Source organism: Mobula hypostoma, chromosome 4 (genome assembly GCF_963921235.1).
Source record: "Mobula hypostoma chromosome 4, sMobHyp1.1, whole genome shotgun sequence".
Taxonomy (NCBI): Eukaryota; Metazoa; Chordata; class Chondrichthyes; order Myliobatiformes; family Myliobatidae; genus Mobula; species Mobula hypostoma.
The window spans coordinates 180772886-180844974 of NC_086100.1; the positions used below are offsets into that span (position 1 = coordinate 180772886).

At 42.7% G+C, this 72089-nt stretch overlaps 1 long non-coding RNA gene across 1 annotated transcript; it reads right to left on the reverse strand.

Annotated features, from left to right (window-relative positions):
* Nucleotides 1-8297: 8297 nt before the first annotated feature.
* Nucleotides 8298-42753, reverse strand: LOC134344989 (uncharacterized). Its single transcript, XR_010017581.1, has 3 exons — nt 42137-42753; nt 32133-32370; nt 8298-8805 (listed from the first exon to the last, which is right to left on the reverse strand). It is a non-coding gene; the product is annotated as an uncharacterized LOC134344989 (long non-coding RNA).
* Nucleotides 42754-72089: the final 29336 nt, after the last annotated feature.

Below are 72089 nucleotides of genomic sequence, written 5' to 3' on the forward strand. Positions count from 1 at the left end.
ATGGCTGACAGCTTCAGATTCTTCGGCATTCAGACCAAGAACAGCTTGACCTGGTCACACTGATGCAGTGATCAAGAAAGTGCATTAACTTATTTACTTTCTCAGGCATGTGAGAAGATTTAGCATGTCAGCAGACACACCATAGAAAGTATCCTGACAGGCCGCATCTCAACCTGATGTGGCATCTGCTCCGCTCTGAACTGACGGAATTTGCAGAAAGCGATAAGCACTGCCTAGTCCATCACTTCCTTCCATCCAGTCCGTCTTCATGCTGCATTACTTCAGGAAGGCAAATAGTATCGCCTGCTCGAAAGCCAGGACATCCATAGTTAGGAACAGCTTCTTCTCGAATGACAGCAGATTTCTGAACCAATGACCTCTTTCATATCCCCTTTCCTGCGGGCTGCCATATTCTTGGACTCTTAATTCGTTATTCCAGAATTATCATTTCAGAATTTCTTTTTCACTACTTGCGTTTGCACTACGATCTTTTGCACCATTCTGTTGGGTTGGACTTCCCACTGTATTTACTGTCAACTTGATTATTTCCATGTATGCTCTTTACTCTCTGAGCTTCACCCAAGCAAGGGCCTTCATTGCAAAATAGTGTTTATGATAATAAACTATTCTGAATCTGGATCACTTCTATTAAAAGAAGGTATAAATTACCAACACTTTCTTTAGGAAGGATATTACAGACACTCCAGTTGAAACATTGAAACCTGAGACATGAAGATGCAACCCATAAAGCTATTAGTTACAGAAGGTTGTTGCAAGACTTTGACCCCAGGCATTGAAGGAATGATGACACATTTTCAATCAGGGCCATGTATGATCTGGCAGTGAGAGGGTCCTTATTCTATTTCTGTTCTTGTCGTCCCAAAAGTTGTGTGAAAAGGGCTTTGGAAATCCCTGTTACCAACACTGGAGTGACAGGTGATTAATTCTAGTCTGCATATTTCCATTTCCAAGACTTGAAGCCGTTTACATAAAATGCCAGGTGTCTGGAGGAAGCACGGAAGAGGAATCTCTGCAGATAATGGAAGATGGAAGCAGGAGACCGCAGCTGGGAAGTAATTTTTATTTCTTTCTTCTATTTCTATTATAATTTATTTAAAAATACACATACACACACACAGACACACACACACACACACACACACACACACACACAGATATATATATATTTATTTTTATAATGAATTTACTTTGAACTTTTGAGCAAACTTTTCCTGTCACGTTTCCTGATCCTGTCGCAGGCATGATAGTAAAATGCTCCTCTCGCAGAATGTGGGATGGCAGGGAGATCCTCTACCTCACTGGCATGCTAAGTATATTTCACAAACCTACACAATCCACCTTTTGTTTTCCAGTTTCTGATTCAGACAGTGTTGACAATACAGAGTTTGGGAATGATTTGTCTGCAGATTTTATAACAGGCTTATTTAGACTGTCCTTATGGAAGAAATTACTCAGTGCGCACTTCTTGTTGTCACCAGGTGAAAAGTTGCACAGCACAAGGTATTTGTGCACACTAGTCATTACAAATTACATTGCGTATGGCTTGGCCTCTGCAGCAGCCTATGCCAATGAATTCTACAGATTCACCACTTGTGGCTAATCTGCATCCCAAAAGGATACCGCTTTATCCTGAGGCTGTGTATTCTGGTTGCAGACTCCCCCACCATAGGAAACATCCTATCCACATCCACTCTGTCAAGGCCTCTCAAAATTCGATAGGTTTCAATGAGGTCACCCTTCATTATTCTGAATTCCAGTGAATACAGGCCCAGAGCCATCAAATGCTCTTCATATGATAAGCCTTTCAATCCCGCAATCATTTTTCTGAACCTCCTTTGAACCCTCTCAAATGTCAGCACAATAATTTTTCGAGAAGCGGCTCAAAACAGCTCACAAGTGAAGCCTCACCAGTGCTTTATAAAACCTCAACATTACATCCTTGCTTTTATATTCTAGTCCTCTTGAGATAAATGTTAGCATTGCATTTGGCTTCCTCACCACTGACTCAACCTGCAAATGAACCTGTATGGAATCCTTCAGAAGTACTCCCAAGTCCCTTGCACCTCTGTTTGTATTTTCTCTCCTTTTAGAAAATAGTCGACCCTTTAATTTTTTCTGCCAAAGTGCATGACCACACTTCCCAACATTGTGTTCCATCTACAGCTTCTTAGCCTATTATCCAAATCTGTCTAAGTCCTTCTGTAGCCTATCTACTTCCTCAAAGTTTCTTGTCCCTCTGCTTATCTTCGGAAGTTTGGAGAGGTGGGGTCTTCAATTTGGTCCACTGACTGAGGATAAAAGGCAGGAGTGTTTCATGGCAACATAATAGAACTTTGACCAGTGGCCAATCAGCATTTGGGATTAATTAGTAAGAGCAAATTAATGGAAGGCAGAGGCATGTGCAGTGGCCGTCGTCTGAGTGGACATAGAGGAGTGATCGTAAGGCTTTAGCTCTTCAAAGCTTCAGAAAAGAGAAAGAAAGACAAGTTCAAGTTTTATAGTTCTCTTTATATCTTCACAGCTAGGGACAGTAGGAATGACAGGTAAGATAGTGAAATGCTCCTCTTGCAGAATGTGAGATGGCAGGGAGACCTCCAGTGTCTCTGATGACTACAACACTGAGAAGTGCATCCAGCTGCAGCTTCTAACAAACTGCGTTATGGAGTTGGAGCTGGAACTGGATGAACTCCAGATCATTCGGGAGGCTGAAGGGGTGATAGGTAGGACACACAGAGAGGTAGTTACACCCAAGGTGCAGGACACAGGAAACTGAGTGTCAGTCAGGGAGGAGAAAAGGGTTAAGGAGCCAGTGGAGAGTACCCCTGTGGCTATTCCCCTCAACAATAGGTATATCACTTTGAATATTGTCGGGGGGGGGGAATGACCACACAAAGGGAAGCCACAGTGGTCGTGTCTCTGGCACTGAGCCTGCCTTTGTGACTCAGAAGCGAATGGGGAAAAGAGACACGATGTGGTGACAGGGGATTCATTAGACAGGGGATCAGAAAGGAGGTTCTGTGGGCAAGAACAAGATTCCCAAATGGTCTTTTGCCTTGTGCGTGTCAGGTTCTGGGACATCTTGGATCAAGTCCTCAGAATTCTTCAGCAGAATGGTGAACAGCCAGATGTCATGGTCCATGTAGGTATCAATGACATAAGTAGGAAGAGTGACGAGGCCTGAAAAGTGTGATTAGGGAGTTAGGTGCTAAGTTATAGGGCAGGACCTCCAGGGATGTGACCTCAGGATTGCTACCTGCGCCACATGCTAGAGAGGCCAGAAGTAGGAAGATTATACAGTTGAACACGTGGCTAAGGAGTTGTTATAGGAGGGAGGGCATCAGATTTTTGGACCATTGGGCTCTCTTCCACGGAAGGTGGGGCTTGCACTGAAGGAACGGCTTTCACCTGTACAGGAGGTATCAAGTATCATTGAGGGAAGGTTTGTTAATGCTGCATGCTGAGGTTTAAACCAGAGTTTCAGGGCATGGGAACCAGAATGCCAGAACAGTTAGTGGAGAGTTTGTGGAGACAGATGTTGATAAAACCTCAAAGTTAGGAATCAAAAGGTTGAGCTTGGTGAGACTAGTGTCCTGAGCTGTGTATATTTCAATGCAATAAGTACTGTTGGATAATAGTGCAGAAAATGAGGTAGCTGGTTTACAAACAGAGGCAATGTGTAGTGAGGAGACGCTGTCGATAGAGCAAAATTGCAGTCAACAGGATGAGTTGCAACATAAAAGCTGGACAAAATCAAAAAGGGTGAATACATAACAGAAGGTGTTATATCTGAATGCACACAGTATACAGAATAAGGTAGATGGACTTGCAGCACAATTGCAGATTGGCAGGTATGAAGTTGTAGGCATCACAGAATCATGGCTGAAGGATTATAGCTGTGAAATTAATGTCCAAGAATAGACATTGTTTCAAAGGGTAGGCAGGAGGGCAGAGGGGGCATTATTGCTCTGTTTGTAAAAATGAACTCAATTCATGAGAAAGAGGTGACATAGGGTCAGAAGGTGTTGAATCTTTGTGGATAGAGCTAAGGAATTGCAAGGGTAAAAAGACCCCGATGGGAGTTGTATACAAATCTCCAAACAGTAGTAAGGATATAGCCTAAAAATTACAACAGGAGTTAGAAATTGCATGTCAAAAGGGCAATGTTACAATAGGCATGGGGATTCCAATATGCAGGTAAATTGGGAAAATCGGGTTGGTACTGGATTCCAGGAGGGGTAATTTCTGGAGTGCCCGTGAGATGGCTTTTTAGAACAGCTCATGATTGAGCCTACTAGAGGATCAGCTATTCTGCATTCAGTGTTGTGCAATGAACTGGAATTGATTCGAGAGCTTAAGGTAAAAGCACCCTTAGAGGCAAGTACTCAGATTATGATCAAATTCACCCTGAAATTTGAGAAGGAGAAGCTAATGTCAAATGTATCAGTATTAAATTGGAGTAAAGGGAATTACAGAGGCATGAGAGAGGAGCTGGCCAGAATTTATTGGAAAAGAACACTGGCAGGGATGACAGCAAGTGGCAATGGCTGGAATTTCTGGTAGCAATTCGGATGGCACAGGATATATATATCCCAAAGAGGAATAAGTATTCTAAAGGAAAGATGACACAACTGTGGCTAACAAGAGAAGTCAAATCCAGTATAAAAGCAAAAGAGGGGATATATAATAGAGCAAAAACTAGTGGGAAGTTAGAGGATTGGAAGCTTTTAAAAATCAACAAAAGGCAACTAAATAAGTCATAAAGAAGAAAAAGATGGAATATGAAGTTAAGGTAGCCAATAATATTGAAGAGGATACCAAAAGTTTCCTCAGATACACAAAGAATATAGCGAGGTAAAAGTAGATATTGGACCACTGGAAAATGATACTGGAGAGGTAGTAATGGGGGAACAAGGAAATGGCTGATGAACTGAATAAGTATTTTGCATCAGTCTTCACTGTGAAAGACACTAGCAGTATACTTGAAGTTCGAGAGTGTCAGGGGCAGAGGTGTATGAAGTTGCCATTACTAGGGAGAAGGTGCTTGGGAAGCTGAAAATTATGAAGGTAGATAAGTTACGTGGACCAGATGGTCTACACTACAGGGCTCTGAAAGAGATGGCTGAAGATATTGTCTCGGCATTGGTAATGATCTTTCAAGAACCACTAGATTCTAGAATTGTTCCAGTGGACCGGAAAATTGCAAATGCCACTCCACGCTTCAAGAAGGAAGAAAGGCAGAAGAAATGAAATTGTGGGCCAGTTAGTTTGACCTCAGTGGTTGGAAAGATGTTGGAGTCGATTGTTAAGGATATGGTTTTGGGGTATTTGGAGGGACATGATAAAATAAGCCGTAGTCAGCATGGTTTATTTCAGGGAAAATCTTGCCTGAAAAACCTGCTGGAAATCTATGAATAAATAAAAAGCAGGATAAAGAAAGGAGAATCACTTGATGTTGTGTACTTGGATTTTCAGAAGGCCTTATACAGATTAGGAAAGCGGCAAGAAGTGGTAGATGGAATATAGTGTTGTGTAGTATATGGTCATGCACTTTAGTAGAAGAAATAAAAGTGTGGACTATTTTCTAAGTAGAGAGAAAATTCAAAAAATCTGAGCTGCAGAGCATCTTAGGAGTCCTCGTGAAGGATTCCCTAAAGATTAATTTGCACACTGAGTTTGTGGAGACAAGGGCAAATGTGATGTTAGCAATCATTTAGAGAGGACTAGAATATGAAAGCAAGGATGTAATGTGGAAGCTTTATAAGTCACTTGCCTCACATGGCGTATTGTGAGCAGTTTTGGGCCCGTTATCTAAGAAAGGATGTGTTGACATTAGAGAGGGTTCAAGGGAGGCTCACAAAAATGATTCTGGGATTGAAGGGCATATCATACGAGGAGTTGTTTTATTATTCTGGGCTGTGCTCAGTGGAATTCAGAAGCATGAGGGGGCATCTCATTGACGCCTATCAAATGTTGAAAGGCCTCAAAAAGGTAGATGTAGAGAGGATGTTTCCTATGGTGGGGGAGTCTTAGACCAGAGGACACAGCTCCAGAATAGAGCGATGTCCATTTAGAACAGAGATGAGGAGAACTTTCTTTACCTAGAGAGTGGTGAACCTATGGAATTCATTGGCACAGGCGTCTGTGGAGGCCAAGTATTTATGTATATTTAAGGCAGAGTTTGATAGATTCTTGATTAGTCAGGGCATGAAGTTATACGGGGAGAAAGCTGGAGATTGGAGCTTCAAGAGAAATGGATCAGGCATGATGAAATGGCAGAGCAGACTCGATGCTCCTATATAGAAACCATAGAAAAACTACAGCACAGAAACAGGCCTTTTGGCCCTTCTTGGCTGTGCCGAACCATTTTCTGCCTAGTCCCACCGACCTGCATACGGACCATATCCCTCCATACACCTCCCATCCATGTATCTGTTCAATTTATTCTTAAATGTTAAAAAAGAACACGCATTTACCACCTTGTCTGGCAGCTCATTCCATACTCCCACCACTCTCTGTGTGAAGAAGCCCCCCCATAATGTTCCCTTTAAACTTTTCCCTCCTCACCCTTAACCCATGTCCTCTGGCTTTTTTCTCCCCTTGCCTCAGTGGAAAAAGCCTGCTTGCATTCACTCTATCTATACCCATCATAATTTTATATACCTCTATCAAATCTCCCCTCATTCTTCTACGCTCCAGGGAATAAGGTCCTAACCTATTCAACCTTTCTCTGTAACTGAGTTTCTCAAGTCCCGGCAACATCCTTGTAAACCTTCTCTGCACTCTTTCAACCTTATTTATATCCTTCCTGTAATTTGGTGACCAAAACTTCGAGCCTGCACCGCCATTTATTATGATCATGGCTGATCATCCAACTCAGAACCCTGCACCAGCCTTCCCTCCATACCCCCTGATCCCCGTAGCCACAAGGGCCATATCTAACTCCCTCTTACATATAGCCAATGAACTGGCCTCAACTGTTTCCTGTGGCAGAGAATTCCACAGATTCACCACTCTCTGTGTGAAGAAGTTTTTCCTAATCTCAGTCCTAAAAGGCTTCCCCTTTATCCTCAAACTGTGACCCTCAAATGATGACATGAAATGCTTAGGTTAAGCCAAAGGCTTTTGTAACCAAATTTTTTGAGCTCTTTTTTTTAAATGGTCCAGCAGTTTATTGTCTCAAACCAAATAACAGTATTTACTGAAGTTTATTTATGGAAATTCATGTGGACTAATTGTGTTGTCCTGAAATGTAGAGAAAGGATTTAGTCCTTCCTGGCCTCTCAGGAAAGATACATCACCACTTTAGGATTCTTCAGAGAATCTCCTTCTACAATTGGTTTGAAGTTTTTCCCCATCCAAAGTTGGTGTTCATCACAAAGAATACCTGAAACTTTTTTTTAAATCCACAATTGTGTTTTCTATTTTATGGTACCATGATAAGGTTTACCTGTGGCTCCATTGGCAAAAGGTCATGGGCTAAGTTAAGTTCAACTTCATTGGCATGGGCATGCATACCCAGAGTAAAATGTTATGCAAATTTGCTTTTTGTAGCAACAGCACATTACATCTTTAGCGAGAAGGTGGTGAATCTGTGGAATTCATTACCCCATATGGCTGTGGAGGCCAGATCATTGAATATATTTAAAGCAGAGGCTGCCAGATTCTTGATTTGTAAGGATGTCAAATGTTACGGGAAGAAGACAGAAGAATAGGGTTCAGAGGGAAAACAAATCATCCATGATTGAATGGCAGAGCAGTCTCAATGGGCCATATGGCCTAATTCTGCCCTTACATCTTATGGTCACTTATGGTCTTATAGCAAACATAAGGACATAAACTTAATTATCATACCATTGAAATCAACAATGAAATGTTAATTCTTGAAGGGAAATCAAGACAAAGTGCTGAGGTTTCACTACAGAGGTTTGAAAGCCAAACTGCAGCTGAGCTATATATGAAGTACTGAAGAAAAACCATCGAAGGTTCAGTATTTTGGATGAGATATTCTTTCATCAGAAATAAAAATCCCATTTCAGGGAAGAGCTGGGGAGAGTCTTGTACCATCTTTATCACTTGGACAGCACCATCATAAAGATTTTTCTGCTCATCTATTTTGGGAAGTTCTTTAACAATTACCGCACAGCAGGAAGTATTATCTGTGAAGGCATCTGTATGGGCAAGTTGCTAGGCAATGCAAACCCATTTCTTCCATGTACACTCAGTGGCCATTTCATTCGTTACCTCATGCACTTAATACTTGTGTGTGGTCCTTCAAAGGTTCAAAGGTTCATTTATTATCAAAGTATGTTTGCAGTATACAACTCTGAGACTCATCTTCTCCAGGCAGCCATGAAACAAAGAAAACCATAGTCATTCAAAGGTAAACATCAAACCCTGCTCCCCACACAAAAAAAAACACAATCATACAAATGGCAAGAACAGCAAACCCCAACCTTGCAGACAAAAAGAAATAACAAATCACAGCAACAAGAAAGATAGCAACATGATCATCATCCTCCCCCATGCAAAAGATTTACACAAACAGCAACAAGATCATTACTGAACCCTAACCCCCCAACACATAAAAAGTTAACAAAACGTGCCAAATGGGTAAAAACACAGAATACAAAAGCTATAAAACTGGAAGTGCCACAGTCCATAGATCACAGAACTTTGGTAACATCCTCCAGCAGCATCAAGGGAGAGAGAGGGATCACTGGAATGCAGAGACGATAGTCCGTCACACAGAGACCGGTGGCCGGCAGCATCAAGCGATAGGCCTTCCTATAGTCACCCACACGAGCAGAAAAGTAAACATATTTTAGCACATTATGACAAGAAAATCCCTCTAAGAATGAACATTTCAATGATTTGAAACTCCAGTTCATGTAATCTTTCTTCTAGGTATTGGGATTGTTTTATTTTTGTCACATGTCTCAACATACAGTGAAAAGCTCGTCTTGCATACAGATCAAATCATTCTGCATTGTGTTAAGGTAAAACAATATCAATGCAAAATAAATTGTAAAAGCTACCAAAAAAGTGCAACACAGGTAAACAATGAAGGGCACATCTGTTCTAAAATCCCAGGTGAAATATTTTGTATCATCCTCTCCACTGGTTTCAAATAATTAGGCCAGTTATCATTGAGGCAAAACAACAGCCTTTTAAGAATTACTGGTGCCCAAAGATCCGACACTATCTGGATAAAAAAATGCACAAAACAGAGTTGAAAATGAACTTTGTAACCCCAGTTTCATGCCAGGAGGTCAGAAGAATGCTCTGCTTTGTTAACAGATGGATTGCTGCCTCAGTTCCAGGTTTATATTATGAACAAACATTATAATGTCACAGTTCAGAGACCCAGAATTTTCACAAAACGGCTTCATTGTTGTAATTTAATTTTGCTTACACAAAAAGAAATTTCAAAAGGTCATAGATAAGTACAACGTATTAGTAAGCAAAATTTAAATCCATGAGATTAAAGGTGAGTAACAAAGTGGATTTAGTATTGGCTGTGAAATGAAAAACAAAGAGAAATAGTAAACTTGTTTTTGAGGCTGGGGGGGATTTTATAGCAGTGGTATCCATGTTTCACCAGCAGCACCAATGCTCTGCTTTGATATATATCAATGGTCTGGGTGAGTTGTGTCCAAGGTTCATAATTTCAAAATTTGTAGCTATCACAAAGCTTTGAAACTGAGCAAATAACCAGACAGGAGCAGTCTAGTGGCAAGTGGCAGCACAGTAGTGTAGCGGTTAGCAGACGCTATTATGGTGCCAGTGACCCAGATCCAATTCCTGCTACTGTCTGTAAGAAGCTTTTATGTTCTCCCCGCAACCGCGTGGCTTTGCTCTGGTTTCCTCCCACATTCCAAAGACGTACAGGTTAAGCAGGTTAATTGGTCACATGGGTGTAACTGAGCAGCGGGGACTCATTGGGCCAGACGGAGGGGTACCATCCCGTATCGCTAAGTAAATAAATAATAAACAAAGTACAAGAGGACAAAGGCACGTTAACACTTGATGAAGTTTATTCCAGAGTAGTCTGATGTGATACATTTTGGAAGGAAATGATGAGAGGCAATATAAACTGAATTTTTTTTGTTTGGTAAAAGTACCTTTGGGTTAAGGGTGATTTTGCCTCCATTTTAACTCTGAGGTTCTGAAGTGGATAATGAGGCCCAGTTGGAACTAACAGACTCTGACATAGGGAAGTAGGAGGTACTTAATGGGTTATTAGAGATGTCATGAATTACTTTCTCCATTTACACCAGATTTTGTGTACTCCTGTGGAATAAATTCAAAGTTTTCACTGCCATCCCAAATGCCCCATCTCCATTTTACGTGATCATGGGTCAAGAATGTCTATTACAACTCATTACAACTCTTCCAAGGACAGTCCCAAGCCCGCCTGTGAAAGGAAGAGGGTTGGGCATGTGGCTAGCAACCCTATCCCGTAAAAACCCAGAGCTACAGAAATATGAACAGAGCTCCAAAGGCCTCACCCCTGGGAGAGGAAGGATACACAAAGAAGGTGGGCTACACGTAGAAACAACACGAAAGAACGGCCTGGGACTGAGGACACTGGTGAGCTACTGCCCCAGGAGAGCTGATATGTTTAAGAAGAATGAGAACATTACACTTTGCAAAGAGGCCTCATCTTATCTGCAATGTGAGTAATCTTCTCTGACAGAGGTCAGAACAGAATGTTTGTTTCAGAAGTCAAGAGACCGGAGGTTGGAGGCCGACACATGCAAGTCTGGGAGTCTGGGACAGAGGCTGGAGGTTGCAAGCCTGATATCTGTGAGCTCAAGAGTCCGGGGTTAAGGACTGGAGGCCTGGAGGCAGTCTGTTTGCCATTGTTGTCTTGTTTTGTTCTGTTGCTGTTGCTGTTCGTATTGTTGTGTGTTGTGTTGTATTGCTGTATTTAACATCACGGGCATGCTTTACTGATGCTGGAATGTGCGTCAATACTTGTGCTGCTCTCCAGCACATCCTCGAGTGTGTTGGCTGTTAACACAAATGGCACACTTCACTGTACATGTGATATATTACTCTGAACCTGAGTCTGATGAACAATATGGCCTTCCTCATCTGAGGTTACACACTGTACTTATAGTCTCAATGCAAAGAAATTTTGGACTGGGAGAAGACACAGGCAGTGGTGCTTACCCTGCACCACTGCCCCAGAGTCATCTCACATGCAGGCTTTAAGCAGCAGTGCAGTGACAGTGCCAATGCGTGCACTCACTCACAGGTAATTTGCTGAAGTATATAAATGGGTCTTACATATTATATCTTCAAAATAACATTCCCCAATCATCACTGTTCACCACTAGAGTATAGCATCACACTGCATGATAAACCTCCATGTTGAAACTCAGGAAAATGTGAACTACTTCCATACCTCAGGGACCACCTGCCTACAAAAGCAGATATTGATGATGAAATTTACCATTGCCTTCAGTGCACTGGCACAGCCTTTGGCTAAGTGAGGAAAAGGTGAAGATCAAGACCTCAAAACCTGTGCAAAACTTATCATCAGATGGCAGTATTGATTCTCACCTCCTATATTCATTCTAGTCACGGGCTAACTGCACAATGGACCTCAAGAATCTCTGTTTTTTCTTTGTCCAAAAATAAACTTTGCTCATAAAAATTAGATAGAAAAATACAAAATATTACATGCCTTTATTTTCACAGTGTCATCCAGCCTTTACATTAATAGTGTTAACAGGTCTGGACATTCGCAGTTCCATCAAGTTGATGCATTCTATATACAAAGCGCCAATGGCTGTCATGTGGTCTCTTTGAAAACTGTAGCCTTTGGGTGTTTAGGAGGCCAGGGCCCAGCCTCTAAGAGCCCAGTAGCGGCAGCAAGATAGATTGTAGTCCTCCCACAAAGACTTTGCTACTTTAGTGTGTCTCTTGGTACATTCTCCTGCTGCCTGGCATATATCAGATGATAATATTCCTTAAGGAATCTCATTATATTGGAAAGCCCAGCATGTTTAGTGCAGACCAAAGTGCACCTTTAACCAAGCTAATAATCTTCCAATAGGACTCGATGTTTGTCTCAAAATGTATCCCTGGGAAGCACACATGGATGCAGAAGACAGCTGCTATTCTGCTGTTCAAGAAGGACCCTTGAATCCTTTTCCAAACCTTCTTTGAAAACACACAGTCCACAAATAGGTGAGTGATTTTAAGGTCAATGCAACCATTTCAGGGGCATTGGAAGGACTATGTATGAAGCAGTCCACAACTCCATCTATAAGTTAAATGATCCAACATTAAAAAAAGTTAATCTTGTTGATGGAGAGGATTCAGATTGAAAGTACATTTATTATCAAAGAATGTATAAATCATACAACCATGAGATTTGTTTGTCAACTGGCAGCCATAAAGCAAGAAACCCAAAAGAAACAGATTAAAGAATAAAAAGAGAAATAAAAGACCAACACCCAATACGCAAGAGAAAGAAAAAAGAGCACAAATTATGCGATCAATTGAAGTGAACAACAATCCAAACTAAAAATGGAGTCCTCAGATTCAAACCCCGGATCAGCCTGGAGTAGGCCCAAAGCCTCGCTTATCAGTTCATTATGTTCGCGGGCACAGAGCACAATAGCTAGGGCAGCCTTCATTGCCTCAGTGCCATAGAGGAGTGACCATCGCAGAAAATGAGTGAAATCAGGTCTCGCCCTGGATCCCACAAGGAAGATTCAGGACAAATTGATAAAGCTGTTAAAATTGACAGGATATTCATCCAATTCATAGAGGCATTGTTCAAAAGCAAGGAGGCTATGACAATCACAGCTTTGGATTGATCTGCTACGCCACTTTCTGGTCTTTATATTGCATCTTAGTCCAGGCACCACATTGTAGGAGGGATAAATGGATTTCCATTTCATTGAAGATATGACTGCAATGCAATAGAAAATCACCAACATAAAGAATCAGAAGACTCCTAAACACTGTCAAAGAGCAAAATCAGTAAAAGGTTATGATCAAGTTTTCACAGGACCAGACTCAGAATTGGAAGCAGGAATAAATCTGCCATTCACATACTCAGTATCTGGAACGTCACATCTCTGTCATAAATGCGGACTGAATCCAGCAGTTAGTATCATTTCAATCATAAAGATTTCAGTTAACTTCAAAGTAATAGATGTATGAATGTGCACTGTCTGCTCACACTGACTTTCCAGCTTATTTCTCAGGTAAATAAATATTCCTGCAAGAATTACAGCATTAAGGCAAAATTCAATGGTTTGAAAAATTCAATGGTTGCCGCATAATTATATAACTGTGATTAATTGCACTAAATTACTGCTGCGCAGATAGACCATAATGTTCTTCTTGTGTTAAATTTAAGGTTATTTTCAAGAAATATCCTTGCCTTAATTTAGGAGAATGGGGGGTGGGTACGGATCTCAATAAAATCTATAAAATATTGAAAGGCCCAGATTGAGTGGACATGGTGGGAATGTTTCCTATAGTGGGGAAGTCTAGGACCAGAGGGCACAGACTCAGAATACAAAGATGTCCCTTCATATCAGAGATGTGGAGGAATTTCTTTAGCCAGAGGGTGGTGAATCTGTGGAATTCATTACCACAGATGGCTTTGAAGGCCAAGACTCTGAGTATATTTAAATCAATGGTTCAGAATCAGAATCAGGTTTAATATCACTGACATATGTCATGCAATGTGTTGCTTTGTGGAATCAGTACATTGCAATACATCATATTAAAAAACTATAAATTACAATAAGAAATATATATAAAATTTCAAATTAAGTAAGTAGTGCAAAAGAGAGCAAAAGCAAATTAGTGAGGTACTGTTCATGGGTGCACTGTCCATTCAGGAAGCAGATGGCGGAGGGGAAGGTGGATTTCCTGGAATGTTGAGTGTGTGTCTTCAGGCTCCTGCAGCAATGAGAAGAGGGCATGTCCTGGGTGAAGGGGGTCCTAAATAATGGATGCCAGTTTTGTGAGGTATCACCTTTTGAAGGTGTCCTGGATGCTGGGGAGTCTAGTGCCCGTGGCCGAGTTTACAAAGTTCTGCAGCTTTTTCAATACTGTGCAGTGTGCCCTCTATACCAGACAGTGTTACAACCACTTTGAATGCTCTTTATGGTACATCTGTAGAAATTTGCAAATGTCTTTGGTGGTATCCCAAACTTCTCCAACTCTTACGATCTTAATTTCTTGGCCAAAAATAAATGTCAGTGAAGTTCACACTCTAACTACATGCCATTAGCATGCTGTCCCCAATCTCTTTTCCTTGTCTCCCTCTCTTATCACGTCTACCTTAATCATATCCCCTCCCATTTTTTACATTCCTCTTCCCTCAGTCGTCTCTCCCATTCAATCTCGTCTTCCCTTCAGTCACCCCTTTTTTATTCCTCATTGACCCAGGTACTTTTTTTAGCTGTGAACATACGATTCAGTGCTCTGCGGGGATTGTTACAATAGATTCATAGAACTCTGCAGCATTGAAGGAGGCGATTCATTCTATCTTGCTGTGCCAGCTCTTTGAAAAAGTAATCAAATTGGGCTCACTCACTTATTTAATAGCCATAGCTAAGCAAATGCTTTCCATTCCATTTCTATGACTAATTCTCATATCTGCTGCTATCTCACAAGACCACGAGTATACAGGAGCAGACATAGGTCAGCTGGCTACTTAAAAGCTTGTCTGTCCAGTTAACATGATACTGGCTGGACGGCCTTGCACCCCAATTCCTCTTCTGTTCAGTTCCCATAACTCAGGACCCTGACCTTTTAAAATATGTCTCTCCCTTCCTCCTTACATGTGGCTAAAGATTGAGAACTTGAAAAGATTCACTGCCACCCTCTGTACCTGATACAGGTAGCAGCAGAGAAGATGTGCCAGTGCTTGCCAGCAATATGCATTTGAGTAAAATTGGAAGATTTTAAATTGGAGGCATCAATCATTGCAGTTTAAGCCCCAGAACGTTACTTCTAAAATAAGATTGAAAAAGAAGTTTATTTTGGTGAGAGAGATAGGGATAGAGATAGAGAGAGAGAGAGAGAGGCCTCTTAAATTTAAACAATCTCACTCTGAAAACATTGGCAGGTCAGCTTTTTTAAACTACTTTCCTAAACTGTGTCACTCAATACCTAAAATATAAAGAATGCAGACTCATTTTAAACACTAGCCCAAAACCTATTTATTTCACCTGTTTTCAACTCACATTATTTTGTATTTCATGTTTACACTTTGTTTAATAGTAAAACACTTTGAACTACATCGTTTCTATGAAAAGTGCTCCATAAATAATAATAATTATTATTATGTGCATAAGGATGGTGAGGTAGAAGTACAGTGAAAAACTTGCTTGCAGTCATTATGCCCATGCTAACCTTCTGTTACCAGAAATCCCACGGAACAGAGGACCAGTCATTAACTCCAGCTTGAAAACTTAGTTGAATGTGGACCAACTAACCATTTAATGAACCATTGGAGATGTGCTGTCAGTTAAAACAGTCAACGAGATGATGCCCTGACACAAACAAATCTTTCCAGAGAGCAAGACAGAATATCACATTGCTTTCTTTTTGTAGATCACTGGATCTTGTGATTGACTGGGACTCACTTAACAGTCAGGTACATTTTCACCACTAGACCACGAAGCCAGTAATTTCTCAACAAGTTAATTTGTTACAATCTGCTATTACAAAACCTAGAAATAGCTAGCACTATAAGGTTGTCCATAACTGTAGGGAAGGAAATAGACAGCCTTTAATATTTTCTATATGTCTGATGTGGTTGACTATTATTTATTTATTTGTTTGTTTTATTTAGAGATACAGAGTGAAACAGGCCCTTCTGGCCCAAAGGACCACCCACCTATTTAACCCTAGCTTAATCACAGGACAAATTACAGATAACGTACCAACCAGTACATCTTTGGACTGTGGAGCACCGGGAGAAAACCCAGGAAGAACATACAAACTTTCTTACAGAGGACACCGGAATTGAACTCTGAACTCTGACGTCCTGAGCTGTAATAGCGTGGCACTAACCACTACACTACTGCGACACCCTAATGATCTACCCTCTAAAAAATCTGGCCAGTTTCTTGCTTGTGTTAAACCATTCAGTGTAACAAAGGACAGAAAGACAACCCACTATCATTCTATCAAACAGCAATTTGCAGCCATGCCTGTGAAACCACACCCAAAGTCAGAGTCATAGAGTACTGCTGCAGAGAATCAGGCTATTCGGCCCATCTAATCTGTGCCGACCTTTTCTTTTGCTTAGTCCTAGCAATCTGCACCCAGATCACGCCCCTCCAAACCCTTCCCGCCTGTGTACCTACACAGATTTCTCTTAAATGTTACAATTGAAACCAGATAAAATAAATTTGGATCGTGCATGAAATTTTAAATAAATTGAGCAACATACAAACTGCTGGAGCAACTCAGTGGATTGAGGAGCATTAATGGGAAGAAAGGAGTTGTTGAAGTTTTGGGTCAAATCATACATCAGGATGATTCATTCCCACCCCCCACTCCCACCCCCACAGATGCTGCATAATCCAATGAGCTCTGCCAGAAGATTGTTGCTCCAGATTCCAAAATCAGCCGTCTCTAGTGTCATCTTCGACATCAATAGATGCAGGAAACAACTGAAAACAGGGGAAACATGGGAAATAAATCAACTTGCACTTCAAAATTTGCAACCAATCCTCTGTTATCAAGGTCATGTTAAGCTCTCTTTTCCAATCTTGCTTAATCTTAAATAGAGGATAATTATCCTGTTGTAATAGTAACTTATAAATTTTCCCAATAAAACCTTTCACTAAAGGGTTGATTTGTAAAATAGTGTCTAACAGGTCAGAATCTTGTATAGATGGAAAATTACTTAAATATTCTTGTAAACCGGATGCATATTCAGTGGCTTAAAATAATTATTATAAGATAACAAAATAATTGTAACTCCAGGTTTGATGTGGCACAGAAAAACTGATTGATTGTATGTCCACAAAGTGATGCTATGTACAGGAGTGCCATTACATAAGGTGACTCTGACAGGAAATGATAAGATAGTGGAGGTGAGGGGTGTGGAGGGATGGGTTAGTGGATGGAGGTGTTGATCAGCCTTACTGCTTGGAGAAAGTAGAAGGACATGAGTATAGATATGCATAGTCTAGCTCTCTTCAGCCTTCTCCAAAAGTAAAGGCGTCGGTGAGCTTTCTTGACTCTGTAGAATGTGTTCTGGGACCATGAGTGTTTGTGCGAGATGTGCATTCCCAGGAAACTGCTCGCAGTTTCCACTTCTAGGTTGTCTATGTAAAGATGGGCATGACTGGTGCAAGTTCTCCTGAAGCTGATAACCATTTCTTTTGTCTTGTTGACGTTGAGCAAAAGGTTATTAGCCTGGCACCAGGCCCTGAGCTCTTCCAGCTCCTCTCTGTAGACCATCTCATCATTGTTGGTGACGAGCCTCACCACTTTTGTGTCATCGGCGGACGTGACAATGTGATTTCTTGAGTGTTTAGCCATGCAGTCATGTGTGAGCAAAGCCTACAGCGATGGACTCAGCACATAGCCCCAGGGAACATCGGCAAGGAGGATGAGGAGGGAGGAGTTGTTGTGCATCAATTGGTTAAGAAGTCCAACACCCAGCTGCAGAGTGGTGTACTTGGATGAAGAAGCAAGAGTTTGTTCACCAAGGTCTGTGGAACAACAGCATTGAATGCCGAACTGAAATTTGGAAACAGCATTTTGACATAAGTGACATAATAAAGTAGCCACTGAGTGTATGCCCCCTATTAATGCGTCACAATGAAGTGATTTATACCACTACAACACTAGAGTTTAATATGTACCACTACATTATGTCAAATAATCAGAAGCATCGTTAATTAACACTATTGTTATCATTGGTTTGGAAGAGTACTCATAATTACTGGATGGATAGAAATTTGTCAAACTGCTTGAGAAACCAAAACTATGGAAAATATACACATTCCACATTTCCTGGAAATCCAGTGCAACACACAAAAAATGCTGGTGGAATTCAGCAGGTCAGGTAGCACCTTTGGAAATTAATAAACAGTTGATGTTTCAGGCTGAGATCCTTCAGTAGGAGTGGGAAGGAAGCGGGGAGAGGCTAGAATAAGGTGGGGGTGGGGTAGGAGGACAAACTGGAAGGTGATCAGTGCAGCCAGGTGGGTGGGGGAGGAGGGGGGAATGAAGTAAGAAGCTGGGAGGCGATAGGCTGGCAAAGAGAAGAGATAAGATGGTGGAGTGAGGAAATGAATAAGAGGAAATGAGGATGGGAAAGAATTACTGGAAGCTGGAGAAAATCAATGTTCATGCCATTAGGTTGGTGGCTATGAAAAACAGATCATCTTAGATATTTTAATTTGGTCCCAGAGTGAATCAGAATGAAGCTGGCATGCCCCTTCTATTTAACACATTAAGATCAATACGCATAGTAAACTATTTCTAAAACTTATCACACTGTAATGAATATCCTTTCTGCACTTGAGAATGAACCATTGTGTTAGAAATCATTGCACAGTGATGATACCACATAAGACATAAATATTCAGGTTTGCTTGTATTCTGTTAAACCCAAGCTAGTTTATAAGTCATCAAATTTAGGACATCACTATTGGAGGGAATCAGACACTGCTAAACATTGAGATGAACTCGAGGAATAGTGACAGGATATCATTTCCAGCTGTCTGTGCTTCCTGACACATGAGAAAGAAAAGCCATTTTAATATTCATATTGGTACTTCAGCAGAAGCCTCTTCTCGGCGAGGAACTCTGCTGAAAGTGAAAGGAATAAGGAAATTCTAGGGAAGCCAAAGGTCTGCTGCAATGACTGAAAGGCTCTTAGCAAGGTTTATTTTATTTGTTTTCTTTAGCTTGGTCACTGTAGGCAAAGACAGCCATTACTGCACAGCCCTAACTCTCCATAAAAAGGTAGTGATGAGTATCAGATTCCTGGGTGTCAATGTCTCAGAGGATCTATCCGGGGCCTAACATGTTGATCCAGTTATGAAGAAGGCACACCAGCAGCTCTACTTTGTTAGGAGTTTGAGTCGCCAAAGACTCTTGCAAATTTCTGTGGATGTACAGCATTCAGACTGGTTAAATCACAGTCTGGTAGGGAGGTTCCAGTGCACAGGATCACAAGCAGATGCAGAGGGTTGTAGAGTCTGGCAACTCCATCATAGACACAACCTTCTGGCCAACAGGGCGCCAGTGAATAACAATTCCTCAGGTGACATCTTTCAGATAATCAATCTCTTCAATTTTTTCACTTTTTCTACACCTTCTGCTTCTATTTGTCTTGATTGTCTTACGGAGATTGTTGGAAACTGTGACATGCAGTTTGGATGTCCATGCCATCAGGCTGGAGGGTACCCAGATGGAACATAAGGTGTTGCTCCTCCACCCTGAGGGTGGCCTCATCTTGGCACAATTGACCGACACATTGGAACGGGAATGGGAATTGGAATTAAAATGTCTGGTCACCAGAATGTCATGCTTACGGTGGATGGAGCGGAGGTGCTCAACAAAGTGGTCGCCCAATTTACGACAGGTCTCTCCAATGTAGAGGAGGCCGCATCAGGAGCACTGGACACAATAAATGCCTCCAGCAGATTTGCAGGAGAAGTGTTGCCTCACCTGGAAGACTTGTTTGGAGCCCTGAATGGAGGTGAGGGAGGAGGTGTATGGGTAGGTGTAGCACTTAGGCTGCCAGCAGAGGTAAGTGCCTGGAGGAAGATTAGTGAGGAAGGATGAATAGACAAGGGAATCATGGAGAGAGTGCTCCCTGCAGAAAGCAGAGGGGGCAGTCAGTAAAGATATGTTTAGTGGTAGATGGCCTTTGGAGATGGCGTAAGTTCCAGAGTATAATGTGTTGGATGTGGAGGCTGATGGGGTGATAGTTGAGGACAAGAGGGAAGATGGGGTGAGCATGTACAGGAATTGGAGGAGATGCGGGTGAGGGCAGCATCAATAGTGGAGGGGAAGGCCCATAGTTTGAAGAAGGACATTAAAGGGAATAAGACGTGTTCTTGAGATGTGAAAATTGCAGGGCTCTGAGGAAAGAGCAGGAGAGTGGAAATTACTGGATAAATCTTTGAAAGAGCCACGAGGGCCCAATGAACCAGATGGCTCGCTCATATAATTTTATGATACTCTGCTTCAGCAAAAGGATTTGTGGATTGACTGGAGTGAAGTGTAATTGCAGGTGACTGCCGGCTCTACCGTCCGACAAACAGCTGTTAAATGGCAGAAATATGCTTTTCCCCATTAGTCGCTAGCTGCACAAATAGTGACTTACGTCCCAATGTGTGGATGAGCTTGAGCACGGTCCTGCCAGCTGTCTGAGTGACGTCTATGGTGACCCTGCGCAGTCTGAATACAGCCGCTCCAAGGCATCTGGTGATCGCAGCTTTCCAAGGTCCACATCGGGCTGAATAGACCGGAATCGCTACATCTGTTCTCTCAGTAGGAGCTGCTCTTTGATGTGACTAATATCACCAAAGGTGAGCACTTAGTGAAAATTCAATAACATTGCCTCCTTCATAATTATTCATAACACTGTCCACCAGATTGGATAAACAAAGATAAGGTTACTTTCTATTGTAACGAAATTACATAATAAATGCAAGTCCTTAGAATGCTTAGAGAAAACATCCACATGTTCTATAAATCTTATGTACTCATCTACTAGAGATGAGTACATCATTGTTACAGCAATAAATAGTAATCAAAACACTGCAGTTGTCATGGACTCCAGAAAAACAGTTGTAAATAAACATGTCACCACAATATCATTCAGAGTCTTTCCCAAACGGAAGCCCTGGATGAACCTGGAGATCTACAACCTGCAGAGGGCCAAATCAGATGCATTCAGTTCTGGCGACTAAGCAAGTCCAAGAGGTCCAGCTACGTTCTCCAAATGGGCATCTCATGGGCAAAGTGGCAATTCAGTGCTAGTCTTTGGTTTGTCCGGTTTTCTGTGATATCACTCCGGAGAAACATTATATCATTTCTTAATGCATGTATGCATTTCTAAATGACAATAAAAGAGGACTGAGTGTTCTCATAACCTAAAAAAAAAATTCCGGACTAAATCTGAATCAATGAAGAATGCTCAACAGCTGTGGCAGGGCTTGAATTCTATTACCACTTACAAAATTAAATCAAGCGACAAAGGGGATAACAGGGCTTCACTTCCAGATACCTTCAATGCCTTCTACTCTCACTTAGACCATCAAAATATAGAGAGATACTCACAAAATCCTATAGCCCCCAATGACACTGTGATTTCAGACTCTGAGGTCAACATGAGAGCATCCTTCATGAGGATAAACCCACAGAAACATCCAACCCAAATGGGGTTCCACCTACTTCAAGCAGGCCTCAATCCAACTGATGCCTAAGAAGAACATGATAACCTGCATCAATGACTGTCGTCCAGTAGCACTCCCAACCACAGTGATGAAGTGTTTTGAAAGGTTTATGATGAAACACATCAACTCCTGCCTGAAAAGAAACTTGGATCTGACACAACAAGTCCACAGCAGATGCCACTTCGTTGGCTCTTCACTCTACCCTGATACATCTGGCATACATCAGGATGTTCTTTATCAATAACAGCTCGGCATTCAATAATATCATCCCCTCAAAGCTAATCAATAAGATTCAAGACGTTGGCCTCAATACATCCTTGTGCAACTGGATCCTGGATTTCTTCACTTGCAGTAGCCACTCAGTTCGGATTGGCAAAAGCATCTCCTAGACAGAGTAGATGTGGAAAGGATGTTTCCCATGGTGGGTGAGTGTAGGACAAGAGACTCCAGATAGAGGGGTCTCCATGTAAAACCAAGATGCAGAGTAATTTCTTTAGGCAGAGGGTAGTGAATTTGTGGAATTTGCGGAATTTGCTACCACAGGCAGCTGAGGAGGCGAGGTCATTCGATGTATTTAAGGCAGAAATCGATAGGTCCTTGATTGGCCACGGCATCAAAGGTTACGGGGAGAAGGCCAAAGAGTGGGGATGAAGAGGGGGAAAATAAAGGATTAGCCATGATTGAATGGCGGAGCAGACTCGATGGGCCAAATAGGTTTATTCTTCTCCAATGTCTTATGGTCTTATGCACTTTGATTGACATTGAATTTTGAACTTTAATGTGCATGCTTCTGCACTTTCCTACTCTGCAAATATATCATCTTCAGATTGTTTTCTTCAAAGCAAAGGTATTATTTAACTCTGCAAGGTTTCATTTGCATACTCAGTAGTTTTCATAAACTGAAGCTCAATAGTTACAAAGTGAAACAAACTGATGAGCAGAACAGTTGACGTGCACAAGGCACGACAAAGGGCTCTGTTTGTGCGCAGTATGGAGGCGTCAATGCACGGAATCAAAAGAGGCTGCAATGGGTTATAGACACAGCCAGCTCCATCATGGGCATAAACCTCTCCAACACCAAGCATCTGCAAAAGGTGGTGCCTCAAGGTGTCATTCGTTACCACCCAAGACATGCCCTCTTCACATTATTACCATCAGGAAGGAGGTACAGGGGCCTAAATACCCACGCTGAAAAGGTGATGACCTTTTGAATTAGACCTTAAGACTATAAGGTGTAGAAGCAGAAGTAGGCCATTTGGCCCATTGAGTCTGCTCCACCATTTCATCATGGCTGATCCATTTTTCCTCTCAGCCCCAATGTCCTGCCTTCCCCCCATAACCCTTCATGTCCTGAACAATCAAGAATAAATCAACTTCTGCCTTAAATATACATAAAGTCTTGATCTCCATAGCTGCCTGTGGCAATGAATTCTGTAGATTCACCACTCTCTGGCCGAAGAAATTCCTCCTCACCTCTCTATTTTGAGGCTGTGTCCTCTGGTCTTAGACTCTCCCACCATAGGAAGCATCCTTTCCACTTCCACGCTTTCAAGGCCTTACACCATTCAATAGGTTTCAACTAGGGCACCCCTCATTCTTCTAAATTCCAGTGAATACAGGCCCAGAGCAATCAAAAGCTCTTCATATAACAAGCCGTTTAATCCTGGAATCATTTTTGTGAAGCTCCTTTGAAACCTCTCCGGTTTCAGCACATCCTTTTTAAGATAGAAAAATAGAGGGCTATGCAGTCGGGAAATTCTGGGCAGCTTCTAGAGTAGGTTACATGGTTGTCACAACATTGTGGGCTGAAGGGCCTGAAGTGTGCTGTAGATTTTCTATGTTCTATGTTAGACCATAAGATCATAAGATATAGGAGCAGAAGTAGGCCAATCAGCCCATTGAGTTCTATGTTCTATGATAAGGACCCACAACTGCACATAACCCTCCAAGTGAGGCTTCAACAGTGTTTTACAAAGTCTCAATATTACACCCTTGCTTTTATATTCAAATCAAATTAAATAAAGTTTAATTGTCATTCAAACCATACATGGATACAGCCAAATGAGACAGTGTTCCTTTGGGGCCAAGGTACAAAAACATACATGCACATTCAAGATAACGAGAAAGGGGGAGTAAGAACATAGTCATATAAGAAAACAAGGTTTTAGACCAATATCCTGAGTGACAAGTCCCACAAGTTGATAGTTCCTGGCAATCCAAAGTGCAATTCCACCAATACACCACTAGAGAGCAGCAACGATGGGAGCAGCCACCCTCAATCAAGTCTGGACACCACGCTACAACGCAAGCCTGAGGACTCAAGCCTAGTCCTCGCTACAACGAAGGTGATACTGCTGCCTCACCACCTGTCTCACCACCAAACAAAGGAAACAAAGTTTGCGGATGACACGAAGCTGGGCGGCAGTGTCAGCTGTGAGGAGGATGCTAAGAGGATGCAGGGTGATTTGGATAGGTTGGGTGAGTGGGCAAATTCATGGCAGATGCAATTTAATGTGGATAAATGTGAAGTTATCCACTTTGGTGGCAAAAATAGGAAAACAGATTATTATCTGAATGGTGGCCGATTAGGAAAAGGGGAGGTGCAACAAGACCTGGGTGTCATTATACACCAGTCATTGAAAGTGGGCATGCAGGTACAGCAGGCGGTGAAAAAGGCGAATGGTATGCTAGCATTTATAGCGAGAGGATTCGAGTACAGGAGCAGGGAGGTACTACTGCAGTTGTACAAGGCCTTGGTGAGACCACATCTGGAGTATTGTGTGCAGTTTTGGTCCCCTAATCTGAGGAAAGACATCCTTGCCATAGAGGGAGTACAAAGAAGTTTCACCAGATTGATTCCTGGGATGGCAGGACTTCCATATGAAGAAAGACTGGATGAACTAGGCTTGTACTCGTTGGAATTTAGAAGATTGAGGGGGGATCTGATTGAAACGTATAAAATCCTAAAGGGATTGGACAGGCTAGATGCAGGAAGATTGTTCCTGATGTTGGGGAAGTCCAGAATGAAGGGTCACAGTTTGAGGATAAGGGGGAAGCCTTTTAGGACTGAGATTAGGAAAAACTTCTTCACACAGAGAGTGGTGAATCTGTGGAATTCTCTGTCACAGGAAACAGTTGAGGCCAGTTCATTGGCTATATTTAAGAGGGAGTTAGATATGGCCCTTGTGGCGAAAGGGATCAGGGGGTATGGAGGGAAGGCTGGTACAGGGTTCTGAGTTGGATGATCAGCCATGATCATAATAAATGGCGGTGCAGGCTTGAAGGGCCGAATGGCCTACTTCTGCACCTATTTTCTATGTTTCTATGTTTCTATGAAGCAGGCCTGCAGTAATATATATCCAACAGAGTCTTGCAATTGCAAAAGAAACATCCAAGAAGGTCACTTACGGTTTCACTGCACGCCGCCTTCGTACCAACTCCAGTCCCTCCGAGTAGCAGGCAGCAGCGTGCTCTCCACCCAGGTCAGCTTTTCCAAACCCAATCCAGCTCCTCCAGTGACTCGACGGCCCGACTTGAATCCCCCAGCCCAAAAGCCCGATTCAATATTCTCAGCCTGACGTCTGTCTCAACCACCCAGTCCCGATGGCCTGTTCAACATCCCCAGCCCAACAGCCCGTTTGAACTCCCTGGCCTGACAAGCTGATTCGACCTCCCCCACCCAACGGGCCGACTCACCCTATCCAAACCATCAACCAGCTTTTGTGACACCGCGGCCGGCTACTCTGAACAATGAGCAGCTCACTGATGTGATGCACCTGCTGTACAAGTAGTTATTGGAGTAAAGAATAGTCTTACTATGTATAAAAACACATTTAACAAGGAAGAACGCAAACACGAGGAAATCTGCAGATGCTGGAATTTCAAGCAACACACATAAAAGTTGTTAACAAGGAAGAATGTACCTTCTGTTGGCCCCAGAGAGGCCACTGCCTGGATATGCACCCGCAGCTTACCTGAAGAAATTCTAGTTCTCTTGAAATGAATGCTAACATCGCATTTGCCTTCCTCACCACAGACTCAACGTGCAAATTAACCTTCAGGGAATCCTGCACCAGGACTTCCAAAACCCTTTGTGCTTCCGATTTTAGTACCAACTCTCCATTTAGAAAATAGTTAACATTTTTATTTCTTCTTCCAAACTGCATGACCATACATTTCCCGACATTGTATTCCAACTGCCATTTCTTTGCTCAATCTCCTAATCTGTCTAAGTCCTTCTGTAACCTCCCTATTTCCTCAGAACTACCGGTCATTCCACCAATCTTCAGATCATCTGCAAACTTTGCAACAAAGTCTCAATTCCATCATCCAAATCATTGACATTTAATGTAAAAAAAACAGTACTAACGCAGACCCCTGTGGAACACCACTGTGGACAGCCGACCAGAAAAGATTCCCTTTATTCCCACAAAGCACAAAATACTCTGCAGATCCTGGGGTCCTGAAGAAGGGTTCCAGCCCAAAATGTTGACTGATCGTTTTCACAGATGCTGCCCGACCTGCTGAGTTCCTCCAGCGTGTTGTGAATGTCCCTTTATTCCCACTCTTTGCCTCCTGCCAATTAGCCACTCCTTTATCCATGATAGAATCTTTCTCATAATACCATCTTGTTAAACAGCCTCATGTGTGGCACCTTGTCAAAGGCCTTCTGAAAATCCAAGTACACAACATCAACCAACTCTCTCTTGCCTATGCTGCTTGTTAATTTCTCAAAGAATTCCAAAAGATTCAACAGGCAAGATTTTTTCTTGAGGAAACCATGTTGACTATGGCCTACCTGATCATGTGCCTCCAAGAATCCCAAAACTATGTCTTTAATAATCAACTCCAACATCTTCCCAAAAACTGATGTCAGACTAACTAGCCTATAATGTCCTTTCTTCTGTCTCTCTCACTTCTTGAAGAGTGGAGTGACATCCACAATTTTCCAGTCTTTCAGAACCATTCCAGAATCTAGTTATTCTTGAAAGACTAATTCTTATGTCTCCACAATCTCTTCAGCTACCACTTTCAGAACCCTGGGGTGTACACCATCTCGTCTACCTTCAGACATTTCAGTTTCACAAGAAACTTCTCTCTAGTAATGGTAACTTCACATATATCATGACCCCCTGCCGCCTGGAACTTCCACCAAACTGCTAATGTCTTCCACAGTGAAGACTGGTGCTATATACTTACGCAGATCATCTTCCATTTCCTTGTAGCCCCATTACTACCTCTCCAGCATTATTTTACAGTGGTCCAAAATCTATTTTTGCTTCTGTTTTACACTTTACATCTGAAGAGACTTTTGCTTTCCTCTTTAATATTATTGGCTAGCTGACTTTCATATTCCATCTTTATCTACTTAATGACTTCTTAGTTGCCTTCTGTTGGTATTTAAAAGCTTTCAGTCCCCTAATTTCTGACAAATTTTTGCTCTGTCATATGCCCTCGCCTTGGCTTTTATGTTGGCATTGACTTCCTTCACTAGCCATGGTTATGTCATCTTGCCCTCAGAATACTTCTTCCTCTTTGGAATGTATACATTCTATGCCTTCCAAATTGCTTGCAGAGATTCCAGCCATTGCTGTGCTGCCATCATCCTTGCCAGTGTTCTTTTCCAAACAATTCTGGGCAACTCCTCTGTCATGCCTCTGTAATTGTCTTTACTCCACTGTAATACTGATACATCTGACTTTAGCTTCTCTTTCTCAAATTTCAGGGTGAATTCATTTTTACCTCAAGCTCTCTAATCAATTCTGATTTGTTGCACAACACCCAATCCAGAGTAGCTGATCCCCTAGTGGGCTCAACCACGCACTGCTCTAAAAAGCCATCTTGTCAGTATTCTAAAAATTTCCCCTCTTGGAATCCAGCACCAATCTGATTTTCCCAATCTACCTGTACATTGAAATCTCTCATGAGTATTGTAACATTGCCCTTTTGGCATGCATTTTCTATCTCCCAGTGTGATTTGCAGACCATATCCATATTACTGTTTGGGTGTCTGTATATAACTTACATCATGGTCTTTTTACCCTTTCAGTTCCTTATCTCTATCCGCAATTCTATACTTTCCGATCCTATGTCACCTCTTTCTAATGATTTGATTTAATTTTTTATCAACAGAGCCACGGCACCCACTCTGCCTTCCTGCCTATCCTTTCAATACAATGAATATCCTTAGACATTAAGCTCCCAGCTGTACTCTTTTTTTTCTAGCCATGATTCAGGGATGCCTACAGCATCATACTTGCCAATCTGCAACTCTGCCACCAGTTCATTAATCTTATTCTGTACACTGCATGCATTCAAACATAACACTTCTGGTCCTGTATTCACCTTTTTTGATTTTGTCCACCTTTTATGTTGCAATTCATCCTGTTTACTGTGATTTTGCCCTATCCTCAGCCTCTCCTTGCTAGGAGCCTCACCAAACATTGCCTCTGTTTGTAAACCAACTACTCCATCTTCAGCACTATCACTCCAGTTCCACATCCCCCTGCCAAACTAGTTTACATTCACCCAAACAACTCTAGCCATCCTGCCCGCAAGGATATTGGACCCCCTCGGGTTGAGATAACCCGTCCCTTTTGTACAGGTTATATCTTCCCCGGAAGAGATCCCTATGATCCATAAATCTGAACCCTTGTCCCCTGCACCAGTTCCTCAGTCACGCATTCATCTGCCAGATCATTCTATTCTTACCTTGACTGGCACTTGGTACAGACAGCAATCCAGAGATTACTACCCTGGAGGTCCTGTTTTTCAGCTGTCCACCAGACTCCCTAAAATCTCTCTTCAGGACCTCCTCACCTTATCTACGTTTGTCATTGGTGCCAATATGTACCAAGAATTCTGGCTTTTCGCCCTTACCATTGAGAATGCTATGGACACGATTGGAGTCATCCCAGATCCCGGCATCAGGGAGGAAATATACCATCAGGATGTCTCTATCATGCCCACAGAACCTTGTCTCTGTTCCTCTGACTAAGGAATATCCTATCAGTACTGTACTCCTCTTTACCTCTCTGCTTTTCTGAGCAACAGCACCAGACCTGGTGCCAGAGACCTGGTCACTGTGGCTCCCCCGATAGGTTTTCCCCTAAATAGTATCTAAGGTTATATATTTGTAAATTGAGGGAAACGGCCACAGGTGTAATCTGCATTTGCTGTGCATCTCCCCTCCTTCTCCTGACAGTCACCGAGTTACCTGTCTCCTGCAGTCTAGGGATGACTACCTCCCTGTAGCTCCTGTCTGTCACCTTCTCATTCTCCCATATGTCAAAGGTCATCGAGCTGCAGCTCAGTGCACCTGGTGCAAATGTGTTTATCTGGTAGACTGGATGTCTCCCTGAATTCCCACATCCCACACACGGTACAGAACACTACCTCTGGAGCCATTCTCACTAACTACCATGCTGTAACAAATGAGGAATGAACAAATAAGACAGAGAGACAGCAACTTACAAAACAATCTACCTCACCCATGCCTGATCTCGCCTGAGACTGATGAGCCAAAGCCACTCTAAAGACTGGCACACTCCAAATGAATGGCCATTCCACTTGCACTTGGATTATTCCTATTGGCCCTTTCTAATGAATCCCTCTTGCTGATTGGTCGCTCCGCAAGTCAGAAAATCTGTGGCGTAACATGGCCTGCAAAATCTTGATCGCCGCTCTGATTAAAAAGTAAATCTTTTCATGCACCCCTGCTGTGGATTGCTCAGCTGAGAGAAAACCGGCTCAAAGCTCTGCTTCTTAAATGAAATGAGTTGCTGCAAATAGCACCTAGGGCAACACAGCCAGCAGTTCTGCCTTAGACAATTTTGCAGGGCTTCCCTTCATGAACTATCCTCACAACCTTATTTCATAGAATGCTCACATATACGATATCATGAAGCAGGCAGTGGAAACAAGTGAGTCATTACAGGCACCAAGGAAGAGGTCATGGTCATGGGGTGGATGAGTAAATTGATTCAGACTCCATTTTCATAGTCCAGTGATACAATCCCCCATAAAAATTATAAACTGATGTACAATTTCCCCATTCAGCTGCCCAGGAACAGCAAGGATATGTGGCAGGATTAGTTTGTTGTTGCAGCCCCTGGCAATAGTGAGGAAAGAGCAAGTAGGTTGTTCACACACTATTCTCACCAATATATTTTCAGTCAGATATAAGTGAACTGTCGGTACAACTTCGCAGACCAGCACTACAATGCTGCAAGTACACATTTAATAGATCAGAGCCACAGAGCCTGTGAATTTCACCTCTGAGTAATACATCTAAATATAGTACAATATTGTACATGTCCACATTTTTAATTGTATAGATTTCTCCATTTTGCCACACTATTCTTTCCTTCTGCACATTAGAGCACAGTAACTTTTGACCTGAGTTAGTATAAATATTTATGTCAAAGCTTGCTTTGAATCACAGTCAGTTTCATTGGACAATCAAAGTTTCAGGCAAAAATAGGTCTGAATATGGAGGCCAATAGTTTGATCACTCAGGTTGAGAATGATGTTCTCCTGAGGAGTTAGTCCCTTAATGGAGGACACATGTGCATGACTTTATACAACGTGGGGAGGCGAATGTGCAGACGGCCACCACACAATCCTTGTCAGATCAGGGTCAGAATCCAGTGACGTGGAATGCAAACTGGCTGGGGACCCCTCACTGTTGCAGCCCACCTCTGCCTTCACTGCTGTTGTGGTGTGCCATCATCTTTTGCCAGATCAACCAATGAGGCACCAGTTGGATTACTCTTCGTCTGGATCTTCCCACTTGACCTTACCATCATCAGTGAGCCTAACAGGAGATAAGCTCCAGGCAGCACAGCTCTTGGGATCTCAGGAACTCACCAGATTATCCACCATGACAAGGTGATGACTCTCAGACAAGTGAAGCTAATAACAATAGCAGAATTCAGACTATAGCATAGTCACTAAAAAGTCCACAATGCAAAATGAAACATCTTCAAACAGCACAATCACGAGGAAATCTGTAGATGCTGGAAATTCAAGCAACACACACAAAAAATGCTGGTGGATGCAGCAGGCATCTCTAGGAAGAGGTACAGTCGACATTTCGGGCCGAGACCCTTCGTCAGGACTATCTGAAAGAAGAGATAGTAAGAGATTTGAAAGTGGGAGGGGGAGGGAGAGATCCGAAATGATAGGCGAAGACAGGAGGGGAAGGGATGGAGCCAAGAGCTGGACAGTTGATCGGCAAAAGGGATATGAGGCGAGAAAAGGGAGAGGATCATGGGACGGAAGACCTAGGGAGAAGGAAGCAGCCCAGAGGATGGGCAAGGAGTTATAGTGAAAGGGACAGAGAGAGAAAACAAAGGGGAAAAAATTAAAAATAATAATCTATCAATCAATCAATAAATAAATAAATAAGGGATGGGGTACAAAGAGGAGGTGGGGCATTAACGGAAGTTAGAGAAGTCAATGTTCATGCCATCAGGTTGGAGGCTACCCAGACGGAATATAAGGTGTTGTTCCTCCAACCTGAGTGTGGCTTCATCTTGACAGTAGAGGAGGCCATGGATAGACATGTCAGAATGGGAATGGGACGTGGAATTAAAATGTGTGGCCACTGGGAGATCCTGCTTTCTCTGGCAGACAGAACGTAGGTGCTCAGCGAGACGGTCTCCCAGCCTGTGTTGGGTCTCGCCAATATATAGAAGGCCGAATCGGGAGCACCGGACACAGTATATCACCCCAGCTGACTCACAGGTGAAGTGTCGCTTCACCTGGAAGGACTGTCTGGGGCCCTGAATGGTGGTGAGGGAGGAAGTATAAGGGCATGTGTAGCACTTGTTCCGCTTACAAGGATAAGTGTCGGGAGGGAGATCGGTGGGAAGGGATGGGGGGGACGAATGCACAAGGGAGTCGCGTAGGGAGCGATCCCTGCGGAAAGAAGGGGAGGGGGAAAAGGAGGACACCTCCTTTGTCCTGGAATGAAAAGCCTCATCCTGAGAGCAGATGCGGCGGAGACGGAGGAATTGTGAGGAGGGGATGGCCTTTTTGCAAGAGACAGGATGGGAAGAGGAATAGTCCAGGTAGCTGTGAGAGTCCGTAGGCTTATAGTAGACATCAGTAGATAAGCTGTCTCCAGAGATAGAGACAGAAAGATCAAGAAAGGGGAGGGAGGTGTCGGAAATGGACCAGGTGAACTTGAGGGCAGTGAAAGCGCAAAAATGCCATCCCCTTCTCGCAATTCCTCTGTCTCCGCTGCATCTGCTCTCAGGATGAGGCTTTTCATTCCAGGACAAAGGAAATGTCCTTCTTTTTTAAAGAAAGGGGCTTCCCTTCCTCCACCATCAACTCTGCTCTCAAACGCATCTCTCCCATTTCACGCACATCTGCTCTCACCCCATCCTCCCGCCACCCCACTAGAAATAGGGTTCCCCTTGTCCTCACCTACCACCCCACCAGCCTCCAGGTCCAACATATAATTCTCCGTAAATTCTGCCACCTCCAACGGGATCTCACCACCAAGCACATCTTTCCCTCCCGCCCCCTCTGCTTTCCGCTGGGATCGCTCCCTACGCGACTCCCTTGTCCATTCGTCCCCCCCATCCCTTCCCACCGATCTCCCTCCTGGCACCTATGCTTTGTTTTGTTTCTTTATTTATTTTCCCTCTGTTTTGTTAATTTTTGTTCTGTCCTGAGTTTACCTACCTTGTGTGTGGTGATTCTTAGGTTCTAGCCTGCATTCTCCACAAGACAATCCTCAAGTAAAGATTCTTCTTTCAACTCCATCCTTGCCTTTGGTCTCCTCTGCACTTGGGTCCACCTGGTCTATGCCTCTCCTGGTAGTCCACAGGTCAAAGGTATGGAACTTTGCGATAGGAACCCCTGGTTCAACCCAACCTGACAACCCTTTTTGCTTCATATTCAAGTCACTACTTATCCTGACCTAGAAAAAAAAAATCAACATTTGCTCATTGTCATTGGGTCAAATCCTTGGAATGTTCATTAACCAAGAATTACTTCACCACATGGACAGATCGAAAAGGCAGCACACCATTAATTTCTAAAGGGATCTAGGGAGAGACAATAAAATGCTTGACTTGCCAGCATTTCCCTTGGCTCCAGAATGAATATTAAAAATTAATAAGATTCCTGTATCTGTAAGATTTACTTTCTTGTCTTTAATGGAAAGCCATAGATCTTTTGTGTACAGTGGGTTTATTATACTCTTTCAAGTTAAATAAAATCAGCATGTATATTGACCTGTGTAATCAATTACCTTTTGCGCAACCTCTAAATTTATATTTATTTCTCATTATTTTGTTTGCTGATGAAGCTTCGTTGTCAATACAGGGGAAAGACATACCTTTCGGGCATGATCGAAAATGCACTAAGCACGTCTGGCACAGCCAGAGGGAGAAGAAAGCTTCATCCATCCCCCAATGTCCCATTGCACCAACGTACATATTCTGTTCCTAATTCCATTTTTATTAATCACCTATAACAATTTGCTGCCAATTTTGTACATGTTTTTTGTTTTTTTTTCTTCCTGTGCTGCCAACTTATACATGCTGAAAAACAGGGTTGGAGATATTTAATTCATTTGAAGTGGAGAATGAAGATGTTTATCCCATTAGTCTAGGCAGGTTTCAAAATCAGTTCCCAGAGGAACAAAGACAATTTCACAATCTACCTCATTATTTTTTTTCATTGCTTTTCTCTCTGCCTTTAACATCAGTTTCTGACTCAGAAGATAGATGGACAATTTGTTCTCAGAACATCTGTCAATGTTGCTCTAAAACTGCATCCAAAAGACACTTGTTCATTAGTTCACGTGATTTCCTGCTTCTTCCTGGAGGAGTTTCTCAACGCTGCTTGCTGACTCCCACAGGTGTTCAAAGCAGCACCATAACACTCAAATTTGTGACATGGAATCTGACTTCAAAGAAAAATGAGGGGAGATGTGATAGAGGTGTCCAAAATTATGAGGGGTATGGATAGGCTTTTTTCCACTGAGGTTCGGTGAGACTACAACTAAAGGTCATGGGTTAAGGGTGAAAGGAGAAATGTTTAAGGGGAACATGAAGGGAAATTTCTTCACTCAGAGGGTGGTGAAAGGTTAGATCGAGCTGCCAGTGGATTTGAGGTTCGATTTCAGCATTTAAGAGAAACTTGGATTGGTATATTGATGAGAGGGGGGTGAAGGGCTTTGGTCTGGGTGTAGGTAAATGAGATTAAGCACATTAATAGTTCAGCATGGACTAGAAGGGCCAAAGGGCCTGTTTCACTGTAATGGTGTTCCATTCCATTGCATAATACTGTGATTACTGCAGGTAAATAATATAGAGGACTGTCTATAAGCACTCAATTGTTGATACAGAATTTCAGATAAAGGACAGACAAAAGCTAATGCAAAGGAATTCTCTTAAGAGGGGTGGAGCAGTGACCCAATTGAAAAAAGCTACTACCTCACAGGTTCAGCAAGCTGGGTTCAGTCCTGACCTCAGGTGCTGTCTATGTGGGGTTCGAATTTTTATCCTGTGACCACATGCATTTCTATAGAGAAGATAAATTGAGAAGAGCAGTTTTCCCTGAGCCATTTTCACGTCTCTCATTAGAAAGGATCAACAAACCACATAACCTGTCAGATTCAAATGAGTCATTTGTTCAGGAAGAAATGCAACAGAAAATCCAGAAGTAAGAGAAAAAAGAATTCAGTCAAGTAAGTGCACAAAGAATATTTTCATTTGAGCATGGCCTACTGCTTCCCTATGCTTAATTGTGGCAAACACTGTTTGTTACTTATGAAGTGGTACTAATGCTGCATTTTCAGCTCTCTTTTTCACACCTATCTCTGCAATATAAAAAAGTGGAGCAAGTACTTTGAAAATATAAACAAGAACCAGGGTGGATATATTGTCTTTAACCTGTATCCTCAACACAAGGTACTCTGCAGATGAACATATAACATAGAAACCTACAGCACATTACAGGCCCTTCAGCCCACAATGTTGTGCCGACCATGTCACCTGTTCTAGAAGCTGCCTAGAATTTCCCTACCACGTAGCCTCCTATTTTTCTAAAACCCAGGTACCTATCTGAGAGTCTCTTAAAAGACTCTATTGTATCCCCCTCTACCACTGTAGCTGGCAGTGCATTCCACACATTCCACCACTCTCTGTGTGGAAAACTTACCTCTGACATCCCCCCTGTACCTACTTCCAAGCACCTTAAAACTATGCTCTCCGCATGTTGGCCATTTCAGCCCTGGGAAAAAACCTTTGGCTATCCCATGGTCAATGCCTCTAATAATCATCTTACACACCTCTATCAGGTCACCTCTCATTCTCTGTCATTCCAAGAAGAAAAGGCCAATCACTCAAACTACTTTCATAAGGTATGCTCTGCAATCCAGGCAACATCCTTGTAAATCTCTTCTGCTCTCTCTCTATAGTGTCCACATCCTTCCTGTAATGAGGTGGCCAGAACTGAACGCAGTACTCCAACTGGGGTCTAACTAAGGTTTTACATAGCTTTAACATTACCTCATGGCTCTTGAACTCAGTCCCACGGTTGATGAAGGCCATCACAGCATACGCCTCCTTAACAACACTGTCACACTGTGCAGCAGCTTTGAGTGTTCTATGGACACGGACCCCAAGATCTCTCTAATCTTCCACCCTGCCAAGAGTCTTACCATTAATATTATATTCTATCTTCAAATTTGACCTACCAAAATGAACACTTCACACTTATCTGGGTTAAAGTCCAGCTGCCACTTCTCAGCCCCGTTCTGCATCCTATTCATGTCCCACTGTAATCTTTGACAACCCTCCAGACCTCCAACTTTTGTGTCATCAGCAAACTTACTAACCCACCCTTCTACTTCCTCATCCAGGGCATTTATAAAAATCACTAAGAGGAGGGGACCTAAAGCAGATCGCTGCAGAACACCAATTGTCACCATCCTCCATGCAGAATATGAACCATCTACAACTACCCTTTGCCTTCTGTCGGCAAGCCAGTTCTGGATCCACAAAGCATGTCCTCCTTGGATCCCATGCCTCCTTATTTTATGAATGAGCCTTGCATGGGAAACCTTATCGAATGCCTTATAGAAATCCATATACGCTACATACACTGCTCTATCTTCATTAATGTGTTTTGTTACAGCGTCAAAGAATTCAATCAGGCTCATTAGCTGCCCTTGACAAAGCCATGCTGACAATCTCTAATCAGATTATGTATCTCCAAATGCTCATAAATCCTGCCTCTCAGGATCTTCTCCAACAACTTGGCCACCACTGAAGTAAGACTCACTGGTCTTTAATTTCCTGGGTTATCTGTACTTCTTCTCTTGAACAAGGGAACAATCCTCTGGTACTTCTCCCATCCCTATTGATGATGCAAAGATTATCGCCAGAGGCTCAGCTATCTCCTCTCTCACTTCCCACAGTAGCCTGGGGTATATCTCATCCAGTCTCGGTGAGTTATCTAACTTAATACCTTTCAAAAGCTCCAGCACATCCTCTTTCTTAAAGTCAATACGCTGGAGGGTTTCAGTCCACTGAAAGTCATCCCTATAATTGCCAAAGTCCTTTTCACTGGTGAATATTGATACAGAGTATTCATTAAGTACCTCCGTTACCTCCTCCGACTCTGTGCACATGTTTCCACTATCACTCCTAGTTGTCAAACTCTCACAAGGCTCATCCTCTTGTTCTTCACATACTTGTAGAATGCCTTGGGGTTTTCTTTTATCCTGCTCGCCAAGGCCTTCTCATGGCCGCTTCTAGCTCTTCTAATTTCATTCCTGAGCTCCTTCCTGGCACCCTTGTAATTTTCTTGAGCTCTAATTGTACATAGTTTCTTGAACCTTTTGTTAGCTTTTCTTTTCTTCTTAACTAGATTTTCTACATCCTTTGTACACAATGGTTCTTTTAGTCTACCATCCTTTCCCTACCTCGATTGAACATACCTATGCAGAACACCATGCAAATGTTCCCCGAACATTTGCCACATTTCTGCCATGGATTTCCTTGAGAACATCTGCTCCCAAATTTATGTTCCCAAGTTCCTGCCTAATAACATCAGGCTGCATCACTGTCTGGTGTGGAGAGGCTACCGTACAGGATCGAAAGAAGCTGCAGAAGGTTGAAAATCTAGGCAGTTCCATCTTGGTCACTAGCCTACAAAGTACCCAGGACATCTTTAGGGAGCGGTGTCTCAGAAAGGCAGCGTCCATTATTAAGGACCTCCAGCACCCAAGGCATGCCCTTTTCTCACTGTTACCATCAGGTAGGAGGTACAGAAGCCTGAAGGCACACACTCAGTGATTCAGGAACAGCTTCTTCATCTCTGCCATTCAATTCCTAAATGGACATTAAAGCTTTGGACACTACCTCACTTTTTTTAATATACAGTATTTCTGTTTTTGCACATTTTCTTAAAAATCTATTCAATATACGTAATTGATTTACTTGTTTACTTATTATTATGTTTTATTTAATTTATTTTTTTCTCTCTCTCTGCTAGATTATGTATTGCATTGAACTGCTGCTGCTCAGTTAACAAATTTCACGTCACATGCCGGTAATAATAAACCTGACTCTGATTCTGATTCTGACTCTGATATTTCCCCCTACCCCAATTAAACGTTTTCCCAAATTGTCCACTCCTATTCCTCTCCAGCACTGTGGTAAAGGAGATAGAGTTGTGATCACTACCTCCAAAATGCTCTCCTGCCGAGGGGAAGGAGTAGGTGATAAATGAAACTAGTTGAGGGAGAAAGGAGATGGAAGGGAAGATGAAGGGAGGGAGATGCTGCAAATCCAGAGCAATAAACACAAAATGCTGGAAGAATTCAACAGGTCAGGCAGCAGCGATGGAAAGGAATGAACAGTTGACATTTTGGGTCAAGACTCTTCATCAGGACCGGAAAGGATGTAGGAAGAAGCCTGAATAAAATGGTGGGGAAAAAGGGGAAAGAGGGAAGGAGAAGGAGCTGGCTGGTGATAGGAGAAACCAGGTGAGGGGGAAGGTAGATGGGAGGGAGGATGAAGAGAGAAGCTGGAAAGTGATACCGATATCAGAATCATCGGCATACACTGTGAAAATTTTTGTCTTTGCAGCAGCAGTTCAATGCAATACATAATAATAAAAACAGGAATTACAGTAAGTAGATGTATATTAAATTGTTAAATTAGTTAAGTCATGCAAAAATAGAAACATTGAAGGAACTTAGCAGGAATGATATAAGAAATAAATTGACGTAAGTCCACAATTATTATTTCATAATGAAATAAGTGGCTGAAAGCTTGGATTTAAAGATCATTATGCGAGGCAGTTTCAGAGCTTATGGGCAAGGCAGCTTAAGAGAGACACAAGAGGCTGGAAATGCTGAATTCTGGAGCAACACACAAAAGAAAGTTCACCTTCCTTCCTATATCACTTCCTCCTAACACCTGCAGCAAAACACACAAAGTTTTGGAGGACCTCAGGAAGTCAGGTAGCATCTATGCAGGCAAATGAATAGTCAACATTTCAGGCCAAAGCCCTTCATCAGGGCTGGAAAGGAAGGGAGCGGAAAGGCAGAATAGGGTGAGGGATGGGCGGAGTACAAGCTGGTAATTCCAGGTCAGAGAGCGAAGGTAGGTGTGTGAAGGAGGAAGGATGAAAGGGAATTATAATGGTAAGCTAGGAAGTGACAGATGGAAGAGGCAATGGGCTGAAGAAGAAGAAATCTGATGGGAAAGGATTCTAGACCATGGACCTAATGGGAGGAAGTGAGGGACCAGAGGAAGGTGATGGGTAGATCATTAGGGAGGGGAGGGTGAAGAGAAGGGAGAGGACCACTGGAATGAGGGAAAATGGGGGGGTGGGGTGACAAGGAAAGCGAACAGGAAGGTTAACTGAAAGTTGGAGAAATCAATGTTGACACCATCAAGTTGGAGACTATCAATAAGGAATATAAGGTGTTGCTCCTCCAGCCTGTGTCTGACCTCATTATGGCAGTAAAGGAGGCCATGGACTGACATGTCAGTGTGGGAAACGGAATTGAAATGGGTGGCCACTGGGAGCTCCTAGCTGTTGTGGCAAACAGAGTTACTCAATAAAATAATTCCCCAATTTGCTTCTGGTGTCACCATTTTAATGGAGGTTGCATCAGAACCAATAGGCTTAAAGGTGAAACACTACCTCATCTGGAATAATTGTTTAGGGCCCTGAGTTGAGGTCAGGGAGAAGATGTAGCACTTAACACGGTTCCAACAAAATACAATCTTCATCTGCATCTCCTCCATTTTCCACATGTCTGCCTCATCCCATCCCTCCCAATGATACAATGACATAATGGGGAGAGGGTTCACCTTGTCCTTACCTGCCTTCCCATGAGCCTTCACATCTCCAGTGTTATCAATACCAGCAGGCATATCTTTCCCTCCTTAGACCCCACCCACTTCCTTCCACAGCCAAGTTTCCTTCCTTTCCCAGAGCATTTAACTCTGTCCACATGGATTCCATCTGAAATTTCCACCCTTTGCATCTCAGAAGTAGCCAAAAACACTTTCCTCTCTATCCTTCGCTGCACTGATAGTTGAAGTAGTTGACTTCCTTTCTGCTTTGGCAACAGAAGATCACAAACCTTGATTTCAAATACATTTTGGATCTTTCACACTCTTCCCTTTCCTTGGACTCCAACACACAGGCCAACTTCAATCCCTGCAATGTTTTCACCATCCCTTCTGATCTTCACATCCCTGGTCCCAATCAGTCCTCGGCAGAGGCTTCAGTTTTATCCTCCATCCCCACTAAATGAATTCTATGCCCAACATGGCACTGAAGTGCCTCCACCTCGGGGTCTACATTTTTGCTATGTGCCTGCAGCCCAGTCTATGATCCCATTTGTACACATCCAGAATTCCTGATCCAACCAGTCCCACCCCTATGGTTTCTTCTTACCCTTTCTAGATCTGTCCATTGGCAGAAGCTGATGTGGGTTTGAGCGCCTTAGTTATTTCCATGTTCCTCATTCATTCTAATTTAACCCCTTCTAAATTGCAGAGCTCCATTAACCAAGAACCAACCCAATTGTCATCATCAAGCCCGTTGTCAAAGGCGGTTCTGTCACACTGACTTCTGTCCAGTAGAGACAAAACATCAGCTCTCAATTACATTCTCATAACCCCTTCTGGGCAATAACCTCACCATAAAGAAGAGAAAATCTGCAGATGCTGGAAATCCAAGCAACACACACAAAGTGCTGGAGGAAGAAATTTGGAGTAGTAGGTCATAGGTGAAACCGGGAGAAGGGGAGGGGAGAAGTAAAGAGCTGGGAAGTCGATTGGTGAAAGAGATAAAGGGCAGGAGAAGGAGGAATCTGATAGAAGAGGACAGAAAGCCATGAAAGAAAGGGAAGGGGGAGGAGCACTAGAGGTGGGCAGGTAAGGAGATAAGATGAGAGAGGGAAATGGAAATGGGAATGGGGAATGGTGAAGGGTGGGGTGGGGGCAGGCACGACTGGAAGTTCGAGAAATCGATGTTCATGCCATCAGGTTGGAGGCTACCCAGATGAAATATAAGAGTGTTGCCTCTCTAGCCTGATTGTGGCCTCATCACGGCACTAAAGGAGGCCATGGACTGACATGTCGGAATGGGAATGGGAATTGGAATTAAAATGAGGGGGGGGCCACTAGGAGGTCCTGTATTTTTCTGGTGGATGGAGCTTAGTTCTTGAGGATGTACTCCTTCTTCACCACCATCAATACTGCTCTTTCCTACGTCTCTTCCATTTCACAAACGTCTGCCCTCACCTCAACTTTCCGTAACCAACCAGGGATAGGGTTCTTCTTGTCCTCACCTACCATCCCACCAGCTTCTGCATCCAGCAAGTAATTCTCCATAACTTCTGCCATTTCTAACAGGATCCCACCACCAAACACATCTTTCCTTCTCCCTTACTTTCAGCTTTCCCCAGTGATTGCTCCCTGCGCGACTCCCTTGTCCATCTGTCCCTCCCCACTGATGACCCTCCTGACTCTTATCCTTGCAAGCGGAGCAAGTGCTACACGTGCACCTACACCTCCTCCCTCACTACCACACAGTCCTTTCAGGTGGGTGTGTTGGGATCATCTACTTTATCCAATGCTCCCAATGTGGCCTCCTATTTATCAGTGAAACCCAATGTAGGTTGGGAGACCGCTTCCCCGAGCACCTACGCTTGGCCCACCAGAAAAAGCAGGATCTCCCAGTATCCACCATTTTAACTCCACTTCCCATTCCCATTCTGACATGTCAGTCCCTGGCCTCCTCTACTGCCACAATGAGGCCACACTCAGGTTGAAGGAGCAACAGCGTAGATACCGTCTGGGTGGCCTTCAAACTGATGGCATGAACATCGATCGATTTCTCAAACTTATGGTCATGGCCCCCAATACTCTCTCACTCCCTCCCATTCCCATTTCCCTCTCTCATTTTATCTCCTTGTCTGCCCATCTTCTCCCTCTGGTGCTCCTCTCCCTTCTCTTTCTTCCTTGGCCTTCTGTCCTCTCCTATCAGATTCCCCTTCTCCAGACCTTTATCTCCCTCAGCAATCGACTTCTCAGCTCTTTACTTCACACCGCCCCCCCCATCCCCGTCTCCCAGTTTCACCTATCACCTACTACCTTGTATGCCTTCCTCCCCTTCCCCCACCTTCTTACCCTGACTGCTGATCTTTTTTCTCCAGTCCTGATGAAGGGTCTCAGACAGAAAAAAATTTGTCTACTCCTTTCCATAGATGCTGCCTGGCCTGCTAAGTTCCTCTAACATTTTGTCTGTGAACCTCACTACAAAAATCGGTTCAGATTTCATCAGAAATCACAGCCTGCAGCTTCCAAGCCTATAAAATCCCAAGCCCACATAGCCCCACTCTTATTTCCTGTCTGAGAGTTCAGATAAGATTTAAAATTAGCTTTATTTGTCAAATGTACATTGAAACTTGGGAACATACAGTGAAATAGGTCATTTGCGTCAATGATCAACACCTCCAAGAAAGTCCTAGGAGCAGCCCACAAGTGTCGCCATGCTTCCAGCACCTACATAGCATGCCCACAACTGACTAACCAAAACCCGGAGGTTTTTCCTCTGGGAGGAAACCAGAGAACCTGGAGGAAAGCCACACGGTCGTGTGGGGGACATATAAACTCCTTACAAGCAGTAGGAGGAATTGAACACCAATTACTTTCACAACTATTGTTGTGAAGTGTTGCATTAGCAACTCTGCTGCCTTACCACCCTGTATTCAATTCAAGCCGGACTGTCTACACTGGCTTGTTATTTCAGCCTGCTCTTGCCCCACCAAACTTATTTATTCCTACTTGACTTCAAACTTTCTTCTCTGGTCCAGACCCTTCCAGTTATATCTGTAGCACCACATCACCCTCAGCCATGCACAGCCAACAAGCAGAATTATTTTGGTAAACCCATAATTTCATCTTATTCTCGTCCCACAGAACTTACTTTGTATATCTTATTCCCCGATTCCATTTTCTTCCTAATTTGACACATTTAAAGTGGAAGTTGCCCAAGCAATTCCATGCCACACCACCCCCCCCCACCCATCTTCATGGGCTTCCCCTATGCTCATATTAAACTAATTCTCCCTTTTGCTTCACTCACTTCTTCCAAAGTAACGAGCAAGCACAGGGAATTGCATGAATGCAAGTCACACTTACCTTGAGGGGGGATACCCAGAATTGCTCTTGTTCAGTCGTGACGTAGGGTCTCAGCCCAATCATCAAAAATTCTTTTACCTCATAGATGTAGTTTGACCAATTTAGTTCCTCAGGCAGATTGTTTGTTGCTCCAGACTTCAGACTGTCTACTTCCTAATTGTTCGAACTGCCTCAGGTGCCTTCCCCTAATCTTCACTAAGAAGCAACAATAATATTTAGAATAACCAGAGGTGGTGTTAATTAATAATCTCTACCTCGCAGAGGCTCAAGACGAGTTCTCAGATACCCCCTCATACTCTTCTCGACATTCTTGCTACATGACCTGCTTTTATGTCAATATTTTTCTGTTTTTATGTCACCTTTCTCGTTTTTTCATTTTAAATTTTGCTCCATCTCATTACAAAGAGACCTACATTCTGTGTCAAGGGAAGAGATGTGGTAACACTGCTGTAGAATTATTGATGGCTGCCTTCAGGCAACAAAGGAACAAACTAACAACTTAGGGGGGGAAATATCTTGTAAATGCATGTTTCTCCAGGCAGCCAGCAGAATGACTGAGAACAGGCTATTGTTGGATGTTCCTGGAACTTTGCCTGTTCTGGTAACTCCCCAGTCTGGAAAAAAATGACACTTTAAAACCATCTTTATCTTTCCACGGAGGCATCTGCAGGATGCTGACACTTTACAAGCCACGCAGTTGGCCTTTCAGATAGGTTTAATGCGTTCATGTGCCAAGAGTAAATGAAAGATAAGGAAATTAAAGAGATAAAAATTCAACTCTTCACCCAGTGGCCGATGCATTACTAGAGCAGTGAGATGTGTCTCTGCCACACAGATATATTTAACTTGGGGAGCTGGTTGCCATCAGATTTCTGAAAGAACAATTAATCCATGTGCACTACCTCTCTAATGTTTTGCTCTACTATAGTTTAATTTATAGTTTTTTTATAAACAACGTAAAAAAGCTCTAAAATGCAATAAGAAGTACTTTATGTATTGTCATGTATTGCCTCAAACAACAAGTTTCATGACATATGCCAGTGACATTAAACTGATTCTGATCCTGACTAAAAGGACAACAAGTCAAGCAAGGACTATCTTAACAGACTGGAAAGGAAAATTGAAAATAATTGCAGCAACACACATCAAAGTTGCTGGTGAACGCAGCAGGCCAGGCAGCATCTGTAGGAAGAGGTGCAGTTGACGTTTCAGGCCGAGACCCTTCGTCAGGGCTCATTGAATTCATGCAGCCCTTTATGTTCCTGTTTTACACAAATTCTACATAAATGCCTCCCCACATTTCTCCATTGTCTCGAGGTTCTGTCACTCATCTACACAATTTACAGAGGCCAGATAACCTACCAGTTACCTGTGCTCAATGAGGGGAAGCTGGTGCGGTCAGCGCAAACCCACGTGAGAGGGAAGCATGGAACTCCACACAGACAGCACTGCAGATCAGGATTGGACCCAGATTTCTGGAAGTGGGAGATAGAAGCTCTACTAGCTGCGACGCTGTGCTGCCTGAGAAACCCGCCGTGACGTAATGTTGCTCCTCTGTAAAACTCTGGTAAGAGCACACGAGGAATATTGTGTTCAGTTCTGGTCACCTCGTTAGGGGAAGGATGTGGAACCTTTAGAGAGGGTGCAGAGGAAATTTACTAGAGTGCCACCTGGAATAGAAGGCAAGACTTAGGAGGATAGGTTGAGCGAGCTAGATATTTTCTCTTTGGAACGAAGGAGGATGAGAGGTGACATGTCAGCAGCATACAAGATGACATGAGGCATAGATCAAGAGGACAGAGACTTTTTCCAAGGGCAGCAATAGCTAATACAAGGGGGCATAATTTTAAGGCGATTGGAGGAAAATGTAGAGGGGGATGTCAGCGGTAAGCTCTTTCCACAGAGAGTTGTGGGTTCATGGACTGCATTAAGAGGTGGTGGTAGAGGCAGATACATTAGGGTCATTTCAGAAACTCCTATATAGGCACATTGATGATAGAAAAATGAAGAGCTAAGAGAGAAGGGGTAGAATGATCTTAGAGTAGGTTAAAAGATTGGCACAACATCGTGAGCTGAAAGCCTGTAATGGTCTATGTGATAAAACAGTACTGGGAAAAGAAAGGAGAGATGTAAAGGAGCTTTACAAAGATGTTGCCAGGAATGGACACCAGCAGTGCCACAAGACTGAGTGGACCGGTGTTGATTTCTTAGAAGTAAAAAAGTCTGAAGCAAGACAATGGAGGTTATAGGCAGCTTGCTATATAGGTTAAATTGGAAGAGGATTAGACAAAAAGGCATGCACTTAAATTAAATGGCAGGAACGATAAGAAATACTTTAACCCTGGACCTGCAAGAAAGGATAATTAATTTTTTTCTTTTATTTAGAGAGACCATAAGACCATAAGATAAAGGAGTAGAATTTGGCCATTTGGCCCATTGAGTCTGCTCCGCCATTTCATCATGGCTGATCCATTTCCTTCACAGCCCCAATCTCCTGCCTTCTCCTCATATCCCTTCATGCCCTGACTAATCAAGAATCTATCAACCTCTGCCTCCACAGTTGCCTCTGACAATGAATTCCACAGATTCACCACTCTCTGCCTAAAGAAATTCCTCCTCTTCTCTGTTCTAAATGGACACACCTCTATTCTGAGACTGTGCCCTCTGGTCCTAGATTACCCCACCATCGGAAACATATTCTCAAGATCAATTCTGTTGAGGCCTTTTCACATTCAATAGTCTTCAATGAGATTCCCCTTCATTCTTCTGAATTCTAGTGAGTACAAGCCCAGAGCCACCAAACGCTTCTAATATGATATGCCTTTCAATCCCAGAATCATTTTCATGAACTTCCTTTGAACCCTCTCCAGTTTCAGCAGATCCTTTCTGGGATAAGGATCCCAAAACTGCTCACAATGCTCCAAGCAAGGCCTCAACAGTGCCTTAAAAAGCCACAACATTACATCCTTGCTTTTAATTTCTAGTTCTCTCAAAATGAATGCTCACATTGCATTTGCCTTCCTCAACACTGACTCAACCTGCAAATTAACCTTTAGAGAGTCCTTTATGAGAACTCTCAAGACCCTTTGTCCCTCCTATTTTTGAATTTTCTTTCCATTTGGAAAATAGTCTATGCTTTTATTTCTTCTACCAAAGTGCATGACCACAAATTTCCCAACACTTTATTCCATCTGCCACTTCTTTGCCCATTATCCTAATCTGTCTAAGTCCTTCTGCAGTCCTCCTGCTTTCTCCATTCTAAATTCCCCATTACCTATCTTCTTATTGTCCACAAACTTGGCCACAAAGCCATTAATTCCATCATCTCAATCACTGACATATAATGTAAAAAGAAACGGTCCCAACACAAACCCTGTGAAACACAGTTAGTCACCAGCAGCCAATCAGAAAAGGCTCCTTTTATTCCCACTCTGTCTCCAGCTCATCACCTAATGCTCTATCCATGCTAGCATCTTTCCTGTAATACCAAGAGCTCGTAACTTGAGAAGCAGCCTCATGTGCGGCACCTTGTCAAAGGCCTTCTGAAAATCCAAGTACACAACATCAACTGATTCTCCTTTGTCTATCCTGCTTGTTATTTCTTCAAGGAATTTCAACAGATTTGTCAGGCAAGATTTTCCCTGAAGGAAACCATGCTGTGTTTGGCTTATTTTATCATATGCCTCCCCAGAAACTACAGCCTTAACAATTGACATCTATATCTTCCCCGACCACTGAGGTCAGACTAACTGGCCTATAATTTCCTTTCTTCTTGAAGAGTGGAGTGGTATTTGCAATTTTCCAGTCCTCTGGAACCATGCTAGAATCTCGTGATTCTTGAAAGATTATTTATTACCAATGCCTCCACGTTATGTTCAGCCACCTCTTTCAGAACACTGAGGTGTAGAACATCTGGCTCAGATCATTTATTTATCTTCAGACCTTAAGTTTCCCAAGCACCTACTCCCTGGTAATAGTCGCTTCACTCACTTCTGCCCCCGATACTCTCAAACTTCAGGCATACTGCTAGTGCCCTAGTGACTTCCACAGTGCACACTGATGCAAAATACTTATTCAGTTCATCCGCCATTTCCTTGTCCCACATTACTGCCTCCTCATTTCTCAATATCTATTCTTGCCTCTCTTTTATTCTTTACCTGAAGAAACTTTTAGTATTCGCTTTAATATTACTGGCTGACTTACCTTCGTATTCCATCATTTCCCTCTTCATGAATTTTTTTGGTTGCCTCCTTTTGGTTTTTAAAAGCTTCTCAATCCTCTAACTTCCCACAAATTTATCCATGAGAGTAAAGATGATAACAGAGCCTTCCAGCCCAACAATCCCATCCCACCCATTTACACCTATGTGAATGATTGACCTGTTAACCCACACATTTTTGGAATATAGAAGGAAACTGGAGCACCTGGCGGAAACCCAATGAGGTCACGGGGAGAACATACGAAATCCCAGCAAGGAGTAGTGGGAATTGAACCCCAATCAGCGATCACTGGTGCTGTAATAGTGTTACACTAACCATGTTGCTCTTCCTTTCTGAACTGTTTCCTTCCAAAGGAAGAGTTTCCACTCACACTTCTGACTATTCTGTTATTGTTTATTATGCTTGGTGATGGAAGGTGCTAACTGAATGCATGTTGCAGTGCTTTAAACTTGGCAGTCAATATTTCACTAATGTTGGCCAAACTCATTTTTGAAATGCTATTGTTTTGGTGGAAAAGGAGTGGTAGAGAGTGGGAGTACAATGAAATACTAGTCTAGAGACTTGGACTAAAGAGCTGAAGACAAATTCCAATCCCTGGAATGAAATAGCTGTGAAATAAAATGTAAGTGTTTTGAATTATGTGCCATCCCATTGAAGTCTTGCCTTTGCATAGCAGCCGATGCACTGCAGTGTGGTTTACTGTTAATTGCTCCCTGAAATAGCCAAGCAAGCCACTCAGTTTTGGACAGGAGATCAATGCTGGCTTTGCCCTTACTGCATAAAATAAATAAGAAAAATTACATTGTTTGTCTTTGCTCAGGCAGATCGAGGGCATGAAGGGAAATAACTGGATAAAATTGAACGCCGACTATTGTGAGAGCTGTCACCCGAGATGTAAACAGTGATTTATAGCTGCTGTCAATTGACCAATGAATATTGGAAAGTTTAGGAAATTAAATAACAAGATGGGAGAGGAGATATGGTGGAATTAAAGGGCATAAAGATATATAATATTGCAGTTTGTTATTTTGGTAATTGATGTCTTAGAAGGCTATGGATCAATATTGTATGCCTGTGTATTAGTCCATTACTTATGTGTTAGTAATTTTCCACGAATGGTTATCGCTGTTTGAGTAGAGGAAGCAATTTTAACAAAGCCTAATACAGCATGTGTCATTCAGCTGCCGCACTAACTAGGCTTGGATTGGCAGGACTGTGATGAGTGTCCTGCATACAAGCTAAACAGGAAAGAATGTCAGTGAGCAGACCTTTCTGAATTTTCTGATCTGTAGCTTTTTTTTTAAAGACAGTTAATTTAAATTCTAATCCAAATGTCAAATGTAACTTGTGCAGTGAATTTATTTTTAAAGGTTTAGAAACAATAATCTTCTTAGTTGGAAGGAAATAAAAATATCATAGATATTAATAAACCTACCATGAATGCCTAAAATTGATAATTAGTTAACTATTGTCAAAAAATGCACAACAGATGCTTATGTATCTATTACGTGCCACTCAAATATTGTTATGTATAGCAAGAGGTATAATTTTCAATGCATTATCTGTGTTAATATTGGTTTTCTCGCACTCATTTCTTCATGATGCTGATGATGATCAAGATAAAACACACTGCAGTTCTGGTGAAAATTATGTATCTGACATCTGGAATATGGCCCAGGTGTGACAGAGATGTTTTATTTCCTGCCCTAAGCAATCCTAACAGAATCAGAAAAACATTTAATATCACTGATAGGTCGTGAAATTTGCTATTTTGTGGCAGCACTACAGCACAATACATAAAACTAAACTATAAATTACTGTAAGAAATATTTGTATATATATATATATATGTTACTTCTGGTTTAAGATGGCACTGCTTAAGATGGGTGGCAGCCTACTGGAGGTTCATAAAGCAAGAAATACAACTAGCTGCTTTATTAATCAAGGTAAATTGTGGTAAACTATCGCTGCAGAAAATGAAGAGGCAAGTGAAGACAAGGCTGACCTGAAGATCAAAGCCTGCGGGTGCAATGCCAAGTCAGTGTGTGGTATGTTTGAGGAGAAATGGTCGGAGCAAAGTTGAGGCATGCTGGAGACCCACATATGTGTAAATTAAGTATGAACACAAATAGAGAGCAAAATTAGTGCGGTTCATGAGTTGGTAGCTTGTCCATTCATAAATCTGAGGATGGAGGGAATGAAGCAGTTCCTAAAGCATTGAGTGTGTGTCTTCAGGCTCCTGTACTACCTCCTTATAGTAGCAATGAGAAGAGGACATGCCCTTGTTGATGGGGGTCGTTAATGATGGATGCTGTCTTTTTGAAGCATCAGCTTCTGAGTCCTCAGAACTGGGGAGGCTAGTGCCCAGTGCTGGAGCTGGCTGAGTTTATAATTCTCGGCAGCTTTTTCCAATCTTGTGCTGTGGCCCCTCTATACCAGATGGCACAATATCAGAAAAAAAATGAAAGAGATGAGGGAGTAAAGAAATAAGCTTCTTTTCAGTTTTTGAACATTGATTGCAGGACCACTATTTGTTGAGAGGATGATGATGGTTCTTTCATTGCATCTTGCTATAACTGCATGGTTTGCTGGGCCATTCTAGGGATTGGAAAATTAATCCAGTTCAGATCAAACATCTTTAACCTGAAATGTTAGTCCGATTTCCCGCTCCGCAGATCCTCTGGGTATTTCTTGCACGTTCTTTTTTTATTTTCCAAGTTAATCAGATGGGGTGTGTGGCTGGAGTCACATTTGTTAAGGATAAAAGATCAGCCGGTTGAAGAATGCCAGAGAACGGTGCATATTTTTCTGACGATCAGATACGTTTGGACAGAGACTGTTTTAACAAGCCACAATAGGATCTGCCTTGTGAGCTGGTGTATACACTTTTTTTTGAAAATCAAAACACTGCAGATACTGAATAGAACAGAAAATAATGGAATTAACAACATCAGTCTGTCCTGTTTCTAAGGAGCAGGAAACTGGCAACATCCTGGGTGATGACATTCCATTAGAACTGTTCTGTCTGGCGAAATGGCCAACTCTTCATCTTGTATTTTGGACATTGTCTGACTTGCTGTTGAATCAAAGAGCTTTGGAATGATCGCTTCTTTTTACTTATTCATCCATGAGATGTCACAAACTTAACACAGCCATCATTTATAACATAATGCATGAATACTTGATCAGAAAGTACAGAGTTCGAGTTGAGAGGAAGTTGTTTTTTAGGGGAATGGGGGAACTAATATGGACAACGGCATATAGTCCATATTTCTAAGGAGTAATCAAGACACCATAATATTCAGGGAGTGAGTTTTATCATGAATGTGAAAGGTCTTTTAACCTGAAAAGTAATTATAAAGATGGTGTAAATATAAGGAAGCCAATAGAAAGATGGATAAGAAAGTAAGTTGTAAAGAGACTACAAAGACATATAGGTAGCTGATGAAGGGTCTCTGCCCAAAACATCAACTGTTTTACGTTTCCACAGATGCTGCCTGGCCTGCTGAGTTCCTCCAGCATTTTGTCTGTGTTGCTTTGGATGCTCAGTAGCTGCAGATTTTCTCGTGTTTTAGGTAGCTCAATCAAGGAATGAACAATCTAGCAAGTGGAGGAGAACATTGGAAATATGATATTGTCCACTTTGGAAAGAGGAATAAAGAAAAAGACGTATTCCCTAAATGGCAAGAGATTACGGAGCTCTGAGGTTTAGGAAGATCTGCTTATCACCAGGATAGAGTTCACAGTAAAGTTAGTAGGCAGGTTCACCGAGTAAATTAGGGAAGTAAACAAAACATTCATTGTTATTTCTCAGAGAACTATATATAAAAGTAAGGAAGGTATATATCAGTTATAAAGGCCATAGATAGTGTTGTATCTTCCTGGCTCCAGTGAGCCGGGTTCTGTCCTGAGCACCAGTGCTTTTTAAGTGGGGTTTTCATTTTCTCCCTGTGACTATGTAGGCTTCCCCCGGGGTAACCTGATTTCCTCCAGCATCCCAAAACTTGTGCTGGTTGATGAGTTATTTAGCTGTTGTGTATAGTTTTATGGTAAGAGAATTGGGGAGGGCTGATAAGAATGTAAAATGGAATGGATTGGAGAGAAATAAATGGAAAAGCAAGATTGATGAGGTTGTTCTAAGAGCTGACATGATTGAATTGCTTTAATCTAGGTCATAAGAAAATGTGAGATACATAGGACAGGTATGGCACATTTGGATTACTGTGTACACTACTGATACACTTATTTAAGGAAGGAAGACAATGTACTGGAAGCTGTTCAGAGAAGGTTCATCAGCCTAATGCCTGAAATGGGTGAGTTGTCTTACGGGGGAAGGTCGGATGGACTAAGCTTGGGTCAACTTGAGTTTATAAGCAGTGATTTGATTATAAGGCGCTTTGGCATCTGACAGTGTAGACGTGGAGGGGCTTTTACTCTCGTGTCAGAATCTGGAACTAAGAGTCACTGTTTTATAAAGATGGGGTCACCACTTAGGACAGAGATGGGAACAACAAAAAAAAAGTCTCAAAATACGATATTTTGAGATGAAATTTTCATATTTACAGATGAAGCCACACTCAGGTTGGAGGAACAACACCTTATATTCCGTCTGGGTAGCCTCCAACCTGATGGCATGAACATTGACTTCTCTAACTTCCGCTAGGCCCCACCTCCCCCTCGTACCCCAGCTGTTACTCCTTTTTATGCACATATTCTTTCTCTCACTCTCCTTTTTCTCCCTCTGCCCCTCTGAATATACCTCTTGCCCATCCTCTGGGTCACCCCCCCCCGTCTTTCTCCCTAAGCCTCCTGTCCCATGATCCTCTCGTATCCCCGTTTGCCTATCACCTGTCCAGCTCTCGGCTCTATCCCTCCCCCTCCTGTCTTCTCCTATCATTTTGCATCTCCCCCTCCCCCTCCAGCTTTCAAATCCCTTACTCACTCTTCCTTCAGTTAGTCCTGACGAAGGGTCTCGGCCTGAAACGTCGACTGCGCCTCTTCCTATAGATGCTGCTTGGCCTGCTGCGTTCACCAGCAACTTTGATGTATGTTCCTTAAGAGTTAATGTGGCTTTTGCTACCTGAAAGTTGAGAAAGGTATTTATTCTTAATGAGTGGCTAAAGCAAATTTGGATCTACCAGAATGACCAGGGTTGGATCCTGCTGTTGAGAATAGAATTTAAAGGTGAAGACTGAGAAAATTAGTTCTAGTCCTGACCAGTGAAACCCCCAAGATGCAGATAAAATGTTACACTCATATACAAATTTCAACACGACACAACCACACTAGGCACACTCTGCCCTCATTTCACACAATCAGTACATATCAGCACAATCTGAATCTCTCCAAAATGTAAAGGATTCCACTGAAATGTCATTACTTGATCACGGAGTACCATGCCAATTGGCTGCCCTCTACATCAACTCTCTGAATATCCAACGCCTACACTTTCTCTTGCAAGCTACCTGCATGTAAATGAACTTTCTCTTTACACTAACACAGCAAGGAATAAAAAAAGTAGAATTTTGTTTTCAAAAGTTGAAATCAAACATAACACCCCTCTTTACGGTGACCTTCACAACACCAACACATCAAAGCAGAATTATGTAGCCCTCTGCTCCACATATTGCCCTCGAAATCCAATTATTACTTACTCAACTGTTATTCATTTTCTGTTTATTCCCAGCTACCTGGAAAGGCAGCCAACCATAGAAAATTTTAACAGAGCTCAGTATGTTATACGTTCAGCCATCTTTTAAGTCCCGCTCACTTTTGATAAGTTCCCAATAGTTGTTGAAATGGATTAGTTGTCATTTCTAACTTTAATCTTTCCTTTCACTGGGTATAATTAAAGCTGAATTTGATAGGCTCTTGATTAGTAAAGGCGCCAAAAGTTACCGGAAGAAGGCAGAAGGATGGAGTTGAGAGGGATAATAGGTCGCTATGATGAAATGACAGAGAAGACGCGATGGGCCAAATGGTCTGGTTCTGCTCCAATGTCTTATAATCATATGGTCCTTTCAGACAAAATATAAGAACATTAGAAAAGAGGAAAAAGAGCAGCCACTTTATCATTCATGCCTGATCACATGCAATGTGACCATAGCTGATCATCCAGAACCCTCAACTTTTCTTCCCTGCCAGAGCCTTCAAGTCCCTGATCATTCAAAGGTCTATCTGCTTCTTTATTAAATACAGCACTTGTCATCTAAAGTCTGCACAAAATTACTCAGTAAAATAAGTTCTCCCTACTGACTATCCAATATCACTAAGGATTATCATAATTTCTTTGACGTACTGTATATAGTAGTTGTATCTCATACTATATGTTACAACAGTAATGACACTTCAGAAGTATGTTATTGGCTGCAATGTACTTCAGAACATCACAAGGACATACATGTAAGCAAGACTTCCTTTCCTTATTTTTCCAGTGCGACTTTACCAGTCCTTGCTTGAAAATTCACTTTGTCTAGACATTAATGAATGCATGGGATAAAGATATTAGAACATTGCCATGGAATCAAGTATTTTTTTGAAGTGCCCTTCCTCTAAAACCCAAGGCACCAATTACTTCAAAAAGCAGAGACCCAAGGTATCGGAGTATTTATATTCTTTAGTCTAAACTCCTTTTGATGTTTTGAGCAATGACGGAGACCTTCTTAATTGGATCACTTTTGCTAACACCAGCCAAACATTTTCAGCGTAATTAGTGACACTGAAGTTTGACTTCATCACGACCGTGACAGCAATCACACTGAGAAACTTGTTGCTCATTTTCATTATCTCTGCTTGACCAGCTGCCTCTCACCCCCAGTTATTAAAATCATCAGTAAAATTCTCATATACAACATTATATATTTAAATAATCAAACATGGGTAAATCTTAAAATCTTCCACATTGGAAAGAATGCTGGGACACTTTACATTAGACATACCAGCTTTCATAATAGATTGCATGTTTTACAATAAGTGGTGTCACAGAATACAAACTATAAACTCACTTCCAAAGACTTTACTACTCATGTCCTCAGTTTTATTTATACTCCATTATTTATTATTTTTTTTGTATTCGCAGTTTGTCTTCTTTCGCACATTGCTTGCATGTCAATCTTTGTGTGTGGTTTGTCATTAATTCCGTTGTATTTCTTGTTATACTGTGAATGCCCACAAGAAAATGGATCTCGGGGTAGACTTTCAGAATAACTTTACTTTGAATTTTGAATTTTGAACTTTGAACACACACTTGTGATGGATCCTCCAGAAGTAAAAGTGGACAGATTGTGCTTGTATCTTCAAAGACAGACTTGTTTTATCAAACCCTTAAAGAAAGACAGCTCTGTACTCTGAACTATATTGCTGAACCATGTAGTTGGTACCTCATTGCCTTCCACTTGGGAAAAAAAAATTCCTTAAAATCTGCGTAGCCTACTTTTATGTAGTATCACCTTAAACATAGCTAAACATACAAAACAATGCACTGCACATTGTCAGTCAAAAGCAGATAACAAGACGTGTTTGGGAATGCAATCACAAACTTGGCCAAGTCAGAAGATTCTTTTAAAATTACATTCATTAGTTCTGGAGTTTTCTAATAAGGTCAACATTTATCTAATCCTTAAATGACCCCAGAAATGAGTATTTTGACATCTTCTGCGCCCTTGGGACATTAGTGAATTAGATTTCTTTTCAGCAACCAACAGTGGTTTCTTAGTCACCATTACTGATAGCCACTTCTTTTCCTCCAGATTTACTCAAGTAATTGAATTCAAGTTCCTCAGCCGGCAAAATCCAGTCTGCTTGACTCCAACCGATCAATTTGACCATGATGCTGCCGTATTCACTTTTGATTGCATTATTAAACCGAGAAGAGATAGGAAAGCAAAGTGATCTGGGAGTGGAGTCTAGATGAGGGTTCGTAGACTTTGAAGACATGGCAGATAGTGGGAGAAGGGTAAAAGAAGCATTGAGTGCTGAAGAAGATATACAGTACTGTGCAAAAGTCTGAGGCACATGTAAAGACAGATGCTTCCAAAAATAATGAAATGAAACGTTTCTAAATATCAAAAATTTAAAATCCTGAATTAAATGTGACGCTTCACCTGTGAGTCATTAACTGTGTCCAGTGCTCCCGGTGCGGTCTCCTGTACATCAGTGAACCCTGACGTAGATTTGGAGACCATTTCACCAAGCACCTACGCTCCGTCCATCAGAAGAAGCAGGATCTCCCTGTGGCCACCCATTTTAATTCTGTTTCTCATTCCCATTCCAATATATCAATCCACGGCCTCCTCTACTGTCACAAAGAGGTCACACTCAGGTTGGAGGAACAACATCTTATATTCCATTTGGGCAGCCTCCAACCTTGTGGTATGAACATTAATTTCTTGAACTTCTGGTAATGGCCCCACCCCCCTTCCTCCCACCTTCTCCTTCACCATTCCCCATTCCCTTTTCACTCTCTTACCTTATCTCCTTGCCTGCCCATCATCTCCCTCTGGTGCTCCTTCCTCTTTTTCTTTCAGATTGGAGGATTGTGACTAGTGGTGTCCCACAAGGATCTGTTCTGGGACCTCTACTTTTCGTGATTTTTATTAACGACCTGGATGTGGGGATAGAAGGGTGGGTTGGCAAGGTTGCAGACGACACAAAGGTTGGTGGTGTTGTAGATAGTGTAGAGGATTGTCAAACATTGCAGAGAGACATCGATAGGATGCAGAAGTGGGCTGAGAAGTGGCAGATGGAGTTCAACCCGGAGAAGTGTGAGGTGGTACACTTTGGAAGGACAATCTCCAAGGCAGAGTACAAAGTAAATGGCAGGATACTTGGTAGTGTGGAGGAGCAGAGGGATCTCGGGGCACATGTCCACAGATCCCTGAAAGTTGCCTCACAGGTGGATAGGGTAGTTAAGAAAGCTTATGGGGTGTTAGCTTTCATAAGTCAAGGGACAGAGTTTAAGAGTCGCGATGTAATGATGCAGCTCTATAAAACTCTGGTTAGGCCACAATTGGAGTACTGTGTCCAGTTCTGGTCACCTCACTATAGGAAGGATGTGGAAGCATTGGAAAGGGTACAGAGGAGATTTACCAGGATGCTGCCTGGTTTAGAAAATATACATTATGATCAGAGATTAAGGGAGCTAGGGCTTTACTCTTTGGAGAGAAGGAGGATGAGAGGAGACATGATAGAGGTGTACAAGATAATAAGAGGAATAAATAGAGTGGATAGCCAGTGCCTCTTCCCCAGGGCACCACTGCTCAATTCAAGAGGACATGGCTTTAAGGTAAGGGGTGGGAAGTTCAAGGGGGATATTAGAAGAAGGTTTTTCACTCAGAGAGTGGTTGGTGCGTGGAATGCACTGCCTGAGTCAGTGGTGGAGGCAGATACACTAGTGAAGTTTAAGAGACTACTAGACAGGTATATGGAGGAATCTAAGGTGGGGGCTTATATGGGAGGCAGGGTTTGAGGGTCGGCACAACATTGTGGGCCGAAGGGCCTGTACTGTGCTGTACTGTTCTATGTCCTATGTTCTTTCTTCCATGCCCTTCTATCCCCACCTATCAGACTCCCCGTTCTCCATCCCTGTATCTCTTTCATCAATCAACTTCCCAGCTATTTATTTCATCCATCCCCCTCCCCGTTTCACCTATCACCTTGTGTTTCTCTCTCCCCACCCCCACCTTTTAAATCTTCTCCTCATCTTTTTTTCTCCAGTCCTGCCAAAGGATCTCGGCCCAAAACGCCAACTGTACTTTTTTTCCATAGATGCTGCCTGGCCTTCTTAGTTCCCCCAGCGTTTTGTGTACGTTGCCCAAATTAAATCAATATTGGGTGTGATCACCCTTTGCCTTTAAATCTGCATCATTTCTCTTAGGTACACCATTGTGCAGTTTTATAAGAAAATTGTCTGGTAGGTTATTCCAAGAATCCTGAAGAATTTGCCACAGTTCTTCTGCAGACTTTGGCTGTCTCTCTTGCTTCTGTCTGTCCAGGTTATCCCAGACAATCTTGATTATGTTGAGACCAGCGCTCTGTGGAAGCCATACCATATGAAACAAGTTAAAAAATTTAGGGTGCCTATGACTTTTGCACAGTACTATAAACTTGGGAAAGATGCAAGGAGAGATGACAATAATTGCATATTAATCATTAGTTTTTTGGGAGCTGGCTGACATTTGAGTTACTTGGAAAGTATCAGAATTTCATCTCAAACAAACTCCAGCCCAGTTTTACTCTCTTGCCTACCATCCTGTTAAACCATAAATAACAACTACAGCTGGCATTCACCATCAATTAATTATGGGTATCTTAACTCTCTGAGATTAAGTGTATTCAAGCTAATGAAATTGATGCTACCATATCTCTCAAAGGAAAACAAGGCACATTTATGAGTCAGGAATGTGCGAGAGGAAAGTTTCTCCCTTCACGAGGTTTTATGCACTCACAGCATAAATTGTTAAGTCTGTTTTCTGAAACAAAGTTATCCTTGCCAACTCCTTACTATATGTGATTCCACACCCACCAATGTGGTTAACTCTTAAATCAATTAACATGAAGAATGTTCTAATTAGCTGCATCACTGTCTGGTATGTAGGGGCTACTGCACTGGATTGAAAAAAAGCTGCAGAGGGTTGTAAACTCAGCCAGCTCCATTATGGGTACTAGCCTCCTCAGCAAAGGCAATGCCTCAGAAAGGCAGCTCCATCATTAAGGACCCCATCACCTAGGACATGCTCTCTTCTCCTTGCTACCATCAGGGAGGAGGTACAGGAGCCTGAAAACAATAACTCAATCTCTAGGAACAGCTTCTTCCCCTCCACCATCATACTTCTGAACAATAAACCAACCATGAATACTACTTCACTATTTTTTGCTCTCTTATATATTTCATATTGTCATTTATAGTTTTTTAATACAGTGCACTGTAGTTCTGCTGCAAAGCAACACATTTCACGACATATGCCAGTGATATTAAACCTGACTGTGATTCTATTTCAGCAGCAATTCGGGATGTAAAATACACACAATAATTGCCGAAGTCCCTCATCTATAAATGAATAAGTCAGAAATTTACGCACCCAGGATCCCAGAATGTCAATATTTGTAACACGGGAATATGGACTGTGCCCAGAAGTGTTGCAATGACGCAGTCAGACCTTGCATAATATATTATCCGACAGGAAAAGGAAGGAATTGCTATTGAGTCATACAGCATTCAACAAGGCCCATTGGTTCACTTAGCTGCTACTTCATTCTCCCTCAATCCAGACACCACCACTCACCTACACACTAGGGATGACTTACAGTAGCCAATAACCTACCAATCTGCACCCACTAGGGATGTGGAGGAAACCAGGGGAAGCCCATGTACTCACAGGGAGAATGTTCAAACTCCCTATCGACAGCACCAGAGATTGGTATTGAGCCAGGGTTATTGGAGTCAGAAGACAATGGCTCTACTAGCTCTTCTACTGTGCTTAGCTTAAGATGTTGATCTCCCCAAGGATCTCCATATCTCACTGAATGCCAATATGATTAACATACTGCCAACTGACTTCTTCTCAGACGCTCTGCCCAGATTACTTACCATTGGTTGTTAAAGTCGACGAGTAGTAAGATGGATTGAACATCTGAGGCAAGGGTTACAGAGAACAACAGCAGCAAAGAGAGTTCTTTTCATCCAAAGGTCCAGGTTCTTGTGCGGCAAGCCATTGCAATATTTGAGTAACACACACAAAAAATGCTGGTGAACGCAGCAGGCCAGGCAGCATCTTTACGAAGAGGTACAGTCGACGTTTCAGGCTGAGACCCTTCGTCAGGACTAACTGAAGGAAGAAATAGTAAGAGATATGAAAGGGGGAGGGGGAGGGGGAGGGGGAGGGGGAGGGAGAGATCCGAAATGATAGGAGAAGACAGGAGGGGGAGGGATGGAGCCAAGACCTGGACAGTTGATTGGCAAAAGGGATACGAGGATGAAGAAGGGAGAGGATCATGGGATGGGAGGCCTAGGGAGAAAGAAAGGGGAAGGAGAGCCCAGAGGATGAGCAAGGGGTTATAGGGAGAGGGACAGAGGGAGAAAAAAAAAGAGAAAAAAATAGTAATAATGATAATAATCATTATTACCTGGAACACCTGGAGTATAAAGACGTATACCTAAGGCTCCTTTTCATTGACTACAGCTCTGCCTTTAATACCATCATTCCAAATAAACTGATTCCTAAGCTCCGGAACCTGCGCCCTAGCACTCAGATCTGCAGCTGGATTTTCAACTTCCTCACAGACAAGCCCCAGGCTGTAACAATAGGGGACAAGCTCTCCTCTACAATCACTCTGAGCACCGGTGCCCCACAAGGCTGTGTACTCAGCCCCCTGCTGTACTCACTGTACACCCATGATTGTGTAGCCAAGTTTCCATCAAACTCAATATGTAAGATTGCTGATGACACAACCACTGTAGGCTGTATCTCGGGTAATGATGAGTTTGAGTACAGAGAGGAAATTAAGAACCTGTTGGCATGATGCAAAGATAATAACCTATCCCTCAACGCCAGCAAGATGAAGGAATTGGTTGTTGACTTCAGAAGGAGTAACGGACCACATGACCCAATTTACATCAGTGGTGCGCAAGTGGAGCAGGCCAAAAGTTTTAAGTTCCTCGTGGTCAATATCACAAATGACCTGACTTGGTCCAACCAAGCAGAGTCCACTGCCAAGAAGGCCCACCAGCGCCTTTACTTCCTGAGAAAGCTAAAGAAATTTGGCCTGTCCCCTAAAACCCTCACTAATTTTTATAGATGCACCGTAGAAAGCATTCTTCTAGGGTGCATCACAACCTGGTATGGAAGCAGTCCTGTCCAAGACCGGAAGAAGCTGCAGAAGATCGTGAACACGGCACAGCACATCACACAAACCAATCTTCCGTCCTTGGACTCACTTTACACCGCACGCTATTGGACCAGTGCTGCCAGGATAATCAAGGACACGACCCACCCAGCCAACACACTTTTTGTCCCTCTTCCCTCTGGGAGAAGGCTCAGGAGCTTGAAGACTCGTACAACCAGATTTTGGAACAGCTTGTTTCCAACTGTGATAAAACTGCTGAACGGATCCTGACCCGGATCTGGGCCGTACCCTCCAAGTATTTGGACCTGCCTCTCGGTTTTTTTACACTACCTTACTTTCCCTTGTTTATTTTCTATTTATGATGTATAATTTAAATTTTTAATACTTACTGTCGATTTATAATCCAGGGAGCACAAAACGCAGAATCAAATATTGCTGTGATGATTGTACGCTCTAGTATCAATTGTTTGGTGACAATAAAGTATAAAGTATAATAATAAATAAATAAATAAATAAATAAATAGATAGATAGATAGATAGATAGATAACCAAGTAGATAAATAAATAAATAGATAGATAGATAGATAGATAAATAAATAGATAACGGTTGGGGTATGAGGGGGAGGCCGGTCATTAACAGAAGTCAGAGAAGTCAATGTTCATGCCATCAGGTTGGAGGCTAACCAGATAGAATATAAGGTGTTGTTCCTCCAACCTGAGTGTGGCTTCATCCTGACAGCAGAAGAGGCCATGGATAGCCATACCAGAATGGGAATGGGACGTGGAACTAAAATGTGTGGCCACTGGGAGATCCTGCTTTCTCTGGCGGACAGAGCACAGATGTTCAGCGAAACAGTCTCCCAGCCTGAGTCAGGTCTCGCCAATATATAGAAGGCCACATCGGGAGCACTGGACGCAGTATATCACCCCAGCCGACTCACAGGTGAAGTGTCGCCTCACCTGGAAGGACTGTCTGGGGCCCTGAATTGTGATGAGGGAGGAAGGGTAAGGGCATGTGTAGCACTTGTTCTGCCTAAGTGCCGGGAGGGAGATCGGTGGGAAGGGATGCGGGGGGAAACGAATGGACAAGGGAGTCGCATAGGGAGCGATCCCTGCGGAAGGCAGAAAGGGTGGGGGAGGGAAAGGTGTGCTTAGTGGTAGGATCCCGTTGAAGGTGGCAGAAGTTACGGAGAATTATATATTGGACCCTGGGGCTGGTGGGGTGGTAGGTGAGGACAAGGGGAACCCTATTCCTGGTGGGGGGGGGGGCGGTGGGAGGATGAGGTGAGAGCAGATGTGAGTGAAATACGAGAGATGTGTTTGCGAGAAGAGTTGATGGCGGAGGAAGGGAAGCCCCTTTCTTTAAAAAAGGAGGACATCTCCTTCGTCCTGGAATGAAAAGCCTCATCCTGAGAGCAGATGCGGCGGAGACGGAGGAATTGTGAGAAGGGGATGGCATTTTTGCGAGAAACAGGATGGGAAGAGGAATAGTCCAGGTAGCTGTGAGAGTCCGTAGGCTTATAGTAGACATCAGTAGATAAGCTGTCTCCAGAGAAAGAGACAGAAATATCAAGAAAGGGGAGGGAGGTGTCGGAAATGGACCAGGTAAACTTGAGGGCAGGGTGAAAGTTGGAGGCAATGTTAATGAAGTCAACGAGCTCAGCATGCATGCAGGAAGCAGCGCAAAGGCCGTCGTCAATGTAGCGAAGAAAAAGTGGGGGACAGATGCCAGAATAGGTCTGGAGCATGGATTGTTCCACAAAGCCAACAAAAAGGCAGGCATAGCTGGGACCCTTACGGGTGCCCATTGCTATACCTTTAGTTTGGAGGAAGTGGGGGGGGAGCCAAAGTAGAAATTATTAAGAGTAAGGACTAATTCCTATCTCGGGGCAGTGGAGGTATAATTTGTCCATCTGTGCTGATCATCCCATCCTTGACTGAGCTGTTCCGCCGTGAACACGATCTGTTATGAGTCAACATGATGCTTTCAGATCAGGTCATACCTCCGCCACACCGCTCAGGTGTGTTTCTGGGATACAGGAGCTAGCGACCCCTGTGCCTGTTTTGTGTTCTATCGCTGACCATCTGATTGACCTATCACAGTTCTCTTTGTGAACAAGTTGACTTGATCAGCATTTCTGATCTGGCTATTATTCATCATTGCACTTAATAAAAAAAAATCTCTACATAAGGGGCAGTAGTAGTCTAGTCTGTCTTCTCCAATGCTCCACCATTTGATAAGGACATGAATCATGTGATTGTAATCTCAATTTACATTTCCATTTATCCTCAATAATTTTACACCGCTCATTGATCAAGTATCTATCCTTGCTCAGTGACCACTTTATTATATACCTCCTGTACCTAATAAAGTGGCCACTAAGTGTATGTTCATGGTCTTCTGCTGCTGCAACCCATCCACCTTAAGGTTCAATGTACTCTGCATTCATAAAGCCTTTTCTGCACACCTTTTCTGTTGTAACATGTGCTTACTTGAGTTAATGTAGTGTTTCTGTCAGCTTGAATAAGTCTCAACATTCTCCTCTGACCTCTCTCATTAACAAGGCATTTTTGCACACAGAAATGCCACTTACTGGATTTGTTTGCATTATGAACTCTAGAGACTGTTTTGTGAAATTCACAGGAGATCGCCAGTTTCTGAGATACTCAAATCACCCTGTCTGGCACCAACAACTATTCCATGGTCAAAGTCACTTAGATCACATTTCTTCCCAGTTCTTATGTATGGTATGAACAACAACTTAACCTCTTGACCATGTCTGCAAGCTTTTATGCATTGAGGTGCTGTCATGTTAGATTAGATATTTGCATTAATGAGCAAGTGTACAGGAGTACTTAATAGAGTGGCCATTGGTTATGTGTGCCTTAAAATAATTCAAAGACTCTGCTTCCACTTTCTTTGTGGAAGAGATCTGCCCTTCTGAAAGAATGAAAAAGCCTCATCACTGCCTTAATTGAGGAGATTACAAGTAGCATAGATAAAGGGGATGCAGAGGATGTTGAACATTTGGACTTTCAGAAGGCCTTTAACAAGATGCCACACATGAGGCTGCTTACCAAGTTAAGAGCCCATGGTATTACAGGAAAGTTACTAACATGGTTAGAGCATTGGCTGATTGGTAGGAAGCAGCAAGTGGGAATAATAGGATCCTTTTCTGGTTGTCTGCCAGTGACTAGTGGTGATCCTCAGGGGTTGGTTTTGGGAATACTTCTTTATATGCTGTATATAAATGATTCAGATGATGGAATAGATGGCTTTGTTCCAAGTTTGCAGATGATATGACGATTGGTGGAGGTCCAGGTAGTATTGAGGAAATAGGTAGGATGCAGAAGGATTTAGACAGATTAGGAGAATGGTTAAGAAAGTGGCAAATGAAGTACAATGTTGGAAAATGCATGGTCATGCATTTTGGTAGTAGAAATGAACGTGCGGAATATTTTCTCAATGGGGAGAAAATCAAAAAATCTGAGGTGCAAAGGGACTTGGGAGTCCTTGTGCAGAACACCCTAAAGGTTATCTTGCAGGTTGAGTCAGTGGTGAGATCTAGAAAACAAGAGCAAGGATGTGATGCTGAGGCTTTATAAGGCACTGGTGAGGCCACACCTTGAGCATTGGAAACAGTTTTGAGCTCCGCATCTTAGAAAAGATGTGCTGGCATTGGAGAGGGTCCAGAGGAGATTCACAAGGATGATTCCAGGAATGAAAAGTTTATCATACAAGGAACGTTTGATGGCTCTGGGTCTGTCCTCGCTGGAATTCAGAAGGATGAGGGAGGATCTCATTGAACCATTTTGAATGTTGAAAGGCCTAGACAGAATTGATGTCGAAAGGATGTGTCCCATGGTGGGAGAGTCTAGGTCAAGAGGCACAGCCTCCATATGCAGCAGTGGAGGCCAGGTCATTGGATGTATCTAAGGTAGAGATTGATAGGTTCTTGATTGGATATGGCATCAAAGGTTACAGGGAGAAGGCCCTGAACTGGGGATAAGGAGGAGAAGAAAAAAGGATCAGCCATGATTGAATGGTGGAGCAGACTCGATGGGCCAGATGATGTAAATCTGCTCCTATGTTTTATGGTCTTAATTGGGCAACCACTTATTTTTAAACAGCGATCACCAGTTCTAGCTTCTCCCATAGGAGGAAGCATCCTCTCCAAATCCATCCCATACAAATGCCTTGGGATCCTATTTGTTTCAAACACATCACCCCTGATGCATCTAAGCACCAGTGGTTACTGGCCTAGCTTGTCCAATCGTTCTTCATAAATAACTTGCTCATTCCAGATACTGATCCTATAGACCTCTTGCAAACTGAGTCTAATGAGTCAGCATCCTTACTTAATTAAAGAAATTAATATTATCTGCGGTATTCCAAATAGTTATTTATTGAGGTAAAACGTGGAGTAGGCCTTTGAAGACAGGCCACCCAACAATCCCCCGATTTAATGCATGAGACAATTCACAATGACCAATTAAACTACCAATTAGTACATCTTTGGACTGTGGGAGGAAACTGGAGCACCCAAAGGAAACCCAAAGGAAGCCACAACTGGGGCCCAATGGAAGCCCACAAGGTCACGGGAAGAAAGTATAAACTCCTTACAGACAGCGCTGGGAACTGAACCAGGTACTGTAAAGCGTTGTGCTAACCACTGCACTATTGTGCCGCCACTTAACAATACCCTCTGCAAGTCAAGGTTAACCTCCCAATTATTATATTAATTCTCCTGACAATAAACAATAACATTCTGTTCAGTTACCCAATCACTTGTTCTCCCTGCAGACCAGCCTTTTACAAGTTATACAGTCAGGCACCTACTTCTCCAGCATCATACAAGCTCTGCAGTCTCTTACTCATTTGGATAGCATGTTTGTTCTTTCAGTTCTTTTGCCAAAAAAAAATCATAATTTCTCACAATATTGTCCAGTTGCCAGATCCTTTTCCATTCATTTAACCTATCGATATCTGGATGCCATTATTGCTTTTCTTTGAACAGTACATGTTCATCTACGATGGAAGATGTGAGGGACAATCCAGTATGATGTCTGCTCTCCTGGCTGCTGTGGAGAAATATCTGAAGGACATGGAGTTCTTCGTACCCAGGGTCATATGGTTTAGAAATATAACTATGTAGGATGCTGAGGCTGATTACTCATTTGGATAGTAAGCTTATTCCTTCATTTCTCCTGCTAAGTTATACAAGTTCAGTTATCATCTGTCTACAATGAATATAGCGTGACGATTGTGCAATCATCAATAAGCATGCACACTTCCCATTCTTGCAGAAGCAGCTTCCCTCCTCCCTGCTGAAAGGTGACATCAGGAAGTTTCTCCCCACTTATCATCCATGAGCTTGGACATCCCTCATCTCTCTACAGGTATTCATGCTCCAGTGCTCACTCCTCCGTTGGCTTGTTTGTTTATTTATTTATTTATTGAGGTACAACACGGAATAGGCTCTTAACCTGCTCCACCCAGTATTCCCCTGGTTTCACCCGATCCTAATCACAGGACAGTTTACAATGACTAATTAACCTGCTAACAGGTACATTTTGGACTGTGGGAGGAAACCGGAGCACCCAGAGGAAATCCACATGGTCACGGAGAGAATGTATAAACTCTTTACAGGCAGCAGTGGGAACTGAACCTGGGTTGATGGCACTGTAAAGCGTTTTGCTCAGCCTCTACGCCAGCAGTCCCCAACCACCAGGCCGCAGACCGGTACTGGACCGCAAAGCATGCACTACCGGGCCACGAGGAAACGATATGAGTCTGCTGCACCTTTTCCTCTTTCCTTGTCACACACTGTTGAACTTGAACATAGGGTTGCCAACTGTCCTGTATTTGCCAGGACATCCAGAATATTGGGCTAAATTAGTTTGTCCCGTACTTTCCCCGCTAAGGTAGAGCACTCCTATCACACTGTTCGTGCCGAAATGGCGTGAAGCGAAGAAGCAATTACCATTAATTTATATGGGAAAAATTTTTGAGCGTTCCCAGACCCAAAAAATAACCTAACAAATCATACCAAATAGCACATAAAACCAAAAATAAATAACACTAACATATAGTAAAAGCAGAAATGATATGATAAATACACAGCCTGTATAAAGTAGAAATAAAGTATGTACAGTATAGTCGGGAAGATGAAGGCAAAACTGATTTGCGGGAAAAAAAATCGGCACATACACGCATGCACACATCACACGCGCACACAGGTGCTCACGCAAGGCTTCATGGTCATGGTAGTCTTTCCTGGGGTAAAGTGTCCCGGGATTTGACTGCTACTTTTGTCCCTTATTTGGGAGTGAGAAAGTTGGCAACCCTAACTATAAAAGACATGTTGAGGTAAGTTTAACCCTACTTGAATACTCCCCCCCACCCCCAGGTCAGCCGGTCCGCAAGAATATTGTCAATATTAAACTGGTCTGCGGTGCAAAAAAGGTTGGGAACCCCTGCTCTACACTACCATGCCTTCCTGCCACAAGTAACTCTATGTAAAACACAGAGCAGACAATGATGATGAAATTTGTCCATGCGCTTGGAAGGTGATGGATCCTCCAGGGTATGGTGTTCCCATTGTTCCCATGGCATCCAGGGGAACTTGGCTGTGTGGATACATAGCAACACACACAAAAGTTGCTGGTGAACGCAGCAGGCCAGACAGCATCTCTAGGAAGAGGTACAGTCGACGTTTCGGGCCAAGACCCTTCATCAGGATCCGAAACGTTGACTGTACCTCTTCCTAGAGATGCCGCCTGGCCTGCTGCGTTCACCAGCAACTTTTATGTGTGTTGCTTGAAATTCCAGCATCTGCAGATTTCCTCGTGTGTGGATACATAACTGATTTCCTGTACAAGGCAGAGGATGGTTATAGATGGAGTGTATTCTGCCTGGAGGTTGCTGACTGGTAGTGTTCCGCAGGAATCTCATGGCTCTCAAAGCTAATTAGGAATGGTAATTAGACACGGTAACTGCTCTGCTCTCGACTAACTGAACCTGCAGAGAGCAGTAAACAGAGACCAGACCATCACAGAGCCATCAGTTCCTCCATCCAGTCCATTTTAATTTCCCATTATTTCAGTAAGACGAGTAATATCTTCGAGGATACCTGCCACCCTGGCCATTCTCTCTTCGATTTTCTCGAAGAAGATACAGGACCTTGAATGCCTGGATGAGCAGCCACAAAACAACTTCTTCCCCACTGCTATCAGACTCTTGAACCAATCAACTCAATCACATCCCCTTCTCAATAATGCTGGCACATGCTCACACTCTTTACTTGGCCTCTCTCAATTATTCCCCTACTGTCTCTGCAGCATCTCCTTCTGAGCTGCCTCAGATTGCACATCAATCTCTGCATCATTCAAAGTTCAAAGATCAAAGTACATATACTGTATATAGCCTTGAGATTCATCGACTTGCATGTAGTCACAAAACAAATAAACACAATAGAGCCTGTGTGAAAAAAACACTCACAACAAAGAGCTTCAAACACCCAATGTGTGAAAAAAGAACAAAATAGTGCTAACAATAAAAAAGTAAATGAATAACACACAGAACATTAACCGCAGGGTCCCCAGAAGTGAGGCCACAGCCGTGGGACCAGGTTCAGTGCCAATAATAGCAGGCTGCAGGTGCAGAGTCAATTCAGCACTGAAGCATCTTGATCAAATTGTGCAAATAGTTAAAAAAAAGTAAACAAAAACACATGGAACATGATCTTCCGAGTCCCACAGCTGCGGAGCCCGTTCTGTGCTGAGGTGAGTAAAGCCCACCCAGGAGCCCAGTGGTTGCAGGGCAACAACTGATCCTGAACCAGTGAATGTGGGACCCTGGACACCTGCATTTCCCACCCAACAGTAAAGTGAGGGAGACTGATCAAAAGCAGGCAGACTGCTCTGTTGTTTCTGCTTGTCATTGCATTTATTTCTGTATTAGATGCAGAGGAGATTTACCAGGATGCTGCCTGGATTAGAGAGCATGTCTTATGAGGAAAGGTTAAAAAAGCTAGGATGATGAGAAGTGATTTTATACAGGTGTGCAAAATAATAAAAGGCATAGATTGAGCGGATAGCCATATACTTTTTCACTGGGTGGAATATGAGAGGGCGTAATTTTAAGGTGATTAGAGGAAAGGCAGGAGGAGAAGATGGTGACGCGATGCAGCGCGCGTAGCCTCTCCGGTGAAGTTATATCGTATTTGTTAAATAGGGGTCGTACACAATTCTGATTTGATGGAGACAGCCATGAGAGCATGGAGGAACACCTGGAGTAACTTCTGAAATGCCCGGTTCGCTGCTGCTGCTACTGTGCGATCGAGAATCTCCGGAGGGAAGGCCCCAAATCCTCAGCTTTGCCTGCTGCTGGTAGCCAGGGCTGGGGTCGAAGCGTTCGGCAGAGATGGTGCTCGGTACTCGGTGTCGGAGGGCTGATCGGAGGCTCGAAGTTTTCGAACGACACAGAGTCGGACTGTGGTCGGGCATGGGAGGGAGAGTTTTCTTCCTTCTCCCATCTGCGTGAGATGTGGGACTTTCACGAGACTTTGAACTTTTTACCGTGTTAATGGCCTGTTCTTCATCAAGTTACGGTATTGCTTGCACTGTTGTATCTATATGTTATAATTATGTAGTTTTTGTCAGTTTTTCAGTCTTGGTCTGTCCTGTGTTTCTGTGATATTACACCGGAGGAATATTGTATCATTTCTTAATGCATGCATTACTAAATGACAATAAAAGAGGACTGCGTGTCCTCATAATCTAAAAAAAAGTATCGGGGGGATGTCAGAGGTACATTTTTCACACAGAGAATGATAGGTGCATAAAATGTCCTGCCAAGGGTGGTAGTAGAGGCAGCTACATTAGGGTCACTTAAGGAAATCTTAGGCACATGGATGACAAAAATAAAAATAGAGGGCTTTGTGGCAAGGAAGGGTTAGATTGATCTTGGAGTAATTTATAAGGATAAGGTTGGCACAATATTGTGGGCCTAAAGGCCTGTACTGTGCTGTAATGTTTTATCTTCTGTGTTCTATTTTTTACTACCATATGTACATTTATACTGTGAGCTTTCATTGCATCTCACTGTACATGATAGTAATCTAATCTAATCTAATCTATAAATGACTAGATCTGTCAGCAACACCTGGATCCCAACGATCAGGCAGAAATGAAGAGACAGGAAAGGTTAGAGCCTGGGAACCCTACTCCCCAGGATCCATCTCTCCAAGACAATGGCATGCACCACATGTGAATAGCACTTTACTTTCTGCAAAGATATTTTGGGGATTATCAGGAATTCTGGCATTGATTGACCGTGAAGGACTGTCACAAAGTGAAGGATTTGTGAAAGACTAACTTTCTGCTCTTCCGGACCTGCGGTTAATGACTGGCATCAATTGTGCAAAGCCAGCATTTGTGGAAAATCCTACTGCCTGAGGTGATAGCCGCTGCTCACAGAAAGAAACTAATATCATCCCTCAGTAAACAGAGTGCCTAGGTGACCTCCCCAGTGCTGCAATTAACCACAAATTGTGAATTATGGAAGAGATCCACCGTGGTGACTTGGATCCAGTGACAGAGGTTCATTTTATTGTCAAAGTGTGCCTGTACAATACAACTCTGGTATTTGTCTTCTCCAGATAGCGATTAAATACAGATAAGGACCAAGGATGTTGCTCAAAGAAAAGACATCTACTCCCCCCAACCGGTATGAAAAAGAAAAGATACAAAACTCGCAGACCCCAAAATCCCAGCCCCTCACTCACAGCAAAAACAGCCACAAAAATAATCAAAGACCCCCTCACTCATAGAAAAGAATAGCGATAGTAGCATCAGACCCCCAACTGCCCCCCACACAGAAAAAAAAATTAACAGATCGCCCACCTGCCAATGGTCCACAAGAAAGAAAACACTGAAAAACTGAAGAAAACCAATATAAAGTGCAGTCCGGTACTCACAAAGATCTCAGAATATGGATAATGTCACTTCTCTGTATTCATAGAGAGCAGCTGCATGAACTCAGACCTTCCATAACAAGTGATAGCCGACCCGGGTCTGAACACCGCTGATTCTGCTTACCGTCTCTTTTGAGAGCCATTGCCAAGCTCTTGGCATTCACCTCGATGCTCCAGTCTTCCTCGCCGAGTCATGATGGAGTTATTCTTGACCACACACCTCGTCTCTGGTCTTTTCCACGAGTCAGCTTGTGTTCTTGGACCTTCTTGCGCCACCCCCCCGCCCCTACCCGTCCCTGATCTCCTTGAGGCAGCTCTTCAAACAGCACAGTTCTGGATCCCTTGATCAAGATTTAAACTGTATCACAGGCACCAACAGCCTCTGTAACAAAAACAAGACAAAAAGAACATGCAGAAGGCATAGGTTCGGCTGGTGGCGCAGTGACATCAGCGCTGGACTCCGGAGCGAAGGTTCCCGAGTTCGAATCCAGTCGGGCCGCTCCCGGGCACGCTTTCCATCTGTGCTGGGTTGAGTGTCAAGCTCGCAACTCGGCCTCATTAAAAAAAACTGCGCTGTGAGAAGGACGTGGGGGACCACTCACAGAATCTTTCCTCCAAGACAACCACTTGAAAAGTGGTTTCCGAGGCTCTGGCAGAGTATGGCACATAAACAAAAAAAAAGGCATAGAAAAAGTGAAAAAATTTGAAAGATTTACTATCTGGAAAATGTTGCCCAAGGAATCATTGTTTGCTGGCACCATCTTGACCAGAAGGTGTGACTGGGAAGTGCCATCTTGACTGGAAGGTGTGACAGGAGGTACAGGGTCAGCATGACCTTGACTTCAGTGAAAGAATAGTCCAGGAATAGCAACTTGTCTTAAAGTCCTCACTCAGTGTGTCATCTATCTCCAGTAAGATCACCTTGGAGAACTTGAGCTTGTGAAGGAACTGTTCAGCACAGAATTTTACATAGCTTATAGTGTTCCTAAAATCTCTCTGGAAATAGAGGAAAACTCTGATAATGAAGTCATAGAACACTACAGTACTGAAACAGGCTTTTTGGCACATCTAGTCCATGCAAGACTATTAATCTGTCTTGTCCCATCGACCTGCACCCTGAATATAGCTCTACATACCCCTCCGATTCATGTACCTATCCAAATGTTGAAATCAAATGTGCACCCAACCAGGTCGATCCACACTCTCACCAATCTGGCATCTGGCATCCTGAGAACTCTGATGGTGCTGGACTAAATGTGCTGTGTAACTCCATGAGTTGCAGCAGATTTCCAGCATCTTCTGTTTTCTTCTGCTAGTTTCCATCATCTGTAGGGATTTCTTCTGGCTTTTCAATTTACTGTCTAATGAGGTTGATGTCAGGAAATGCCTGTCTGTGTGATAAGTGAGTGTTTTTTTTTAACTGCTGGAAGTTGTGTAGACACAAAGAAATATAAGATTGTCAGCTTCTCTAAGGATTTAAATTGGCAGTGAAGAATAACACGTAAGAAACAATAGAAGGGTGATGGGCAAATCTGCCTTCAAGGCTGGGCGAAATAGTCTCAAAAGGGAAGTACTCACACCTAAATTTGAGGACATCAAAAAAGGGGAGATTTATAAAATATCTTCAGTTACATGGTGTGTTTTCTGACAGCTGGAATCCAACACTTCTTAATTACAAGCAAGCAGATGGTTTATTATCAGATGAAAGATAAATGTAAGTGGGAGACTCTCAGAGCCAAAATTTTACATTCTGTCTGGATTTAGACTGATTGGGGTTAGATTTAAAAACATCGTCATCGATAAGAATTGTCCTGATGTTGGCTGAAAAGCTATTATACAATACAATCCTGCCAAACTTGAGTGTTCGCCAAAGCAATTATTATGATCATGCCACAATCAGCTGAAGTATTCGGCTACATGCATCATTATGTTCCTAGACACAATGATGCATATTTGATGAAGAATGTGCCGGGAAAATGACTAAAGGTGTTGGTTAACCTGATGTGCGTTTCTTGTGTTTACTCTTCTTCATCTCTTAGTTACAGTCCAGCAAAATTAACACAAGAAATGGAGGAAACAAAATGGTGACACTCACGTGTACTTTTGGCAAATTATTCTGCTTTTATGCACGTGGCCTCCCATCCGCCGAGGTAAGTGCTCGATTCAGCCATTGGCATCCCCTTCAGATTTCTGGATTCTACCAGCTCCCCCGACCATCAATTGATGGCTTCCTGAGGTCCTCATCAAAGTGCCAAGTATCTGCAGGAACGATGGTGCTAGTCTCTGAGGGAGCAGGTTTCGATTCCTCCTGTGCATAGATCACTTATCCCATGACTTTCATCCCACGTAATTCACTTCTTCACATGTGGATAATAGTTGCAATTGCAGAGATTAGTCAGTCTCTTCAGAGGAAAAACTAAGAATCAACATATGGTGTGAGATAAAAAGCTAAAAATATTGCAAATGACCAGAAAGATTAGGTAGCAACATTTCAGGTTAATAGTAACACACACAAAATGATGGAGGAACTCAGCAGGTCAGGCAGCATCTATGGAGAGGAATGAGGAGTCAACTTTTTGGGCTGAGTTCATTAGAGAGTATGGAAGCATACTCATGCAAGGACAATACGCTCCCCCACACATTCATTTTCAGCCACATTTCTGCATATATTGAATTACAGCTGTATAGAACTGTACCTTGGCATTGCACAGTACCAAGTGGGTTAATGGATATGTTAAAGAAAGCATTTCCCGAGGTCTTGGCCCAAAACATCAACTCTTTATTCCTTTATATGGATGCTGCTGAGTTCCTCCAGCATTCTGTATGTTCCTCTGGATTTACAGTATCTGCAGAACCTCTTGTGTTTATATCGATTCATGAAATTTCCTCAGATTGATTCCTTTGGAATGGGTG